Source organism: Mixophyes fleayi, chromosome 4 (genome assembly GCF_038048845.1).
Source record: "Mixophyes fleayi isolate aMixFle1 chromosome 4, aMixFle1.hap1, whole genome shotgun sequence".
NCBI lineage: Eukaryota > Metazoa > Chordata > Amphibia > Anura > Limnodynastidae > Mixophyes > Mixophyes fleayi.
The window spans coordinates 49,877,134-49,949,222 of NC_134405.1; the positions used below are offsets into that span (position 1 = coordinate 49,877,134).

General features: G+C 40.7%; 1 protein-coding gene across 4 annotated transcripts; it reads right to left on the reverse strand.

Annotated features, from left to right (window-relative positions):
- Positions 1-926: 926 nt before the first annotated feature.
- LOC142151368 (uncharacterized) lies at positions 927-32,418 on the reverse strand. 4 transcript variants are annotated; one of them, XM_075206933.1, is made up of 14 exons: positions 32,243-32,327; positions 31,841-31,976; positions 24,638-24,784; positions 23,773-23,823; positions 22,500-22,544; positions 22,156-22,206; positions 19,186-19,239; positions 18,984-19,106; positions 17,325-17,366; positions 16,349-16,426; positions 15,591-15,644; positions 9,683-9,834; positions 5,933-6,045; positions 927-1,272 (listed from the first exon to the last, which is right to left on the reverse strand). In XM_075206933.1, the coding sequence occupies exons 1-14, from the start codon at positions 32,246-32,248 to the stop codon at positions 1,140-1,142; spliced, it is 1,185 nt and encodes a 394-aa protein (XP_075063034.1). In that variant the 5' UTR covers positions 32,249-32,327; the 3' UTR covers positions 927-1,139. The 4 variants fall into 4 exon arrangements, with proteins under 4 accessions (XP_075063034.1, XP_075063037.1, XP_075063036.1 ...); XM_075206936.1 differs by lacking the exon at positions 32,243-32,327 and adding an exon at positions 32,400-32,418 and having other exon boundaries at positions 928-1,272; positions 31,841-31,914; XM_075206935.1 differs by having other exon boundaries at positions 928-1,272; positions 31,841-31,914.
- Between the last annotated feature and the right edge of the window lie 39,671 nt (positions 32,419-72,089).

The window sequence follows — 72,089 nt, forward strand, 5'->3', positions numbered from 1 at the left end:
CATTCCTTCACTATAGACAGTGGTACAACTTGCTATACGCAGACCACTGACTTTCACTTCCTCCTCTCTACTCCTGGACATTCCTCCTCACTATAGCAGTGGTACAACTTGCTGTACGCAGACCACTGACTCTCTTCACGTTTACTTGTCCATCTGGTTCCTTGTGTACATACATCTAATTCATTACCAGTTGCTGCTAGTCATAGACTTTCCTTGAGCATTCTCTCACCATCTGCTGATTCTCCTGTTTCGTTGTCACCCTGCTACCAGAGGACCATAGTACCAGCTATATTACTCTGGTAAGAACATCATCTGGTGATATCCTGGGCAAAGACTCCTAGTGCCCGTGACACCAACTATAAATCTGTACTTTGTGCTTTGCTGTTCCTAATGACTCAGGCCCGGTGTCTCTGGGTTCAGGATATTTCATTGTGTGTGGGACAAATTGCTTCTCAATGCTCATGCTCAACCCCTTAGTTCAGTAATTTGGCATATGTATAATATATTGGACTGTTAGAAAAACCTTTTCTGTACTAATATGTTTTTTTAAATGATTTTATTTATGTAACACGTTACCTTATGTGTTCATAACAATATATTTGTTGTTACAACATATCCATTTGGTGTGATGCTCAGTGGTTAGCACTTCTGACTCACAGCGCTGGGGTCATGAGTTCGATTCCCGACTGTGGCCTTATCTGTGTTCAGTTTGTATGTCCTCCCCGTGTTTGTGTGGTTTTTCTCTAGGTGCTCTGGTTTCCTCCCACACTCCAAAAGATTCTAGTAGTTTAATTGGCTGCTGACAAAATTAACCTGATTTATTTACATGTGTATACATCAAAATATATACTTAAATGAAGAGCAAGATCACTTTAAATGTAATTCACTCAATTTTACTTAGCCATGGAAAATATATAAAATACTTTTGAAACTGTATTTAATGATGTTTCCAAGTACATATTCAAGCAAAACAAAGTAACATACATCATATATACAGCAGTCATTATTTTATTGTTACCTATAAGGGGCTGCATAAAATAAGGTAAACAAAGCAATAATATACATATATCTGTATGTATGTATATACTGTATATGTATATATATATATATATATATATATATATATATATATATATCTATCAACAGTTCCTCATCCTCTTACAGATATAAAACAAGCTGTCCTCACAGCTACGATCATTCCAGGGCCCAGACATGGTTTCTCCACAGTGCTCGTATCGTGTATAATAATTAGGCTCATTCACTCCCCAGTTACTGTAAGAGAAAGATGCAATTACATTGATAAATGCATAGTTACCAAATGTCAGTCATTTACAGGGAGAGGTCACATGTTTTATAAGAAATGCCACAAGATTTCAATACAAACAAATATATAGTAGAAACCTCTTATCTTGTACAATGGATGCAATTCTTACAAGGATGTACCTAGAGCCTGATCAGCCAATAGGCTGACCAGGCTGCAGCCTGGGGCGCTGGAGCCAGGGGGGCGCAGCGGCGCCGAGATGTTTTTTTTTTCTTCCCCTAAATGTGGTAGCCGGAATCATCAGGACCGCCCCTGGTCTAAAGGAGCGGTCCCGACTGTCACTATCACATGAGAGGCAGTCTGGCAGCGGTCGCTGTTGGCTGCCTGTCTGTGTGACCGTGGGCGCTTCTTACTCTGGTCATGTGAGATCAGGACTTCCACATCTCACGTGACCAGAGTAAGAAGCGCCTGCGGCCACTCTGACTGACAGCTTGCAGTGATCGCTGCCAGACTGCCTGTCATACACAGTGTTGAAGAGAGGGCTCCACAGCAGGTAAGTCCCTTCTAATGTCTCGGGGGGAGGGGCGGCAGATGGACAGGTAAGGTGGCTAAAGGGGGCATGTGAGGTGGCTAAAGGGGGCAGGTGAGATTGCTAAAGGGGGCAGGTGAGGTGGCTGAAGGTGGCAGGTGAGCAGGCTGAAGGGGGGGCGCTACTGCTGAAATAGCCTATATTGGGGAAAGGATTGGGGGGGTACGCTACTGCTGAAATAGCCTGTATTGAGGGAAGGATGGGGGGGCGCGCTACTGCTGAAATAGCCTAGGGCAGCCGGAACCCTTAATCGGGCCCTGGATGTACCTTACAGTACCTAAATGGGAAGAATCTGCTTGGGGAGTCCTTAGCATATTTCTGGCAACCACTGTATTATTTGCTAGTCTTAGAAGTTGTGACATTTGTACATTCACCTTCACAATGAGTCTTTGTCCTGCTTGTGTTAGATACACTCTGCTAGAGGGTGATTTCAACAAATGAAAGTTGTTAGGCAGTGAGATGTATTTAAAAAAACCGACCCCTTAATTCTATCATGTCCATTTAAAGGAAAGTTCTTCCCAAAGATAAAAATTAAATTTTTGGTGGATTTCCTCATGAAATGCTAAAACTACCTGTGGGGCAGCGTTATTATGATCTAACAGACCAGCTCTGTGATTATATCTCCTACTAAATTGAGAAATAGAGAAGCAGTAGTAGGAAAGAGGAACTCAATGCTGAGCCGTTGGAACGTTTCTGGTGAAAGGATCAAGCTCAGAGCAGAGCAAAGGTCAATATAATGTTCCAACACTTTCTCAATCTTAATATCTCCAAATCTGACCTTACCCATTTACCCAAATGGTCTTGTGCACCTCCTATACATGTTTTTCTACCATGTACAATGTAAGGATTCCCAGGGGGTGAATGCTTACATTGCACCTAGGGTTGGTTTCCAGTCTCCTGGAAACCCCCATCTAGGCCCAGGTGATGGGATGCTTGAGGACCCAAGCACAGTATACTGCCAGTTGGCTGGTGTCTCACCTCAGGACCGGGTAACATTCAACAGAAGGCTGCTGATTGTCCAGATCCTGTTCTCTGCTGTCTCAAACACTGTATGTGCCCGGCCATCTCTCCCCTGATGACAGCATAAAGAGAGGAAACTACAGCGCTGCATGGCAGAGGTAAGTGTCAGGGGAAGGGGTTTTCAATGTAAGTATAAGTGTGGAGGGGGGACAAAAAAGGGCTTTTAATGTGGCGCTGGTGAGGGCATGAGCTATTAATTTAATGGTAGGATGAGGGTGGAGGCTAATCGTTATGATGGGCAGGAGCTTTTACTATATTGATGCTGGGGATTATTTAATTTAATACTCCGGTTATGCTGGGGTCTATTAATTTAAAGTGAAGTGATAGGACTATTAATCTAATGCTGGGTTGTTTTGGGGGTTATTTGAACATGGGGCTGAGTTTGCGGAGAAGACACATTTATTATATGGGAATGCTAATTATTTAAATGCTGGACTGTTTGGGAGGAAATTGGTTTATTTATTAAATGTAGTATGATAGTATCAATTTAATGTTGGGACAGGTAAGGGAAATAGGTCTATTTATTAAATATGAATACTAATAATGTTGGGGCTGACTGGGAGGTGTATAGAGCTATTTATAAACATGAATGCTATTAATTTAATGTTGGGGCTGGTTGGGGATATAAGTCTATTTATTAAATGTGAATGCTATCAGTTTAATGTTGGATCTGGTTGCAGGGAGAGAGGTTTAGAGTGTTCAGTGATTACTATACTTTATATTTTTCATGTACATATTCTTTTTCCAAACTTTCTCCAACATTGCAGGACCCAGACCAACAGCAACTGAGCTTAAGATACAAACAACAGCAGCAGGTAGTGAAAGCAGCATGAAAAAAGTAGAAGAGAGCTGTGCAGTCTGCCAACTGTCCTAGTTCTGGTGGGACAGTCCTGTTTTTGGGTTACTGTCCCGCTCAGTCAGGACTTTGTCCCAACAACAGGGATAGTCAGAAGCTATGTCTTGCTTCACACTGCTCTGCTCATAAAAAGGGAAGTTCACAGCATTGTCCGTCTATTTAGAGGGGATGGGATTGGTTTGGAGAGAAGCCTAGCACTGTCTAAAATGATAGTGAATTCTGCTCATGCCACTCTAGTGTTTTCATAGAAACTTCCCTCTAGTAATCCTGCATTTGCCCCGGGATGAGGATTATCCCTCCTCTTTACCAGACAAATGTCCCCTCAGTATATTTCTTAGTAGCCACTCAGTCTAGTTAGACCTTCTACATACAGAGTGGGAGAATAGGGTACCTGGGTACTTCAGCATGGGCAAGGAATCACAGCTAAGGCCAAGTAAAATCAGTTTGTCCTGGCACTAACTGCCCACCACAAATATATACAAGTAAAACACTAGATGTAACCAGCCTCAGCAGACAAATAAGGTTCTACACATAGGATAATGGTTTTACTGGTGACTTTAAATAGAGTCAGCTTAGCACTCAATGTATCCTAGGTTTGTATCCATGCTCATGAGTTTCCATGAGCATTCCTTTTTTTCTTAATGTTAGATGCCAATATAATAATCTGGTCTTATCATTTAGGCCTTTTAATTAATATTTATTATAAAGGATAATTATAATTTCAGAAAAGTTCATTATAAATGAAATTGAGTTCACATTTAATGTTGGGAATTGTAGTACCCAAAGGTCATAGCTACCTACTATCCTGGAGTGTCCGGCAGACTACCACATTAGGGGAAGACCTCCTGGACTCCTGAGAGAGCAGGCAATTCTCCTGGGACTGCTTTCCTGTCTCAAGTTGGTTGAGACTATCATAAAATTTGCATCATAAAGCCCTGACCACCTCAGTAAGCACTTAGTGGCAGTGGCATGTTGACGTGGCAATGTCATCATGCCCCTGCCACTCAATGTGTAGGCTTGTTAATATAATGCTCAACCCACTGTTCTAAGCGAATGACTCAAGCCATGCCCATCCTATCTGTTCCTAGTATGCCTCCGGCTCTCCTGGATGCAAGGTAGGAAAAGTAGGGAAGTAAAGGTCCACAGAGACAGTAACGGGAAGGATGTATGTAGATACACAGGTTCCCTGGAATTAATTTTAATATTTGAGAAGATATAGTATATTAACTCAGGCCCTTGTCGAGTGGCAGTCTGCTCACTTTGTAAATCATTGCATTTATTTTGTATGTATGTTGTACGTGAATATTAGTTACACATTAAGCATTGGCTCAGTTAGGGCTGAATCATTTCTATGTATTTATCTTATACAGATATGAAGCAATTAAGTTTGGAATCATGGAGAATTATGGTAGTAAGGGGCACACAGTAAAGCTGGATACACACTACAGGTTTTTCACCCAACTATCGTGTCAATCACATAGAGGACTGTTGGGAGCGTACACACTGTTTTATGGTACCAAAGGTCATCATATTGTTTCATTTGATTTTATTACCAAACAAAAAATCTCTATACACAATGGAATGATGTCAGACAAATTCTGCAGTGTGTATGCACTCATGACCAGCAGTGTAGGCAGATCTCCATAGAGTTTACAGAGTCACCATCTTTTCAGCAAATGGTTATGACAGATGAAGAACACAGATCTAAAGGTAAATCGTGTAGGTGTGTTCGCATGAATCGGCATGCTCATTGAGACTATCAGTCATTGGTAAAAATTGTTAAAGTTATCACATCGGGAGAAATTTTATCTAGTTTAAGAATGGCTCTAATCATAGAGAAGCTCATAGAGCTAAGACTTCCTGGGATCAGCGGGAAGGGTCAACTGTAGAATGCGTGTGGGTAACTGTTTGCCAAAAACGGCAAAAAGGATGAGTCCAGTTCAATGAACCTTCTCTATACATCAATCCTCAGGCTGAGGCTGCATTATAACAAAGCAATGGATAGGGTCAAGTGGGTTGAAGATCTGGTTCAGAATTTGCATTGGCCACCAGTGACCTTTAGATATAAAGCTGCACACTGCATGTTCAAGAACATAAAATAATACACACAATTTTGCACTACACTCAACTATCAATCCATTGACTATTTACTACGTGCCATCACAGATGGTGTGCTGCAATGAAAAACTTCCTGTTTAGTACTTACGTATAGCTCAGATCTGACCCATCTAGCCACTTCCACTTGTGAATTTCTTTAGGGTCTCGTCTCAGACCAATCCAGTATCTCCTATTAACTTTAAAAAAATGTTTCAAAGAATCCTAGGGGAAAAACAAAACAAAACAAAAACATGGATATATGAAGACAAAGCATCATTCAATACATGTCACTCCTGCTGGGCTGTCTGCTCTTTAATGGTACAAAAATCTTGCAGTATTTCTTATTTCATAAATTTGATATATTCATTTATTATAACTGCTAAGCTGAAGGCATAGACTAAGGTTATTTAAATAAACTTCAAATTGTGAAGATGTTGCATCTAGCAGGTCTTTCCTTGCTCAGAGGGAGGCTAAAGACCTTCTGTGACTGGACCACTATTAAATAACTTTTGGTAAAAATGTATTTAAAGCAAATAGCGCAGGGCACTTATTTATGTAATTGCACGTGCACTTATTTTTGATATTGTGTATATTGTGAGAAAGGAAATCGTTATTTCTGAGACCAGGGGAAAAAATTTGTCTCTTGTTTAACCTTGCTATAGGATATGCCTATTTCTGATATATATATATATATATATATATATATATATATATATATATATATATATATATCTGATACAATGAGCCTTTGTTTACAAAGCCTCTTGTGTATTGTGATGTGGGAAACTAGCTTGTTTTTGGTTTTTGTTGTTCTGTGTGAATATGTATTCCGAACGGTCTGATGAAAGGCCACATGTTAATTAGATCTTTTGATGTGTGAAGGTCCAACATTGAACTTTTAATTAAGACTGGCTCCTGGATTCTCTGCATCTGAAAACCAGGTGTAGGACATCACAGCGTTTCTAGAATTTCATAGATAAGTGTAAATTTTGATAGCCTCGAAATGCATGTAAATCTATGTTTTGGGAAGCAGGGTACTTCCTGATTCTAAAAATAGACAATTTCTGAACTGTATAAAAGATGAGCTGTGGGAGCATGTAAGTGTTCTTCTGATTTCAACATCTGACTTGATCACTGATACCTCTAATCAGTGAGAGCAAATAAACATCTTGCATCAAAGACCTGCTTAACATCTTCAATATTGCTGTATTCCTGTAATCTACAGATTAGACCCTAGGTTCCCAAAGTGTGCACCGCGGCACCTCCCAGGGGTGCCGCGGCACTGTCACAGGGGTGCCGTGGCCAGGAGGAGAAAAAAAAACTTACCAATCTGGCACCACCAGAGACCCAGCATCCTCCTCCCTCCTCGCTTCTCACTGAATGTCGGGCGTGACATCATCACACCCGACATTCGGTGACAAGCGGCAGAAGAGATGATGCTGGGACCCGGGCACCGCCGAATTGGTAAGACAGAAGAAAAGACAGAAGAAATAGAAGAAAGAAGTATGGTAACTGGTAAGTAAAGAAACAGAGGGGAATGGTGATAGGAAACAGCAATGGAGGGGCAAACGAATGAAGGAGTGGGAAGAGGGAGGATGCAGAGGGGGCAGAGGGAGGATGCAGAGGGGGCAGAACGAGCATTCAGAGGGGCAGAGTGAGCTCTTGCAGAGGGGCAGAGTGAGTGGATGAAGGGGGCACAGTGTGTGGAGATGAAGGTGGCACAGTGTGAGTTAGCTGTAAATTGTTCTTTGACAGAAATATAATTGAAAAAAATATATAAAAATATTATTTTCCCTTGGATTAATGTGTATTATTTTTGCATACAACTATATAAGTATTTCTGTCCTGACCTAAATACTTATGCTTTTTTGACCCAATTACTTATAAAATGGGACTGCTCAGTAATTATTTTGCAGGGGTGCCTTGAAAAAATTATGGAGCCTCTAAGGGTGCCGTGAACTGCAAAAGTTTGGGAACCACTGGATTAGACCCTAAATCTAATCCGTTCTCCGGCTGTCTCTGAGGTTTGGACCCAAGCGTTTCCAGTACCACCGCTCTGCCTGCTACCCAGCAGCCCTTGTCAATGTGATAGGCCAGGGAGGCATCCATTCACAGCAACCCGAATCCATAGTAAGAGGTCCGGAGTTACCATCCCTGGTACACCAGCAACGAGACACGCTAGCAGAAGAAACCTGGTTCTGGATGCCAGTATAGGAGTCCAGTGGTGGCAGCTCATGTAAGCCCCTCCTACTGCAGCAAGAGGGCACAATTGGGATAACGAAAGGGAACGGTGGCAAAGTAAGCCCAGGTGGTTCCCAGCAACAACAGACAGGGTGGTATAGGCGGTCCATCCTGTCACACCTTCTTAGACCTACAGAATGTCTTAATGTTTATACCTAACAAGGGATGCTGTAAATCTGCTTTCTGACAATGGGATCCTGCTGGCACTATCCAGGTGCACATTGTATGGGAAGGAGCACTTATAGCACACACACAAATACCAATGTAACTATGACACAGGATATAAAGACAGGACTTATACCTCTTACTCTTATGATTTATTCCAGCCAATTTTAGTAATCATGAAGTGTAGGAAAATTAGCTAAATAAAACAATCTAATATCTAAAAAAAAAAAAACTATTTCAGCAGCTTTTTAGCTGCTTTCCACCTTGGTTTGTTGTCTGTAATAGATGATAGACTCTGTGGCTACATAGAGGAACACCAATGAAAAGCCTAGGACATGCTGCAGGTAATAGTTATTTTTATTGGATTTCTATAAAGACTTTCCTGCACAGAAATGACAATGCATCTCAAAGGCCTCAGAGCCTTGGCATCTTGCAAAGATTTTCATTATTAATTCCCTTTTGTTACATTTTTTGGACAGCAAATTCTCTCATCATTCTATGGCTCATACCCTGACCCCTGTCCCAGTCTGCCCCTGCTTGGGGGTTGGCGGGGGTGATCTCCCCGATCGCCCTCCTCTAGTTCCTCCCAGATTTGCAGTCACCACCTAATTAATAGAATTGATATGTACTTGCAAGTTTTAATTTACATCTAGTTTTGTTAATTTATCTGAGGAGAAACGGACCAGTCAGTAAATAGATAACATTTTCAGTCTCAAACAGCAGAGTGTTTAGTTCTATATATTTACCAATTGTGTCTTTATTCTGCTTTAAGTGAAAAGCAACGCATTTCTCACACTTACATATTCTAACTGTTAATTTAATCTTGTCTCAAATACAAAAACATGAGTATGTACCAATTTATCTAACAGATTAGGAGATTATTTAAAGCAGCGCTGGTCATCCTGTGTCTCTCCAGGTGTTGTGAAACTGCAAGTCCCAGCATGCCCTGTCAGCTGTTGGCTGGCTATCTACTGGCAAAGGATGCTGGTGCTTGTAGATTCACAACACTCGGAGAGTCACAGGTTGGCCAGGCCTTGTCTACAGAATATTTTATTGGCACTTTCAAATTGGCAACTGATAAAAGAATTGGTAACTGCACTGTTATATTTTGCTTAGATCATGCCATTGATTATTGGAGGTTTCAATGAATCATACAACTTCCACCATGGGGTTCTTTTTGAACGTGCGCCTTATTCCTGTGCCTCACCTCATACCAGAGAGCTGAATACGGTTCCTATCATTAGTATGGGTGCAACTTAATTCAACCCATGCCACAACCAGCATTGAGGGAAATTAAAATTATTCCATCAAATATATGTGTGTCAGAAAAATAAATAAAAATAAATGCAAGTTTAGAGGCAACAATTCACTTTAAAATCTATTATTGACATTTTGTATTTACAGAATATGTAAAGAAAAATGTAATACAGCTATTTTTGTAGAGGGTTCTTACCATTTCTTTATTGTCCTTTAATATTACAAGAACAGAACTAAATTTGTAACACTCATCCCGAGCTACGTCCCAGGTCAACGTGTCACCAGAGAGATAATAACACGCAGTACCAATCATGTTCCAGCCATCAGGGCAACTTGTGCAGATAGTTTCTAGGTGAAAAATGGACAAATAAATGAAGGGCACAGAGATACTATAGTGTAGCAATAGATGTGAGGATACCGTGGTAATCTTTAGCCCTTTTTCATTTCCAGCCGACCACTTGGCCTGAAAGCAACCGTATGTGCCAAACCGGCATCCCCAGTACCCACTACATGTTAATGTAATCACCAAGGGAAATAATCAGTAATATTTTATAATATATTGGTTTATTGACAAAAAGGGTATTAGCAGTGGAAAGGGCAATATTATGGTAGATGGTTAAAAACACCAACAGCAATTACAGCATTCTTTGTAAAGAGTCATCACAGTCATAGTGTAGTCATATATAACCATAACACAATAGGTATACATGTTCAGCACTTCAAGGATTGGTTAGAGTCACGCTATTACAAAGGGAATATAAATCACGAAAGGGCAAACAAAGGAAGCACTGCACCCTGAGGTATCTGCTCTGAGTTTGAGCCTGGACTGTGGGGACTTCTCTCCGGATGTAACCAGCAAGGCAGGAGTCCTGCTTCACTGTCACCCCATTTTTGGTGGGTACAGTTATGGCCAAAAGTTTTGAGAATGACACAAGTATTGGTTTTCGTAAAGTTTGCTGCTTCAGTGTTTTTAAACCCTTTTGTCAGATGTTGCTATGGTATAATGAAGTACAATTACAAGCATATCATAAGTGTCAAAAGCTTTTATTGACAATTACATTAAGTTTATGCAAAGAGTCAATATTTCCAATGTTGACCCTTCTTTTTGAAGACCTTTGCAATTCACTCTGGCATGCTGTCAATCAACTTATGGGCCACATACTGACTGATGGCCACAAATTCTTGCTTCATCAATGCTTGGAGTTTGTCAGAATTTGTGGGTTTTTGTTTGTCCACCCACCTCTCTAGGATTGACCACAAGTTCTCAATGGGATTAAGGTATGGGGAGTTTCCTGACCATGGACCCAAAATGTTGATGTTTTGATCCCCGAGCCACTTAGTTATCACTTTGGCCTTATGACAAGGTACTCCATCGTGATGGGAAAGGCATTGTTCATCACCCGACTGTTCTTGGATGGTTGGCAGAAGTTGCTCTTGGAGGATGTTTTGGTACCATTCTTTATTCATGACTGTGTTCTTAGGCAAAATTGTGAGTGAGCCCACTCCCTTGGCTGAGAGGCAACCCCACAACACATGAATGGTCTCAGGATTCTTTACTGTTGGTATGACACAGGACTTATGGTAGCGCTCACCTTTCCCTCTCAGGACAAGCGTTTTTCCAGGTGCCCCAAAAACAATCTGAAAGGCGTTTAATCAGAGAAAATGACTTAACTCCAGTCCTCGGTAGTCCAATCCCTGTACCTTTTGCAGAATATCAATCTGTCCCTGATGTTTTTCCTGGAGATAAGTGCTTTCTTTGCTGGCCTTCTTGACACCAGGCCATCCTCCAAAAGTCTTCCCCTCACTGTGTGTGCAAATGCACTTACACCTGCCTGCTGCCATTCCTGAGCAAGTTCTGCACTGGTGGTGCCCTGATCCCACATCTGAATCAACTTTAGGAAAAGTTCCTGGCGCTTCTTGGACGTTCTTTGGTGACCTGAAGCCTTCTTCACAGTTATTGAACCTTTCTCCTTAAAGTTCTTGATGATTTGATAAATGGTTGATTTAGGTGCAATCTTAGTAACAGCAATATCCTTGCCTGTGAAGCCCTTTTTGTGCAAAGTAATGATGACTGCTCATGTTTCCTTGCAGATAACCATGGTTAACAGAGGAAAAACAATGATTTCAAGCACTACCCTACTTTTAAAGCTTCCAGTCTGTTATTCTAACTCAATCAGCATGACAGAGTGATCTCCAACCTTGTCCTCATCAACACTCTCACCTGTGTTAACGGGAAAATCACTGACCTGATGTCAGCTGGTCCTTTTGTTGCAGGGCTGAAATACAGTGGAAATGTTGTCTTTGGGATAAAGTTCATTGTCATGGCAAAGAGGGACTTTGAAATTAATTACAATTCATCTGATCACTCTTTATGACATTCTGAAGTATATGCAAATTGCCATAATAAAAACGGAGGCAGCAGACTTTGTGAAAAGTAGTATTAGTGTCATTCTCAAAATTTTTGGCCATGACTGTACAGAGATCACAAGATCCGCACGGTATGTCCAGATTAAGTAAGATTTGTCGATTCACACAATACGATGTGCTTTGGAACGATATTCATTCACCGTTGCAGTGTACACGCTAATGCAATATCATGCCGAATAGTTGTTTATCGTTTGACACGATAATCGGCTGAAAAGCATGTATTGTGTACCTAGCCTTAGTCTCAGGCCCCCTGCCATCATCGGTTTTAGGCTGTCATCGTCATCATCATCATCATCATCATTTATTTATAGGGTGCCACAGATATCAAAGTAGCTGGAATCTGTCTACAGGTTCCAGGTTTACGCAAAGCATCTCCCGAAAGGAGCCCATTCACTACTGATGAAATAAGCAGAGGAAATGTTTATTTTCTAACCTCTATGTTGCTGGTCTGTGGAAGTTTGTTCTCTGGCTGGTTGGCACATCTACAGATACTGACTGGACTACTGAACCCCCCCAGTCCAGTTTTCAGTAGTGGCTAAAGCCAGCACTTAGAGCCCACCGTTAATAGGCTGCTATGAGCTTCTTCTCGACCAGATTGGGTTTACTCATTGTGGCTACAGCTCTTTAACAGACAGAGTACAACGGCAAGCTTATAATATAGTAAAAATGCACCTTATGCATATTATATACTTGCAAGTGCAAATAACTATGGATATCCTAAGGAGAGTGAGTCCCGGTGGGATTAACCTTTATTGATCATGCCAGTCCCAATCAGGGGGTCTGGGGAACAGAAGGACTATAAAGTAATCCATGGGAAAAAGTCATGTAGTGCCAGTGCCTATGACAGGCAGCGCATGTGAAACAGAACACAAAGAGATTACTTGGAAACTACATCCCCCAGACTGCCTTGGGGTGAGAGAGTACAGAGAGACATGCAGAGGCTGTCAGGGGCAGGAAATCTGTGTGTGTGTGTGTGTGTGTGTGTGTGTGTGTGTGTGTAGCAGTCGAAGCATCAGAAGGAGAAGCTGGAGAGCAGAGAGGAGGTGTTGTGAGAGAAGCTGAGAGCCAGAAGACAGAGCCATTGAGGGAGGGAGAATTGGAAAAAGCCGCACTGTGGAACCATGAGTCTAGTTCATTATTCAGAGTCCCGGAGAAGTAAATGAAAGGACTGGAGAAGGATTTCAGGAATGTGTGGAGTTGGTTTGGAGAAGAGTGGGCCAGAATGACAGACACCATTGCTGAGAGGAGCCATGCTGAATGTGACCGTTAGAGAACTATTGGATAATGTGGAGTGAATCTGCAATACCAGAGGGAGGCAAAAGATCTCTTTGCCTACCTACTTATGACCTCAGATACACAAATGAAATCTCAATATACTAACCTGGTCTTTAGAAGCCACCCTGATAGGTTGATTTGCTGAGGTGTGGACTACTAAAGCTTTTTAGTTTTGTTTTGTTATCAACAATATATTTCATCGATGTTACGAGTCGCCGCTGCAGTGACTCGTCTCTCTCTTCCGTGGGCCAGAAGACTGGCAGCCTCATCCACTCCTCTCCAAACGGCCTTTTCCTCTCTCTCTCTTCACTTCTTCTTCCAATCTCCTTCTTTCACTCCCTGGTGCATCAGTCACCAGCTCTGTTTTTCTGCTCTGACAGACATTTGTTGCCCTCTGTCCATCTCCTGTTTCTCCACCCGGCTCACACTTGCTCATCCATCAGTTTTCCAGCTCCCCCCACCTTCTTATTCCCATCATACCACACCCTCCTTCCTGCTCTGCAACACCTCTGCACTATTCCCTAAGTGTGCTAGGAAATGCTCATCCTCTGCCACCACTGTTGCGCTCAACTGCACATGCGTGGCCGGTCCAGGATGTAAAAATAGTTTTTTTCATTTAAAGTTAAAACATATAGTGGCCACCATAGTTTAGAAGTCAATGTGCTGATTTGGATTCTAAAGACCAGTCTGAAGAGCTGCTATTTGATTTGTGTGGCTGAGATCATAGATAGGAGGTGGGCAGAGGGTTCCCTTAGTGTTAATCTGGTGTTGCAGATTTCATGGACATTACTGAACAAAGACCCTACATGTTCTGACTAAGGTTGAAGCTCTTCATAGGAAAGATAACGGTGAGAGCTACTATTCTACTAAATACAGAATAATGGCGCTGGCGAGGAGCATAGTCAATCAACCAAACACATATTAACCAGATTGGCTCAAACTTCAATATATTTTTTTTTTTTATTCAATACATCACAATAAAAAATCAGGTATTAAATATACACTGATACAATCCAATTGCTGGCAGGGCTCATGTGTACAAGCCACGGAATAAATGACCGGGTTAGATGCAATTGAAAGGAATTACCCTTGTAAAGTTATCCAGATTGAAAATATAAAGTCCCGATAGTCATCATATTGCAATATGGAACAAGAAATATATCCAGGCTGATAGTGGTATGGACTTCACCGCTCAGTCATAGGCTGTCTCTCTTGCATGTCTGTGTGTTCATGTCCAGTACTGCAAGTAACCTGATAGGTGCACCCAAACGCTCCTGGTCGTCAGGAAACCACTCCAAGATGAAATTGGTTCCTACTTTGAGGTTCCTATATTCCTATATTCCTATTATTTTTATACATGTACATTTTATTACATAGTTTCAGTTTTGCTTTATGTGGGGTTTCTCTGCTCCTCGCCAGCGCCATTATTCTGTATATAATTCTCTCTTTTCAGGGTGTCAATAGACCCTTAATGTGCTGCAGGGGAGGGCAGTCTATCTCCTAGAGATTTTTTCTTATTTCCCTTGATATATGCAATATATTTATGTGTTTGTTTATTCATTTACTAATAAGATTTACCTTCCCATTAGTGCGCCAGACTTAACCCCTTCGGGGTTTTTTGTTGTTGTTAGTGACTATTCTACTAAAAACACCTTTCCCATAGGCATACATGGGAAAGGGGTATTACAGACGTGTTAGGGAAAAGTGGTTATCTCATTTCATCACAACAGATGAGAACAGAATAAAGATGATATAGTACATAGTACTGTGATTGCAAATAGTTGCAACAGGCAAAACATGCCAAAGTGTACCTGTCATCTACACATATTGGGTGCAGAAGTTGTTTTTGTGCTAAACCAAAACTCATGAGAACTCAGCCTATCACAGCACTAGAAAACAGCAACACTACAGAGGTACTACGACTCTGAGGTAATACATAGGCTGCATGCACAGGAGTATTGGTTTTTGCCTTTAGTGTGAGTATACACTTTGAAATGATTGGATGAGAGATAATGATGCAGTAAACATAACATCAGTTACAAACTCCCATTTTGTAATCCTTTAAATGTTCCCTTAAGGTTACTCATACAAACGTGTAATATGATTCAATGATATGTAACTACGTTCACCTGAACTATTGACTTTTTCCTATTATAAACGGCACAATTACTATGTGACATCTCGATGTTCATCCACCTTTTCTGCCACCCCTTTTCATTTAGATGATAAGATTTTTGGGAAGGTTTCCCGGTCCTGTTGTGCACCTATGTTGTATACATTCGAAAAGTGTGCACTTGTAATAATGCCAGTTATCCACTGCAACGCTGTACAAAGCAGGCATAAATGATGGAAATTATAAGTACAAAAAAAATTAGACTTGAATGAATTGATTTGGAACATACCCAATGTCTTGTTAATGTGTTTTATCTCGACCTGGATGCTGTCATCAGATTTCACTGCAACATAAAACAGGTTGATAATTTCATCCAGGAGAAGAGGTGACAGTGACATAATTACATAGCCAGTAGTAAATATAATATAATAGTATATAATATGATCAGTATGGTGAAATATCAAGGCAGACACAATTTTTTGACAAATGAAAAGCCAACCACGTTTCTGTTTTTCTTGGACATCTGAATGCTAACAATGCGCACATGGGCACAGTTGTTAGCATCGTTGTATTACAACCCTGGGGTCATTAGTTCGATTCCATATTAGGGTCTTCTGTGTGTGGAGTTTGTATGTTCTCCACATGTTTGCATCGGTTTCCTCTTCATGCTCTGGTTTCTTCGCACACTCAAACATACTGGTTAGTTAGTTGGCTGCGGACTATTGGACTAAATGGACACTATAGTGTGTGTGTATGTTTGTGTGTTAGGGAATTTAGACTGTCACGTTCAACAAGGCAGGCACTGATGTGAAAGACAAATATTTTCTGTATATCAGTGTGTATTACGCTGAAGGTATATTAATTATAATGAAGTAATCTTATGGATTTGTAACTGGATTGATTAGAATGGTCATTAGATTTGGGCTGTTCTCAAATAAATGGCTAACTGTGTGGAGGTGGGTTGCTCATCTATGACCAATTAATCCTTGTATGTGATAATAGAACTACAACTGTAATAGATGGAAAACCATTCAGAGATATGCTCACCCATCACTTTGTTGAGGTCTTTCACTTCCGCCTTCAGATTGTCCTGCTCCTTCTTATCATTCTTCTGAAAGTCCGACACTGTGTGGAATAATATATTACTGAAAGTCATTATACTCCATTCAACTATGGGATGTAACCAATAACAGTTTACTACTGCAGAAATAAGAGCGTAATGGGGGAGTATTCTCTGAACGTAGAGGAAAATGGTGTTAACTGCCCACCAAACTCAATTACAGAAGCCACACTTTTACCAGTATTTTACCGTCACAAATGGTGGTAAACTAAAATAGTAAAATAGTTGGTTTTTTTTAATAGAACATGGAATAGATTTGCCACCATGTTATCACCCACTTAGGTCCATATTCTCCTTCATCCACTGTCATAAAATTGCCCTCATTCTGTCTACCATTTATTTCTTTCAGATCTTTCTTTACTTAATTATTTCAAAATTATTTTAAATCTCCCTGTCCTCTTTCTCTACCTAAAACTGTTCTACAGTAGTATACACACCATACCAGCAGAACTATGCACTTGTTTACGGAAAGTTTATATCAGATATATGATATTTGTCCATTATCTGCAACTAATACTAATACAAATACACTATTAATGGGTAAAACGCAAAATGTAGACAATACCATAGTCCCCTCTAAACTGAGAAATCCCATGAAAAGAATGGGTTAAAATGTGGATTTCATGTGGCCTCTGCCCTAAAACACTTGTCTTGATCTGCAGGATTTTTTCTAGCAGGTTTAATTATTTAATACTATCATTTCCAGATCACTCAGTTTAGGTGGGAACCTGAAGATTTGGCTGTGTATAACATATGTCAAATAAAGACAGGGATTACCCTGAATTGTAAATCGCTATGGAATTTGCTGGCGCTATATAAATAAATGTTGGTGATGATGATGATGATGATGATGAAAGTAACTAACAACATCTAGGGTTAAGTGACTGTGAAGATGATGGTTACCATTGTGCTTTAGACCAGTCAGTTCTCCCGAAATAGTGGAATCTGGAAAAAAAGAAAGAAAATCATGATATGCAGTGTAAGCTGTCACAATACCCATGGTTACATACTAATTACACTGGGCCATCTAGGAACGCTTTTTAAAACCCCACATGTAACTTGCTCACACACGTCTGTCCGTATTCAAGTACAAGTGGATCTCAAGAAATGTTTCCATTTGAATCTGGGTCTAAGTACGCTCTGGCTATACGATACTTGCCATATGCAGACAGACAGAACAGACAGCAGTAGACGCACATGAATATGTGCAATATAAAGTACCATCAGAGCGCATGCAAAAAACATTTTCTAGAAAATCCATTTTAAAATATTAATACTATATTCAATAATATTTTTTTTTACATGAAATACTTAAGTCATGATGTTCTTAATGTGCACTGTGCCCAAATTAACTGTTTACAGTTCTCTTACTTGCAAACACATGTTGTGGGACGCATATGTGTCAGTCATTACTATCAGTCGGTACTTACATCTGCCCTGTAGCTGGTGCAAGGGATACAGCTAAAAAATATTTACCTAAAAGATAATCTTCCCCTTCCCACCCCCCAGTCAGCCCTTCAAATTGCAGCCAGTCAGAAGTTCTATTTGGGTGCGACCTTGAATTTCATACAATTGGATTTGCTGGTGTGAGCCTCGTTCTGGCGCATGCACATAGCGATGTTACGCAAGATGCAGCATGTAAAGGAATCAGGTTCTCTATGTGGTTCAGCTTAGAGGGCCCCTGGGACTACCGCTGGCACCTCTGTATTGGTCAGGGACTTTCTCTACAGTTACTGAACAAAGGAAGCAGCTGGGTGTCTATGAATAAGGTTTGGAAATTGTTAACAGTATTTTCTTGGCCTCTAATAACTGTATACGGCAGAGCTCACTAGTGTGATCATTTCTTTCAATGACTACTCACCACTGCTGTTTTGGCCAGCAATTCCCCTTCCCTTGTACCCATAGCAGAAATGTAACATGCCACATCTTGGTGAATAGTACAACTAAAACATGCTGGGTAAATTGTAAACACACATTCACAATCTAAAGAAGCATAGGAAACCGCAATAATACATTAATACATTCAAACAGGTATAACACGGGAACAAAAATAACCATCATATAACCTAAATATAGCAGTACATTTGACACAAAGTTACAGTTATGACACAAATAAATGGAGAAAAATGGGGTGATCCAGCTTCCTTAGTAAAAAATTTTGTGGGGCATAGTTGTCTTAAATAGTAAGCATGGATTTTAAGAACCCCCCATCTCCACCATGGATCCTCACAACTATAAGTACTGATGAGAGGAGGTTCTAGCCTAACCTTTATTTAGGATGCTTGATATCTATCATAAATTATTAATATATGTTCATTATTTAGCAGTAAACACCACCAGTTTCCTAACAGTTATATTTTATCAAAAAGGTTATACTGTGTTATTCAAATTAAATGCATTACAGAAAAAGATCTCAAAGAATTATCAGGGTCCAATCTGGAACCTATCTAGAACAAGGCCATCCCACTGCTGGCAGAACACAGAACATGACCAGGTACTATTCTCAGGGTTATTCACAAACAGTGTATTACTAGACAGAGCAGTCATCTCCATTGAACTCACATTCTAGAAACATAAACCCATTGAGGGCCGCTAAGATGGAGAACGAGATGATCACCAACACCACCACCAGGACCAGTAGCGGGGAACACCGTGACTTTTTCTGCTCCTCGCCATTGGGTAAGCCTGAAATAGACACGTAGTACAGTATGTGCTGCTTGTGGATTTAAGAGAAGTGATTTAAATATCTTGTATATCTCATCACCTTCTAAGTGTTGGAATGCCTCGTTAACTATATAAGATGATGATGATTTCACATCTATAAAAGAGAAAAAGAAATGACAGATTGATGTTAGTAAAACTCACATTCTTCTCCCCAAGGACAGAGTGCTATTTAAAGTTGAAAGAGTTAACTTGGTTTGTTCAGAACAAATATTGTTCAGGGTTCAGGTCTACAGCTTTGCAAGTCACACTAGGGTTTAGTTTTAGTAATAAGCTTCAAGGACATGCAAGAACTGCAACTATGATTTGTAACAGTTATGTCCAGTTTCCCAGGACATGTTTATCTTTCTTTGTTCTTTGTAATATTTATTGATCCTGCATTTTGTAATTCACACTTGCGCAGTGCTAAAATGTCTACGTGACTTAAACATTATAAATATATCTTATCTGATCACTGACTACTTAAGAAATATCGCTAACAAAAGGTACAGCGACAGTATAGATAGGCAGCCCATCCACAGTTCATCATCACCACCATTTATTTATAGAACGCCACTAATTCCACAGCGCTGTACAGAGAACTCACTCACATCAGTCCCTGCCCCATTGGGCTTACAGTCTAAATTCCCTAACACACAGACATGGACACGGATAGACAGACACACACACACGCACAGGCAGAGACAGATAGACAGATAGACAGATACACAGGCAAGGGTCAATTTGTTAGCAGCCAATTAACCTACCAGTATGTTTTTAGAGTGTGGGAGGAAATCGGAGCACCCGGAGAAAACCCAAGCAAACACAGGGAGAACATACAAACTCCACACAGATAAGGCCATGGTCGGGAATTAAACTCATGACCCCAGTGCTGTAAGGCAGAAGTGCTAACCACTATGTCACTGAGCTGCCCATAGTTGTGAAAATATGGATTAGCAGGAAAGTTATAATGAACTTGAATTGATCTTGGCATAGAAGGCTTCTAATTAGTCTGATGTGAGGATTGTATTGCATAGTCCAATAATTTAAGTGGACATTTCTCTACTTTAGCTATGTTCAGTACTTAGATAGTTCTTAAGTCTAACTATTTTTGTAAATTTGAACTATTTTATTCCTGATAAACTATCACTTATTCTAATGCAGACTTCCTAACTACCATTCAAATTACAGAAACCAACAAGATTTTATAACTGGAAAATCTACTGCCAATATTTTAGGGATTGCTATGGTCAACCAGCAACCACCATACATCAGTAAGTGAAATGAGTGCCGACCCACAACCCAAGTGTATTGTACTCAATGTCTGGTAATGCAAACTTGACATACTGCCAGTTTGAAAATCCCAGACATCTGGTCAATGGTGTGACTGTATTGGAAACAAATATTAATCATTTATGAATATTGGAGTTGGCCTTAAATGTAATTGTCACGGGCACTAGGAGTTTTACCCAGAATTCACCAGGGGTAGCTACACTTACCAAAGGTGCGGACCTCTGGGTAGTGTGGTGAATCAGTGGAACCATACAATAGAATAAAGGAAAGGAATGTCAATAGTATAAATGCTGAGTCTTGGCACCGTGGAACTGTGATGGTACAGCAGATTAGTAAGCAGGATACAATGAGGAAAGAGTCCAAGTGCCTTAGACGCAGATAGCATATAGCAGGCCAGTACTTGATAACTGGATAATGTTAGGCAAAGACCAATCAACAATGCAGTAGAAGAGTCAGGGACTCGCAGCTATAATACAGAGGCACTTGAAGACTTTAGTCCAGCTCATAGGTACCATACTGAGTAGTAGCTATATCACAAGGAGACATGAGTGGTCTACAGCTGGTAGGTTTCACCACAGATGTGTAGAGAAGACTTGTCCAGCGCAGATATGTAACGGAATAGCGTGAGTGGTCCGCAGTTGGCAGTTTACATCACTGATGAGAAGAGAAGACTTGTCCAGGTGCAGGCATATAATGGGATAGCGTGAGTGGTCTGCGATTGGCAAGTTTTACCACAGATGTGTAGAGAAGCCTTGTCCTAGCGCAGGCATGTAACCGGATAACGTGAGTGGTCTGCAATTGGCAAGTTGTACCACTGATGTAAAGAGAGGACTTGTCCAGGTGCATTCATGGAACGGAGTAACGTGAGTGGTCTGCAATTGGCAAGTTTTACCACTGATGTATAGAGGAGACTTGTCCAGGTGCAGGCATGTAACGAAGTAGCGTGAGTGGTCTGCAATTGGCAAGTTTTACCACTGATGTATAGAGAAGACTTGTCCAGGTGCAGGCATGTAACGGAGTAGTGAGAGTAGTCTGCAGCGGGTATGTTCTACTACTGATGTGAAGAGGAGACTTGTCCAGGTGCAGGCATGTAAATGAAGTATCGAGAGTAGTCTGCAGCGGGTAAGTTCTACTACTGATGTAAAGAGGAGACTTGTCCAGGTGCAGGCATGTAATGGAGGTAGCGAGAGTAGTCTGCAGCAGGTAAGTTCTACTACTGATGTGAAGAGGAGACTTGTCCAGGTGCAGGCATGTAAATGGAGTAGCGAGAGTAGTCTGCAGCGGGTAAGTTCTACTACTGATGTAAAGAGGAGACTTGTCCAGGTGCAGGCATGTAATGGAGGTAGCGAGAGTAGTCTGCAGCGGGTAAGTTCTACTACCGATGTGAAGAGGAGACTTGTCCACAGCAAACGGATAACACGAGAAGAAACAGGAAACACCTCAGAGTCTCAAGGGAATGAGAACCAAGAACAGGCAAAGGTAATAGGGCAACAGGTGCCTTAAGTACTGAGAGGTGATTAATTAACCAATGAGACTAGAGGCGAGGTTTTAACAGTTCAGGGTTTCTGCACATGCGCAATTTTAGTAAAGATGGCGGACGGCCTCGGCTCAGGAGAGGCACTGGCAGGAGCGAGAGAGACCCATGTCCCAAACTAGAGGCACTAACAGTCCGGTGAGTGACAGTAATATTGTTTGCCTAATTTGCATATATTTGAATATCAGTCTAGCCACTGCTTCTCACCTGTCACATCTGAAAATGCGGCATTTACTGCTCCTGATGAAAAATCGAGACCTAAAAAAAATAGAAGAAAAAACACAGACATGAAAGTTAAATTTTAGTTTCCATCAACCTTCACATCTTTCAGGACGTAGCATTTTCCTTTCTCAGATATATCCATCCCCTTCGGTCCAACAAAAGTGTAACCCCTTTCATATTTACTTGATTTTATCTATTACTTTCCCATCAATGATTCCTTAATGATTAAATACTCAACCATCAATGACATGGTCTGATCTTCAACTCGTGCACCCCAACACCCATATTCTCTGTTTACTGATATACTCATCTATGGTTAATATCCTCACCGATATGTGGTAGCTGAAGATTTGGGGCCTCTTGTGAAGCAATTCCTAAAGATACAAGAAAAAGGTTGAAATAATTATGACTCGTGCAAGAGGACAGAAAGCAGTATACTAGACTTACATAACTGTATGAAATTGTCAATAATAAAATCTAAGTGAACATGCCTACAGTATGACAATTATTAATGACGATACTTCACATCCTATAATTGAATCAAGAGGAGGTTAAAATTTTGATAATATAAGTTTGAGATAACCAGAGAAGCATTGACTGAAACTCTGACGACCGGTAACCACTTTTGCTGCTATTGCTTATTAATAACCATTTGGGTATAAGCCATGGTTAATGTGTACTACCTGTGAATGTTATGTGATACCTGGCCTATTGACATTGTCACTAAGGACAATGAGAAGAGATGGATTGGTCTTACAGGGGATCAGAAATAAAGGAGATTGTAACTGGTCCTTCCCTACTCATGGGAGTTATCTGTCTATGTTGTCCTCGGCTTGCCATGTATTTTTCTCCAGAGCTTATGACTCTATGGAGCTGACCACACAGTGGCACTGATGGGGGAAGTCAGAAATTCTCATCCCCTTAGCACCCCCCTTACAGATAAGCTGGACAATGACACCCAACTCCTGGGGAATCTTATCCCCTGAACCAGGAATCCCCAGTGTTTGAAAATAAAGGTGAATATGACAACTTGTCTGGAAGAGACAAGAGGTTGTGGTGTCTGGTACTGACTGGGCATTAGGGTTTCCACTGAACTGACCATTGACATTATGATAGCAGATAACAGCTGTGTACTCAGCAGGAAAATGTAAAGTCCCAATCTAAACCTACCGGGATCGAAATCCAAAAACATTCAGTGATTGGTAAAGTCTCTCTTTTTGTAACATTGAGTCTGTTGCAACATTTTCTGCCCTAAATCTTAAACTCACAAGGTTTTTTTCCCCATAATTCACTCCTGATGCATCCACATTAATTAGATAAATAATAAAAGTTTCTTGTAACTGTTGTTCCTTATTTGAGACCTAAAAGATAGTAGTTTTGTAGCCTGAACAAATAATAAAAACACTAGTAACCACATGTAGTTAACACCAGTTGCTGAATAATATTTTGATAATACACTTTATAGCATTATTCATCATTTTCATAGATGGTTACCGAGTAACATACATTTCTGGAAGGTAAATATAAAAGCTATTTCTCTTTAACAGATTGATGTACTGTAGAAAGTTGAAGAAGAATATATAAAACAAATTACATTGCTACCTTTGATGGGATTCCAGACAGAAGGAGGCTCTTTCACAGGCAGATCCATACCTATAGTTTAGTTAATAGGCAGAGAAGGTTACTTTATAGTGTACATATTTACTTATAATAAATGATATATCAATTTTCTGATAGTTCAATTTGAAATTATTTGTTCAATCCCAGTAAATATTTGCTCAAGAGAATTCATAGACTTTTTAAAAATGTGTTCTGTGCAGTCCTACACTGATAGATTATACTTTTTATTATACTTTTTAGTGCACCTGGTTTTGCTTCTGTAACTTTGTGTTTCTCGGGGTTCCTACATGTCAAGGTATGATGATTAGATCACTAAGGGTTATGTAGTAATAACACAGGCCTTTATCACAAATAACATTTTGTGAAACATGTGCTTACTTTTGCATAGTAACCAATGCCTTTATTGTCAAGGTGTTGGCGGCTATAAGCCATGTTCCAAAATCTAGTGGAAAACCTTTCCAGAAGAGTAGATTCTATTATAGCTGCAGAGGCACTGTGCAGAAGATATTAATGTGAAGATTGATATTCGGTGAAAGTGAAATACACACCCTGTTTTCCACACGCTCGCTGGGGAACACACAGTTAAAAAAAAAAACATTTAAATGCAAATGTGTGCTTAAAATGCACACATTTGGGGGATTTAATCCACACACAGAAAGTTGTCAAATGAATAAAATGGGAATTATCACCGCTGTGACAGACTTTACATAATACAGTACAACAATACAGGACAAGGAGCAAACTTTAGACACTAAAGACATACTAACCACAATAATACACATTTGTGTACTAGACTTTGTAATTTGAATATATTATATCATTTCTTAAGTAATGACATCTCATTTACGTTTTAAAGGCAGATCAGTCTTGCCAGCATGCTTCATTCTCCTATTCTCTCTGGAGGGAATAACTGGCGCTGAGCCAACAGGATTTGCATTTTCATAGTCATCATTGTCATCATTGAAATCATTGAAATCATAGCTTTGAGTGTGTCCTGCAGAGAGAAAGTTGATGTAAAGTCAATGACATTCAACTCTTTTATTGCATAATATACACGCAACATATTACATTTTACACCTGCAGTCAGGTGAGGAGTGCCCACTCGTCACATTTTATATTGGCATTAATATCTATACCAACAGTTCTGGAATGTGCAGACAAGAGAAAAAATCTTCAGAGATACGAAAATGTAAACGTCACACAGTTCAACTTCCGATCACTGTAGAGAATCCCCCTTTACAATGAAACCTATTCTAAAATACTATTTGATTTAGCTTTATTTATAGCTTAAATAAATCATGAGTATCATAAACAATTTTCTATTTACTTTAATTGAACAAAACACTCCCTAAAACCTTTGTTTGTCACTTATATATAAGATAAATCTTCTTTTCTTCTTTCTTGAGCCAACGTACTCCAAGTGGATAAAACCTAACAACCTGAAAAATCCCCCCCAAAAAAGACCCCTTCAATAGAGAGATGCCACCACAGCCCTAAGGTTTCTTGGGTTGTTAATATGATGTTTTTGTGTAATGTGTAAAAGTTTTAAGATTTCAGGGCTATTGTCACTTTGGGATTACCTATCCTTTTGTCTTTCAGGCTATTACCCATAAGAGACAGACCCTTGTCACCATAGACACCATGGCCATCTTCCCTAGGAACAGGACACTTTTTTCTAGCTGCCTTTTCACATTCCCCAAAAAATACATTCAAGGTTTAAATGGAGTGGCGGGCTGCCTGATCCTAGCATTGATGGTGATTATATCCCTATGTGAAACAGGTTTTGAAAAGGTTCCATACACTATTAATAAAGGTTAAAGCCGCAGTGGACTCTCTCTCCCCGGGAAGGATGCCAGTGGCACTTCCTAAATGTTATTAAATTGTGGAATGTTTAACTGTGTTCGTAAATTTTGTAGTTAGAATGACAGTAAGAGGGCCATGGTCACCCTGGGTCCAAATATCGCTGGATTTGCTGTGAAAGACTCCTCAATTTACAGACCGCTACCATTATGGACAAAGGGTCTTTGAGCTATAGTGGTTGGATACCTTGAGTCCCCATGAAGCCAGAGCCACCACTTGATAGAAACACATTCTGGGGATAACAATAGGTAAAGACCACCACTTAATCTCATCCACGGGGATGAAGCTCCTTCGTGAGAGTTTGTTTACCACCAATGTTTATGGATCCCAATCAGCAGTGATTCCATGGGTTGCATAATGACGAGGATTGGCACTACACCACTCCCTATTATTAAAATTACTTCCACCAATCCTGATGAAGAGATGGGGCATTGTCCTGGTGGAAGACTGTGGCTTTAAAGGGATGCACATGGTCAGCAACAATACTCAAGTAGACTGTGCCATTTAAACAGTGCTCCATTGGTATTAAGTGACCTAATGTGTGTCAATAAAACATTCCCCACACCTTACACCATCACTAAGGTGGTGTAAGGTGTGGGGGCAAGACGGATACATGGATTCATGCTGTTTACATCAAGATTTGACCCTACCATTTGCATGTCACAGCAGAAATTGAGATTTGTCCGACAAAAAAACTGTTATGATTTACGGCATGTTGTAATTGCACAAAGCTGACCAGGAGTTAAAATAGTGAAATAGTTCACGACACGTGAAAACAAGGTAGGGCAGCCTTTACAGCTGGAGGGTAAACACAGCAATGATTATGTGTAATACACTGCAAATCACAGGTGTATTACTGCATGCACTGATTTAGAAAACTCTATCTCACAGACTGCTTCTGGGAAGTTCAATGCAAACTGCGTTGGTCATTTTGGGGTGGGCAAACTGCAAAATACAGCCCGAGGCTGATCACTACAGCCTCAAACTGCACTAGAAGCATGCAGAGACTGTCAAACACTGCTATAAGATGCTAAAAGCTAGCGCAAAATGAGCAATTTGATGCCAGAATTAACTAGAAGGCTCCAGGAGATTCTTGGGGAAAAGGGGAGGAGACAAAAACAGAGTGCTAGAGGCTAGTGGATGTTTTGCTGTGAAGTGTTAAGGTTGTCTGAGATAATGGAGGATCTTCCCAAAAAGAGCCACTGAATACTATTGCTGAACTTTTGTCCTGAGAGATTTTTGCAGCTAAAGTTCTAGACTAAAAGCCAGCCCACAAGGAAACATCTTTGGAGAAACAGGAAAAAGACCCAGCTTGCCTGTGCCTATCAGCTGTCAGCAGAACTCATAAAACAGATACATTTATGGTTTATTTTGATTTGCAATGTTCAAGTATTTTTGTCAAATAAGGGAGACTTCAAATGTTATTAAAACCCCTGACTGGGACTTTGATATTGCTATTGAGAGGTTATGCTGCTGTCTGAAGGAAGAGTTTATTCAAGTCAAATTTGATCTTTTAAAGTTATGTGCAAGCTGACTCAGTGTATAAGGGGCATAATTTGTCACAAAGTTTGTTTATATTACATCAGAAGATTGTTTTTTTTTGTGGAATCACCTAAAATGGTTGCTGATAGAGAGAATTATAAGTTGTTCAGTTCTACAGTTGCTGGGTGTGATTGATTACTGACTGCATCTTACAAGTAAATAAGCTTCATGTGTCCAGATAAAGCTTCACTTTAACCTGATTCCAATTTACCCCCGAGGGTTCTGCCTATTGTAAAGTGACCCCAATCTACAGTCATTTCTGCTAAAGCATCTAACCTGAACAAGCTGGGTTAGTCATCGTTTCATCTCTAATGATTTTGTGTGATAAATGTTGTATAATTCCTCTAAAAGTCTATCGTGATCGATTTGTCTAGATAATCTGCTGCAGAAGCATTTGGTGTAATGGCCTAATTAACTCATTAGCAACTGGTTGTCTCCCAAAGTATTTATCTAGTAAAATCCATTTCACTGAAGCGTAGTGCCTAACTTCAAAGTGAGGTCTATTTCTTCAGTGACCTATGTGTTGTGGTGATTTATGTTTGCATATTGCTGATATTGTTGAACCAAGATTGCTAAAATGTTATTTATTTTGTGACATGTTGAATTATATCTCATATTGAGTGTAATAATCGTAGGCAGGATATCAACAGCATATAAGGATTTGTTCACACAATCTCACATTCAAGAATGCAGGTGAACACATAATTAGAACAGTAAATGCAAACTAGCAAGGCAACAGGTATGCAGACAGTGGCAGCTGAAAAATAGGCAAATGTCCAGGCAGCAGGTATCAAGAAATACATACAGGGGTAACTGAGGTCTTGCCAAATGTTCAAAGCAGGATTGCAGGACAACAGACTGTGGTAGCCAAAGGCTAGGCAAATGCCCATATAGCAGGATTTGCACACCATAGTAGCTGCAGGCTAGCAAAATGTCCATATAGCAGAATTATAGGAATGGTACGGTAACTGTAACCTAGGCAAATGTCCTCATAGGAGGATTGCAGTATTTACACATTGTGGTCTGTTCCCAGGTAACAAGGCAATGATCTCCACCAAGCAGAGAGAGAGAGAGAGCTAATTATAAAATACATGAAAACAGTGGCTGCAGTCATGGTAGGGAGTGGAGATGAACTCTTTACAGGTAAAGCGCAAAAGGCCCAAAACAGCCCAAAACAGCAGCACCTCTGGTGGAACAAAGGTACTGCAGACCACATAATATTTCAGGACACAAGCCCTAACAGAAATGTTTTTCCACACTTCAACTGCCTACTTTTGATGAGCCTGTGCCCATTGTAGCCTCAGTTTACTGTTCTTAGCTCACAGGAATTGAACAAGATGTGGTTTTCTGCTGCTGTAGCCCTTCTACTTCAAGGTTCATATTTAGAAAAGGTCTTCTGCATACCACTGTTGTAATGTATGGTCATTTCTGTTACTGTCGCCTTCCTGTCAGCTTGGCTATTCTCCTCTGACTATTGTCACTAATAAATGGATTTCGCCACCAGAACTGCCATTCACTGGATTTTTTATTTGTTTTGAGCTCCATTCCCTGTAAACTGTAAAAACTGTTGTGCTTGAAAATCCCAATAGATCAGCAGTTTCTGAGATACTGAAACCACGCTGTCTGGCATTACATAATCAAAGTCACTCATATATCACTTATTCAAAAAGTACATGATGAAATTAAGTAAGCTGATATGCAGTTCCCAAACTGAGGAAGATGTGCCAGTTTACTCTGCGCTAACACCTCCTAATATATTGTTTTACTGTTGAACAGAGATTTTGATTAGATATTGGTGGTGGGAGGACAGTAGGCTAATGTTATCTCTTTTACCTTGCCAGCTGACTCTTTAGCCTGAAGGCAGCCATAGGTGTCAGCCTAGCACACCTAGTATCCTTAGGGACGGTCAGAATCAATTATACAAACAGTTGATTACAAGCACAAGAGAGGCTTTATTATAACAAATTATAAACTCATGGTTATACTCTCTTAGACACAAGTACTAAGAAGTCCACTGTACAACTAGCCTAATAAACAACCATACCCTAAAGTGGCTATATTTACCATATCCCTTTGAGCTGCTGAGCCACAGGTTTATTTCTTTACCACAAGGAAGGATTTAAGTCCGGTGTCTTCCTGCTTTTTGTAGTGCACAAAGTCTATGATTCGATTCACCATTTTGGTCCCAGATCATCTCAGAAGGAAACATAACTCCTAGTTAATACTGTCCCAAAGAGAAGACTCCAATTGGTGGGTTAGTGCCTCTTTTTATTCCTGGCCTGGTACCCATGGTGGTGTGGCTTCATTAGAGCACTAGTTAGATAAGCCACCTCCTCTGGTTTGATGCCTGCTTTTCAGAGCTCTCATTTAGCCTCCCCAAGTCTCTTATAACAGCAAACACTTTACAGTGAGCAATTCCAGACAGTCTAGCTGGACATAAAGTTGAACAATGGGCACCAACATAACCAAAAAAAGGCTCTTTGTATCTTCCCTCCACCCAAGTCCTTCTTTCAGCAGGTAACAATGCAATGATCTCCACCAAACAGAGAGAGCTAAATACATAATACATGTCATTTTCTGCTCTTCGGCAAATGACTGTAAACTTAAGCCCTTTGATGAAACTTTAAGCACACTTGCTTAACGATTTTACCCTGCAATTCTGATGTTCTATGCTTTGTTGATAACCGTCTTTTCCTGACTGCATTTAGTAACCAGGGGGAGGGGGCACACTTTTACCCTCTACTTTACTAATAGCAACTAAGTCCAGGCTGGCCAAACAAGTGTCTGGTCACCACAATCTAGTGGAATTCCATACTTGTTATATGGGAGGCAATTGATAAATGGTAAATTCTGTAGTACAATACTTCAATAAGGTAATGTGGCATTATGCCTATATGTGCTAGGGTATAGGTGGTGAGCATCTTGTTGATTGATACCCAAACTGGAATTATAGAATCTCTTTTTGTGGTTCCATGATTGTCAGATATTCAATACTGCTATTATGAACCACTTCTATTGGAGTCCAAGAACAATGGCGCAGTCACACTGTTTATCCCAGACCAATGGCACATAGACAAGTGGAGTCCCAGGACAGTTTCTCACATACTAAATTAAAGTTAAGCACCACTGTACTAGATAAAGGTTTTATTTTGAGTCACTCTACCCTGTCCTGTTTGCTCAGCCACAGTAAATTTTCTTTCCTGTTCTAAACCTCACAACCTCTGCACCAGTCCAGATATAGACCCACAAGGGATAGTCTAAAAAAAAGACAATGAGCCACCTTTGCTAGCAGTGGATGTTGTATATGCGGTGTAATCCAAGGTCCTGTTGGGACCATTGATGTTTAATTTGTTTAAATAAATATGTAATTATTGCAGTTAATAGTACTTTGTGCTTGCAGATTAAGTGTGAAAGAGTCCATACAAGCAGCACGGTGGCTAAGTGGTTAGCACTTCTGCCTTACAGCACTGGGGTCATGAGTTCAATTCCCGACCATGGCCTTATCTGTGAGGAGTTTGTATGTTCTCCCTGTGTTTGCGTGGGTTTCCTCCGGGTGCTCCGGTTTCCTCCCACACTCCAAAAACATACTGGTAGGTTTATTGGCTGCTAACAAATTGACCCTAGTGTCTGTCTGTGTGTGTGTGTGTGTGTGTGTGTGTGTGTATGTTAGGGAATTTAGACTGTAAGCTCCAATGGGGCAGGGACTGATGTGAGTGAGTTCTTTGTATAGCGCTATATAAATAAATGGTAATAATAATAATACAAGATCTCTTACCCTGACATAGGGATCCAGAACAATTGGGAGGTTAGGCAGCAACATTGCAGATGAAGTTCAATATTTATAAATGTAAGCTTATATACTTGGGGGCTAAAAATATGCTTTCATCTTAAACCTTAGAAGGAACTCTATTGGGTGGATCTATGATGGAGTAGGAATTATGTATAATTGTAGATCATAGATTATCAATAGCATATAACGCCAATCTACTGCTCCCCGTGCATGCATTATATTATTATGTATTAAAAGGCATATAGACGTAATATAGAATAGTATAACTTTGACTGCCTCAGGGAAGTTTGTGACAATTGGCCTCTATGGAGAACAGTAATCAGGTATTACACCATCCAAAGAGTATACATAGAGTGCAGGACAGCTCCCGTAAGACATTATTAGATAGACTTACATATCACATGTTTGACAAAGCATTCCATGGTGCTAATATGTTATCAGAATTATGTGTAGTGTAAGTGATATATAGGGTATGATGGGACTTGTAGTTTCACAACACCTGGAGTGTCACAGGTTAGCCAACACTGTTCTACACTGTCCTTTGCACACAGATGAAGTATTAGATTATAACAGGTTAGAGATACATTGGTTGAATGTAACCAAGTCTAACTTGGTTCATAGATAACGGGACACTTGCTAAATAATATATTTCCTACACCTATGAAGAACGTACAAAATGTACATATGCATTAATATTTAGCAGAGAGGTTTCTTCATAAAAACACGTTTCCTTCCCAGTATTTACTGTACCACTAGTATTAGCACCATGATACTTAATACATTTGTGGATGCAAGTCTCAGACATGGCAGGACATTAGGACAGCAGATAAAAAAACAACAATAAAGACTGTCACGTACCTTGCTTAGTCCTGTCCATTGAATTCCCGTAAATGTTCTGCATATTGGTCTCTTGTCTTGATGTTTGAAGATTACTTTGATATTGAGATACGAATATCAGATCAGACTGAATGTAAATTATCAACCCACAGCCAAACTATTAATACAAATATTCAGTCACTTTCAGTCAGGCAGTTTGCAATATGTAAATGAGGATTTTTGTGGTTTATTAACACTATTTTGTACTAAAATTTTCCCTTCCTCTCCAAGAGCAATAGAGCAAAACTGAACCCACACCCAGCCAGAAACAGCTCCCCAAAGAATGGTGTAACCATTAAGTTTCACACAATCTAAATAAAATCCCTATTTAGTCACAATGTAGCACAACCCCACTAAGATAACTTTTCCTTTACCGTTACCAACCTTCATTTATCAGTTTCTTCTTTATATCTGTGTCTGACCTGTCCTCATTCTGTTATATAAAATGCAAAAGTGAAAGTTGCTTCAATCAATTTATAGGAGCCAAAAGCAGAGGGTTTCTCTAGAAAAAAATTAATACACAGAAACTCCCTTAGCATACCTCTGTGAACCACATGTCTTCCTAATACTACCGCTTTCATCTTGTTCATCTCTCTGTTTTTTTAATCACTTTTGTATCAATTTGTTTGTTCATTTTGAGATGAACGATGCTACTGTTGTTTGATTTCCCCAAATATTTTCACTTTATAAAAAGCATGCTATGATGACCACAAGTTGCTGGACATCATAAACATAACAGCTAAGCCCACTTGGAATCCCCTTTCACCACCATTTAGTAATTGGGAAATGTAGCTTTATCTATCGTAATATGTGTTCCCAGGTTTATTGCAAATGATTGTGGTTCAGCAGCCAGGACTAAGATTTAGTGACTGTAGCTCCTGTGGGGACGGTTGTAGATTAGGCAGTAATACGGTCAGCCAACTGACATTTTTTCTTAGAATGTTATAATCACTGAGAATGCTGTATGCAATGGAGCTGGATTGCACATGTAACCAACTGTTTGCCTAAGTGATTCGGTACCTGATAAGGCTGCTGAGTGAGCCAGGCTGACACATAAGGCTGCCTCCAGGCAAACCAGTCAGCTGACAAGGCAAGAAAGCAAAACATTCACCTGATATTCTCATAGGCAGAATTCAATATCATATTTTCAGCCTGTCTGGGATCTGATCTTGTCAGGAAGCCTCCACTTCCCCAATTTATTAAATGTTCTGTGTAATGTTATAAGATATATATATTGTAAATATGTAATAAATGTCTCTGTAAGAGAGCTAAAATCACCCCTGGTGTACTTTCTTGGCTAAATGCAAACTCTATGTCCCTTTTCCCCTGTCTGCTGATAGCCCAGGTCCCAAGACAGATGATATTAGCAGTGACTAGTGGCCAGCCTCACTGGGAGCCCTGCCAATAGCAAAATACACTAAGGGGTTATCTTCATATCAGCAGGGTGCACAGAGAAAGAAGTGGTTGGTTCTCTATGTGCGGTATGTGTTGTGTTCCCTTTCCCCTGTGACTATATACTGTGGTATATATTGTGGTGATTTATAGCAAGAAAATTCATAGTCATAGACATTTACCTAGGTGTAAAAAACTCGTCCATTTGGGAGTACAGGGGCCAGGGGTATAAGGCTGTGGTATAACCTGATAAGTGTCACATTAATGCATATGTAAGGTAAAAGGGCCACTCTTTAACTGTAGGCACAGGCATTAAGCAAAAAACATACTGGTATTATGATGCCTGTCTACTATTTCCTAGTCAGTTTTTTCTGTCCCATGAATCAACATTACGAATTTCAATGATACATTTCCTGAAGCCCTTTATCAAATGTACAATACAGAAGGTTATAACATTATCCTGACTATCCGCTTGTGTACCGACCCGGCAAACATCTGACTACTCGCTATATATCTGCTCGGCTATTGGACTTTAAGTATTATCACCAGTATCATTACAGGATATTCAAGCCCTGCAATGGCGTTATCCAGAGATCTGCCTATTAAGCGCTGCGTAGGATGTTTAGTCCCCATGCTAGTAGAATGCGAGGCAAAGCTGAAATTCCTGAAGAACAGTTTTATAATTCTCGAGTTACAGGTTAAGCAAGAAATTTGCCTCGCAAAAGGCTTGAGATGTAATGGTTTCCAGGAATTTGTATTTAGGATGTCTCAACGTGAAATTCGTATCATAGAGTTGTAGAATCCATCACCGCCATTGTCTATAACATACCCATCCCCTGCTGCTCTCCCTCTCCCACCAGCTCGGTTTGGAGGGGACCCTCAAAAGTTTCATGGATATTAATCAATGCCAGATGCATTTCCAACTGTGTGAGTCACATTTCCAGTCTGAAAAGTCAAAGGTCTGGTGCATGCTTTTGCTTCTTAATGACACTGTCCTGTCATGGGCTTCTCGATATAGCAAGACTTCCTGGTATTAGAGAATGACTTCCTCAAAGTAATCAAACAAACCTTTGTTGATCCAAACCAGAAGGTTACTACTGAAATGGCATTATTGAAATTACATCATTTGAGACGCTCAGTAGTAGAATATACTACAGATTTTCAAAGACGGGTCCTTGACACTATATGGGATTCTAAGGTGCAGATGTCTGTTTACCATAAGGGACTGTCTGAGACCATTAAAAATGAAGTAGCCTGCGCAGATGACTTGAACTTCTTATCAACCATTGCATTGCTTGATTAATTGATAGACAACAAGAAAAGAGGGTCTTAACCTGGACGTACCCCAGTTATCAGGAAATCACAATATGAAACTATTATGGGAATTCTGAGGTCAAATCCACTAAGGAATTTGAGTTTGAATCCATGAAAGTAGACACACTTCACAAATGTAGTCTCAATGAGAGAAGAGAGCATTGACATCAAGAGAACTTGTGTCTATATTGTGGCTAACCAAGACATTATGTCTCAGAAGACCTCAGAGGACATTTGCTTCCTTAGCAGAAGGAGACCATTCAGTTCAGGAGTCTGTGAATTCCGATATATCTCTGCATTGGAATGCAATTATTCCTCGTCTCTGTTAGGAACTCCCAAGTCAGTACAGTGAAACTCGGGAACTACTCAGAAGGCCAGGTGTTCGCTGGAGCCCCTAGTGGTGAGGACAGACTGGGCTGCGGGCCGACCGAGGGTCGAGTAGCGTATACTGACTTAAAGGAGTTTCCGAGGAGTGATTGGTGGACTGTATATAAGAGAAATCCAAGGTCTAAAGGTCACAGACACAGATGCAATATCCAAGGGCAAGCGAAGGGTCAAACTCACAGGCAGAGAAGCAAAATCCGAATTCCAGGCAAAAGGTCAAGGTCAGAAGAGAAGGGTCACAGGTCCAATAACAAGCAGGGGTCAAACACGGGTGGTCAAATCTAAGGTAGCAGGAACCTAAACGGATAGTACAAGCAGGCAGCAGGACTGAGGACAGAACGCTATAACCGGCAGTGAGGCTAAGTCCTCACTGCCTTAAATAGTACTGATGGCCAATCAGGACACAGTCCAGAATGTGTCCTCAGCTGCAGCATAAAAATGCAGATCCTGCAGCAAATGGAAACAGCAGAGTGCCAGCGGTAACCTAACTCCCTAATCAGCCCTAATTGACTGATCCACAACAGCCTTGCATGGCTGACTCAAATTCCCCCTATGCGCACGCGCCCGGCTGTTTGACAGCTGGCCGAGCGCGGCGCCAGAAGCTCCCCTGCGTCCTGGTTGTTGCCTAGGCAACCGGGACGCTGAAACCGGAAGTGACGCCCCGGTTGCCGTAGCAACAGGCGGGGCGTCCCCAGAGAAGCAGGAAGAGTCGCGGCGGCGCCCGCGGCCGCCGTGATCTCTAACAGTACCCCTCCCTTGAGGAGGGGTCAAGGGACCCCAACTTCCAGGTTTGGAAGGAAATCTCTTAAAAAATTCCCTAAGGAGTTTCTCAGCGTGGAGACGCTTCTGCAGTATCCAAGATCGCTCCTCAGGGCCATAACCCTTCCAATGTACGAGGAATTGCACTCGACCTTGAACTTTCCTTGAGCCAAGGATTTTTTCAATAATATGTTCATGGTCTCCGTTCACCATCAGAGACCTGGGCCTGTTAGAGAGAGACCGATTAAACTTGCTAGGAGCAGCGACTTTCTTCAGAAGCGAACAATGAAAGGTCGCAGGTATTTTTAAGGAAGTGGGTAGTTTTAATCTAAATGCCACTGGATTAATTTTCTTCTCAATTGGAAACGGTCCAATGTATCGGGGCCCCAGCTTCCTACAAGGTTGCCGCAACTTGATGTTCCGTGTAGATAACCAAACCTGATCTCCCACTTTCAATGAACAAGGTCTACGGTGACGGTCAGCGAAGATCTTGGATTTTCGGGAAGCGTGACCTAGTGCAACGTGCACCTTTTTCCAGACGGACCTTAACCTGGCCGTAAAAGCAGGCGTTCCGGAATCCCCACAGGGAACAGTAGTAGAAAATGAGTTGGATTTTGGGTGAAACCCGAAGTTGCAGAAAAACGGGGATGTATGAATAGTGGAATGGCAAGAATTATTGTACGCAAATTCTGCCCAGGGCAAGAGAGAGGACCAGTTGTCGTGGAATTTAGACACATAGATGCGCAGAAACTGTTCCAAAGCTTGGTAAGTCCTCTCTGTCTGTCCATTCGACTGGGGATGATACGCTGAGGACAGACTGATAGAGATCCCGATGGAATTACAAAAGGCTTTCCAAAACCGGGCAATAAACTGGGATCCTCGATCTGATACAATATCTTCAGGAGTCCCATGAAGAAGAAAAATATGCGTCAAAAACAAGGTGGCCAGGGTCCTGGCATCCGGCAACTTGGGCAAAGATATAAAATGTGCCATCTTACTGAACCGGTCGACAACTACCAGGATGGTGTTATGTCCTGTGGATACTGGTAGGTCGACAATGAAATCCATCGACAAATGAGTCCAAGGCCTGCTCGGTGCCGGCAAGGGTAACAATAGCCCAGAAGGACGATTCCTATCCGTCTTGTTTTTAGCACACTCAGGACAAGCCCGAACATAATTCTCCACATCGTCTGACAAAGTGGGCCACCACAACCAACGAGAAAGAACCTCAATAGTCCTATGGATTCCCGGATGGCCAGCAGAGCGGTTGTTGTGGCCTTCAATGAGAACAGATTTTCTTAAATGTACTGGAACAAATAATTTGCTGACCGGTGTCTGAACTGGAGCAATTCTCTGGAAACGCCGGATAGTTGCCCCTAGATCCTGGGTGAGTCCAAGATGAACAGTAGTTGTAGGAACAATAGGCAACGGGTCAGGAGACTGAGGATGATGGGCCAAAAAACTTCGAGACAAGGAATCGGCCTTAGCATTTTTAGAACCTGGACGGAATGTAATAATGAAGTTAAATATGGTGAAAAATAAGGCCCAGCGGGCCTGCCTAGGATTCAGGGTTTTAGCGGTCTGGATGTATTGGAGGTTTTTATGGTCCGGGAAGATGGTGATGGTATGAGTAGCTCCCTCTAACCAATGTCGCCATTCCTCCAGTGCCAACTTAATGGCCAACAATTCACGATTGCCGACATCGTAATTACATTCGGCAGACAAAAATTTCTTAGAAAAAAATGCACAAGGATGACATTTTTTGCTCCTTGGGTCTTTCTGAGAAAGGATGGCGCCAGCACCGATATCTGAAGCGTCCACCTCTACAATGAACGGAAGTTCCGGATCAGGATGTCTCAGCACTGGAGCAGAAATGTAGGCAGCTTTGAGTGCCGAAAAACTTGCCAATGCCTCCGAAGGAAAATTTGCTGGGTTAGCTCCCTTTCGAGTGAGGGCAGTGATAGGAGCCACTAACAAGGAAAAAGAGTCAAAAAAACCTACGGTAATAATTTGCAAATCCAAGGAACCTCTAGATCGCCTTCAGATTAGTAGGGAGGACCCAATCCTGGATTGCTCGAACTTTGGCAGGGTCCATTGCGAATCCTGATGAGGAGATGATATATCCTAGGAATGACACAGTGGCTACCTCAAATTCGCATTTCTCCCTTTTTGCAAATAGGTGATGTTCCCGTAATTTCAGCAGAACCTGGCGAACATGCTGACGGTGCTGAAGTAAAGACTCAGAGTAGATTAAAATATCATCCAGATATACAACTACTGTTTTACCCAGGAACTCTCATAAGACATCGTTGATCAGGTCCTGAAAAACCGCCGGAGCATTGCGTAACCCGAATGGCATCACGAGATATTCATAATGTTCCGACTGGGTATTGAAAGCAGTCTTCCATTCATCCCCCTTCTTGATTCGAATAAGATTGTAAGCCCCTCTGAGGTCAATCTTCGAAAATATAGTGGCAGATTTTAATTGATCAAACAAGACCGAAATCAATGGTAACGGGTACATATTCTTGATAGGGATGTTATTCATTTCACGGAAATCAATGCATGGTCTAAGACTGCCATCTTTTTTTGACATGAAAAAACAACCTGCGCCTACGGGAGATTTAGAAGGACGTATGAATCCTTTTTTCAGGTTTTCCTCCACATATAGCTCCATGGCCTGAGTCTCCGGAATGGACAAGGAGTATAACCGCCCTTTGGGCAACTTGGAACCCGGGACTAAATCAATGGCGCAGTCATATTCTCGATGTGGTGGAAGGGAATCAGCTTTCCTTTTGCAGAACACATCAGTGAAGTCCTGGTAAGATACCGGCAACAAGTCTGGACTAGGCTGTAGGATTCTAAGCGGCAGGGTCAAGCAAGACGTGGAACACTCGGGACTCCAACGAGTAATCTCTCCCCTTTTCCAGTCAATAAGGGGATTATGACTGCGAAGCCAGGGATACCCCAATATCAACGGAGCAGAGGGACAAGTGATAAGATAGAAGGAGAGCTCCTCCGTATGGAGGAGTCCTACAGACAACCGAACCATTGGAGTCCTAGCCGTAGCAACAGACGGGGCATCCCCAGAGAAGCAGGAAGAGTCGCGGCGGCGCCCCCGGCCGCCGTGATCTCTAACAGTCTCTCTTCCTTAGTATCCACTGAGAGGAATAAGGGGAATAATAACTCGCACTTCTCAATTTCAGTTTGACTCCAGATCGATGCACACTGAAATTCCACTACAACAATGGTGGTCTCTGGTGCGAACTGAATTTTTATGGACATTGGGCCTGATTCATTAAGGAAAGTTAAGTAAAAAATTGAGTAAGTAGTCTCCTGGACAAAACTATGTTGAAATGCAAGGAGTGCAAATTAGTTTTCTATTTTGCACATAAGTTAAATATTGTGTGTTTTTCCATGTAACATAGAGAAAAACCAGTATTAATGAAAACCGAGAATGATTCTCCTTTGAACTCTGGTCCAGTTACTCATGCAACTGTACTGCTGGACCTTGTGGGTTGAGTACCAATTTCCAATGCCGAATTTTTCATGTCTACCTTTCGACATGCTTAAAATGTAGACACTGTGATTGTCGACAGTAGCAATGTTGACAGTTACAAAGTCGAAAATAAACGAGCAATGCCAGTTGGTCCACCGGCCATATAAATAATACTATCAACATTTCAATTGTCCACCTAATAATACTGTCCACCATGTGAATTGTTGTCTTAATAATACTCTTGACACCTGCATTTTCGAACAAATGTTGTTGATTTTCTGTATGTTGACCAAATGAATGTCTAGCTGTCGACCACATTTATACAAGATGATAGACCAGGGTCAAAATGTAAAATAGTGCAAGATTGCCCTTGGGCCCACCCTTATCACAAAGAGCTGTTTGCATCTCTGAAGATTTGTGTCAGATGGAAAGAAAGACATTACATGTGACTTAGACTTATGATCAAGCTTGTTTGCCAAATGTAGTGATCCAATTTCAAGATGTTACAAACCCTTGGGTCCCAGCGAAGTGAATAAAGGACTTGATCTACAAGGCCGACATACTTTGCAGAATCGTTAAGTTTCATCTCCTCCTTCAACTTCTTCAGCTATTTTTACAGTAGTTTGATTAGGGGTATGAGTTGACTCAGGCTGTGAGACAACTAGCAGTATCTACCAACTAATTTTTAGCACTCCCTAGTGCTTTTGGGGTGTCCACCCTAATTCTGCATAAATATTTGTGGCTGTCAAAATTACTATCTGTCAGCAGTATCTACCAACTAATTTTTAGCACTCCCCAGTGCTTTTGGGGTGTCCCCCCTAATTGTGCATAAATATTTCTGGCTGTCAAAATTACTATCTGTCAGCAGTATCTTACCAAATAATTTTTAGCACAAGTGCTTTGGGCTGAGAATGGATTCAAAGCAGTCCACATATGAGCAGAATGAGCAACCAGGTTCTGTCACCAGTCCTGATGTTAGTGTTCCCAGTACGTCATGTGGGCAAGGCGATGTCAAACTACAGAGTGTTTCGAAATCAGTCCAAAAAACAAAAACAAATTATTTTTTTACTGTGTTGAAGCGAAAAAGAAGTGTTACTGAACAAAAGTTAAGTGCCGATAAAAAAAAATTTGCCAACATGCCATTCTACACACGCAGTGGCAAAGAGAGAATGAGGCCTTGGCCTTTCTCTATTAGTGGCAGATCCAAAAATGTTACTGAGCCTACAAGTGGTGCACAACTACTGTTACGCGTCAAAGCCGAGCTGCAAGATAACAGTAAGGCATTGGAGGATAATGTTTGCTCTGAATCAGAAATGAGACCAATCCCTGTGGAGAGTCCATCCAACAGTGCTATGTCTAATCGTGAGCATTCTGTTAGTGTACCCATAAAGAAGGGCCCTTTCAGCAGTTCTGCTGATGTGTACCTGAACAGCCCGAGTGTAGCCGGTGATACAAAAATTGAGGATGCCACTTTGGAAATAGAAGAGGATGAGGGGAGAGATTTATGGAGGTGACGAGGGAGCTAATGAGGATGTTGATGATTATGATGCAGACAGATATCAAATTGCCTTTCTCAATTTCTATTTATATTCTAGATTATATAACTGCTGAATAGTTTTTTATTTTACTCCTAGTGAAGAGGGGATCTGATGCAGACAGATACCAAACTGCCTTTGTCCATTTCTTTGTATATTCGAATTTCTAGTTCTACAGTCTATGCAGGCTACTTTTTTTATATTCAACTACAAGTGGAGGGCGGGGGGGGGGGGCATAGATAGCCACCAAAGTACCGTGGTCCATTTAATTTTACTTTCTAGCTCCACAGTCTGTGCAGGCTGCTTTTTTATATTCAAGTACAAGTGGAGGGCAGGGGGGGGCATAGATAGCCCCCAAAGTACCGTGGTCCATTTAATTTTACTTTCTAGCTCCACAGTCTGTGCAGGCTGCTTTTTTTATATTCAACTACAAGTGGAGGGCGGGGGGGGGGGGGGGGGTGGGGGATATAGATAGCTCCGCAGTCTGTGCAGGCTGCTTTTTTAATATTCGACTACAAGTGTAATATACACCCAAAGACGATGGCTACATTGCCAATAATCAAAGATGGAGGAGGTAGACAACCAGGTTTAACTGTATATTTTGCAGACAAGTGTTCGCATTAAGAACGGCCTACCAGGGATTAAACTGTTTTTTTTCATAATTTATTAGCTTTAGAATTACCTCACTTATCCAAGAAACTGGTGGAGCACTAAATTAGGTTATTTTAGACCAAAAAAATTGTATCTTTTTCAAAAATAGCAAAACAAAACCAAAACCAAAACCAAAACACGCAAGGACGGTTTTGCAAAACCAAAACCAGAACACGAAGGTAATCCACATCCAAAACCAAAAACAAAACCAAAACACGGGGGTCAGTGACCATCTCTAGTTCAGAATGATGTCTATAGTACTATACATATAAGCATTATTAACAACCAATTGCCACTACTGTAAACTCTCTGACAGACTGACACCCAATTGACTGATCTCTACAGAAATAAAGTGCATTAAAATAATCAAAGCTAATCTATTGTTTTTATTTTAATGTAAATTCCCTCTTTCACCCTTGTTTAACAATATAGGGCCTGATTCATTAGTGCATGTATTTTCAGTGCAACTTGCATAACGTATTCTACTTACATCTACACAACATAAAAGCACACAAATCCATCAGGCAACGTATCTCGTGATACCTAGTAAGATGATTTCGCCCGTAAACTGTTTACACAAAGTAAAAATGATGTGTAATACACTTGCGTTTGATCACGGAAGTGAGCCGCCTTGCGCTGCAAGGACTGCAAGCACGAGAGTACTATACGCAATGATGTATATATGCAGTGATGTGTATATATATATATATATATATATATATATATATATATATATCAGTTCCATTGAGTTGCATTGTGTTCAGTTGAGTTTAGGTAATTTTGTAATAATTAGTATAATGAGGGTACCGTGCAGAACAGTACTTAGGTACATACCACATTATTTTGTTTTTAATTTATGTTATGTATATATATATATATATATATATATATATATATATGATTTTTAAAATCTAACAATAAAAATTAACTGGTGAATCAATAAGTAGGCACCTTCACTCAAATCATCTGAACACAACGCAACTCAAGTCAACTGAACAGAACTATTCATTATATTTTGCAATGTATAATAATATACACTTCCAATCTATTTGTAATGTATTTACTGAGATCTTACTTTACAGGGGATCTCTTTTTGCTTGATCTCCCAGAGTATTTGCTTTATTTGAATCACACATGACAGACCCTTCATGGAGGTGACTAATAATGTGTGTGTCATTAAAAATGATGTTGACACTTGTGTCTGTGTTGTATTTAAATGTTGCTTTGGGGACATTACAGGTCTCAGTGTGGCTTTGCAGCAATGGAGTAATGTGCTTGTAACTAGAGTGCTACTAGAAATGTGTGGAGGTTCATATCTGGTAGAAAGGGACAAATGTATATAAGATATTAGTTTATGTTCAAAATGTCCCTTCATTATGGGCCAAATTCACATGAATACACATTTCCAGTTATTTGTTTTTCAAAAAAGCACTCACACCAATGTATGGAATGTTTTTTTTGTTTTAAATAACTAAAACAGAAAGTAAACATAAAGTAACAAAAAACAAATTATTACGAATAATGTTTTTCTAATAGCTCAACATGTTTTGTCAATGGCGGTACAGCTGTTGGGATGTTGCGTATTGGCTCCAGGTCACTCTGCACAATGTGCAGGTTGTCCATGATGACAAGAGGTGGAAGCCGATAACGATGAGCCACCTCAGCATCTGACATTCCAAAAATGCTGTCACAAGGCCTGAACATAAGCTCCCTGGGCAGGCGACGTTGGACCAGTTGCTGATTTTGGAAAGGTGGATGCCTGTCGCCCTCCTCTTGAGTGGTCGCTTCCCACTGGAAAATAATTTCCTCCACCTTGAGAATTGGCTATATGTGAGAAAGATGGATGAAGGATTCAAATAAATAAATTAACTCATGCCTTGCAACCTCTGTAGTTGGCGTGTAGACTAAAGAGTTAAAACATACTTACATCGACTTCTGCCATCATAAGGCTCATGATAGATCTTTTTGAAAGGGGGGAGGGGAATTACACTAAATTTAACTTGGGAAAGTTAAAGGAAACACATACAAGCATCTTACAAAAAATGTGTTACATTTTTTTCTCTAAAAATATAGACATATAAAGAGATACACAGGCAAACCACCAAAAAAATACAAAAAACCCCACAATGCAATGAAGCATGTGAGAAACTATTCAACAGGCACATTCCATTACAAAAAAGAGAAGCATTGTTAATGTGGAAAATTAATTATTAATACAGTTTAGAAAAAATACTAGTCAAAAAACATGCAGTGCATAAGACAAAGAAAAAAAACATACCTCTCGAGACAAATAAAGGACATTATTATAAACAATTTACTCCCCTACTCTCCTTGCACTTTAAACTCCCAACAATTTTGAGTGTGCATCATTAAGTCTTTTATAATGGTTTGTAACGAGAGAAGTGTATCAGGTGTATGGTCTGCCATGTCATCGGATGACAGGAACAACAGCTGTGTCAACATTGGCTTAGAAAAATTCCAGCAGAAACACTCCAACATCATGAGAAAAGCCTTCCACGAAGAGTGGAAGCTGTTATCGCTGCAATAGGGGACAAAATTCTTATATATATATATAATGATAGATATATATTATATCTATAGGATACTATTAGCTACATTTACACTTATATCATGTCCTTCACATTTCTCTATCCTACTATTGGGGGATACTGCAAGACATTGGGGTATAGTAGGTGGGCTAGGAGTTTAGTCCTTATAAACTTGTTTGTTTCTCACACTCCTCCCCTATTATGCCCCTCCTCTCCATCTCAGACCTCAGGTTTTTGTAAGTGCCTAGGAGATAGGTCACTTCGGTATAGGCTCTTGCCTATACTTGTATTAGTCTTTAGGTTTTTCATGTTTTTATTTTAATTCCCTTTCCGGTGCAGCGCCAGACTCGATCCAAAGACCCAGAGGAGTGAATAAGACGGCAGCTCTGTTCAGAGTGCAGGTAAGCAACAGCCTTGGCTCGCTTCTCTTGCACCTCTGCTGGCAGTCTACACTAGAAACAAGCAAAGGGGCCATACTTTTTTTTTATTTTTAAATCCAGTATTTTTATTGAAATTTTTTAAGATATAAACATACCAAACAACAAAAAGAAAAGAAAAACAATTGCATACATATCAGAATTAAATGACAGAATTTACAAGATTACAATCAAGCATAATAATAATAAATGTGCTATATTCATTCAGGATCATACATCCTAAATGCTTATACATAAGTATGTTACACATGCAGGGTTTATTACATGGACTCAGATACTTATTATAAGAACTGCGGGAGCCATACATTTAAGTAAATAGAGCATCTGTACTAGATGACACAGGATAGAATGGAGACTCTAACCATCTGTATCATATATTCTCAAATTTCTTCAGAGCCTGTCTGCTAGTATAAACAAATCTCTCGTGCCTTATGGTAGTATTAACCAGTGCCTTTGTCACGGGCACTAGGAGTTTTACCCAGAATTCACCAGGTGTAGCTACACTTACCAGAAGTGCAGACCTCTGGGTAGTGTGGTGAATCAGTGGAACCATACAGTAGAATAGAAGAAAGGAATGTCAATAGTATAAATGCTGAGTCTTGGCACCGTGGAACTGTGATGGTACAGCAGTTTAGTAAACAGGATAAAATGAGGAAAGAGTCCAAGTGCCTTAGCATGCAGGTAGCATATAGCAGGCCAGTACTTGATAACTGGATAACGTTAGGCAAAGACCAATCAACAATATAGTAGAAAAGTCAGCGACTTGCAGCTACAATACAGAGGCACTTGTAGACTTTAGTCCAGCTAATAGGTACCATACAGAGTAGTAGCTATATCACAAGGAAACATGAATGGTCTACAGCTGGTAAGTTTCACCACGGATATGTAGAGAAGACTTGTCCAGCGCAGATGTGTAACAGAATAGCGTGAGTGGTCTACAATTGGCAAGTTGTACCACTGATGTGAAGGGAAGACTTGTCCAGGTGCAGGCGTGGAACGGAGTAACGTGAGTGGTCTGCAATAGGCAAGTTGTACCACTGATGTGAAGGGAAGACTTGTCCAGGTCCAGGCATGGAACGGAGTATCGTGAGTGGTCTGCAATAGGCAAGTTGTACCACTGATGTGAAGGGAAGACTTGTCCAGGAGCAGGCAGATAACGGAGGTAGCGAGAGTAGTCTGCAGCGGGTAAGTTCAACTACCGATGTGGAGAGAAGACTTGTTCAGGAGCAGGCAGGTAACGGAGGTAGCGAGAGTAGTCTGCAGCGGGTAAGTTCTACTACCGATGTGGAGAGGAGACTTGTCCAGAGCAAATGGATAACACGAGCAGAAACAGGAAACACCTCAGAGTCTCAAGGAATGAGAACCAAGAACAGGCAAAGGTAATAGGGCAACAGGTGCCTTAAGTACTGAGAGGTGATTAATTAACCAATGAGACTAGAGGCGAGGTATTAACAGTTCAGGGTTTCTGCACATGCTTAATCTTAGTCAAGATGGCGGACGGCCGCGGCTCAGGAGAGGCGCCGGCAGAAGCGAGAGAGACCCATGTCCCAACCTAGAGGCACTAACAGTCCGGTGAGTGACAGCCTTCCAATTTTTAACCGTGGGACTCGTCGGGGCCAACCACAGCCTCGCTATACAGACCTTAGCCAACATCAATAACTGTGAAATGTACATTTTTGTCAGTTTATTAACTTTCCCCTTCAATTGGAGCCCAAAGAGACAAGTGGCCGGTGAACTAAGAGACACTTCAATTCCAGTAACCTGAATACATCTCCAGATCCCTCGCCAGAAGATTTGTATACATGAACACTCCCATAGAAGGTGCCAAAAGTTAGCATTGATCAAATTGCATTTCGGACAGTTAGGGGTAACATCCGCACAAAATTTTGCCAATCTAATAGGGGTAAAGTAGGCCCTGTGTAAGATAAACACCTGTATTTGTTGAAATTTTAATGATGAAGTATAACCTTTAGTACTGTCTGTAACCATTCCCCACTCCTTGTCTGATAAAGGGCCAATATCTATTTCCCACTGATTCCTCAAACCATCCAAATCATCTGCAGTGGATTCATACAGAAGACATGAATACATTCGAGAGATCAGACCTCTATAACCCAAGGCCTGTAATTGTTTGCTTAGTGGATCCACCCCAAACACCAATGTCTCCCCTTTAAATTGTGTGCTTAGGGCGTGTCGAAATTGAAGGTAAGAATAAAACATTGTTCTGGGTACAGAGAATTCCCCAACCAACTGTTCGAAGGATTTAAGTACATTTGTGTCATAAAGTTGACCTACCGACACCACACCCAACCGAGACCACTCCCTGGCCCTCTTCACTGTATTCAACTTCTCAAATTTCTTTGCCCCCCAGATAGGAGTACATGGATCAATGTCAGTTTGTTTCATTATTTTATTACAGATTGTCCAAATCTTAACTGCCTGAATCAGGAGCGGAGGAGCCCGCATACCAAGCCGCCCCACCAGCAGTGACTGTAAAGGAGTGTGATTAGAATTAAATTGGTGTACCAACACCCAATGTATCTCATGGTAATCGGGGTCCGAAACCCATGCCCTAAGGTGGACCAACTGAGAGGCAAAATAATATAGTTTCAAGTTAGGAAGTGCAAATCCACCAGAAGATCTGGATCTATACAGCGAGCTGAGCTTGACCTTAGCCCTTCCGCCTCCCCAAACCAATGAAATCAAATAGCTATCAATGCATCGGAAAATGGAGGGTGGAATATATACAGGTGACTGCTGGAGTATATACAAAAACTTTGGCTGCACCATCATCTTAATTAAATTTATCCTACCGGAGACAGAAAGTGGAAACTTCTTCCATACATGAGTTTTTTCTTTAATATATTTGATCTGGGGCCGCAAATTAAGTTCTACATATTCAGCGGGGGTATTAGAGATCCATATTCCCAAGTATTTGAATTTCGATGCCCATTTTAACTGCAAGCCTTCTAGCATTGTCACGGGACACTCCCATCCCAGAGGGAACACGCTAGATTTATCCCAATTAATTTTTAGGCCGGAAAAAAACCCAAATCCATTAACCACCCGCAGCAAATGTTTTAGGGAAGTGTCGTGATCTGAAAGGAACAGCAGCATATCATCTGCATATAATGCCACCTTATCCTCTCTGTGCTCTGATCTAACTCCCACAATTTCTCTATCATGCCGGATCTTACAGGCCAGCGGCTCTATTGCTAATGCAAACAGGGCCGGAGACAATGGGCATCCCTGTCTAGTACCCTGCTCTAATTGAAATTGTTGAGAAAGATGCCCATTGACACAGACCCGCGCCACTGGATGTGAATACAAAAGTTTAACCCATTTTATAAATTCCGGGCCCACTCCAAATCGGGACAGTACCTCCCACAGGTATGGCCACTCCACCGAGTCAAACGCCTTGGCTGCGTCCAAGGACACCACAACTTCGCTCTCAGAAGAGGGTGACCGCACCTGCAGGAGAGTATACAGCCTTCTAAGATTGATAGACGTGGACTTGCCCGGCATAAATCCCGTCTGATCCGGATGAATTAATTCCAGCACCACTCTACTTAACCTCAAAGCCAGTAATTTTGCCAGAATCTTAACATCATTTGACAAAAGTGAAATCGGGCGGTAGGACTCAGGGTACAACAAATCTTTCCCTGACTTAGGCAGCACCACCACTATTGCCTCTGCCATTGAAGGTGAAAGAGCGCCAGTCTCACCCAGCTCGCTGAATGTATCCAACAACCTAGACACAAAAAAGGGCCGGTGTTCTTTTATATAATTCAATTGGGATTCCATCTACTCCAGGGGCTTTACCATTAGGGAATGACATAATAGCTATATCAATCTCTTCAAGAGTAAAGGGTGAGTCCAAAAACTCCCTACTATTATCGGAGAGGACAGGAAGGGAGATACCATTCAAATACTGCTGTAACGTATCCAAAGGTGCCATACTTTTAAGTCTGCCTTTAGGCAGCAGATATTATGGGCACCAGAATAATTATATTAGATAGATAAATGGCCGTGGCCAAATTAATTTATGGGCGGTCGGGAGTGAAGCTATATCAGCCTCCCCTCCCAGCCCGCCCGACATGCCTGTAAGTTCACCCCGCCCCTAGACACGAGCAGCGGGGCACTGAAGGCAACAATTTCTCTCATTAGGAGGCGATTTAGTGTTGTCAAGAGCGCACGCAGCCTGGGCAGCTGACATGCGTGGGGACTCTGAGAGCTGACAGCCATATGTTAGTATGAGCAGATCGGCGAGGCATGGAGGCATCCATAATAGGGGAGGATCTAGCAAGCTCACTACCTTCCCCTACCGATCAGCTCCCTGATGCAGACGGTGGCCATCTTGGGAACTGGAACACTGGTGACACATTCAGTGCATGCTGTTTCCTGCTCTGCCTCTCCTCAGCTTCTATCCGGGTATTGTATTTTCAATACTTCTCTATTTGCAATGAAGGGTAGCCTGTTTATTCTATTGTAAGAGACTCAGGACTACAACAATTTTACCTCAGAGTCTGGACATTGGTGGCTAATGTTAGGGTTACCTAGTATATAGACTGGTTAGACTCCTACTATACTGACATTATTTATATACATACATGGATATTTATATTATATTCAGACTTGAAAGAAAAACAATAATAATTAGGAAAGTGTATTTTTGCTATTGTGATGCTTGTTTCATGTACAATCCACAATATGTTCAAAAGAGGAAACTTCCTGAAATCAGGGGATCCTCAGCAACATCTGTGCTGTTGTGCACATGTGCCAAGTGCAATTCTAATTTATCTTTTAAACACCTTTCTGACTACGCATTATGTCTAAAGAGGGGACTTCCATGGGTAAGGGACCCGCGTGCATGTCTGCACTGCGTTGTATATGTTCCGCATTGATAATATACAGACCTATTTCAGAGTAAGAAACCAGCTACTATGTCCGTATATATACATATGTAGACAAACGATAATGTACAGATTTATTCTGTGACAGCTTTCCTAGCATTGTATTATGTCTAAGAAGGATACCTCCAGGGGTAAGATACATGCTAGCTCATCTGTACTGCATTATTTATGTACCAAGATTAGGTACACATTTATTCTGTGAAGCTGGCCTAACATTGCCTTAGACTTAATACGGACTCGCTGGTATGTCTGAGCTGCAATATATGCAGAATATAATATTACATATTTTTGCTTATATACTATCATTAAACAGCTTAGCCCGGATGCTGCTGTGCAGATTGCGATGCTGAAGTCTGCGAACCAGGTGCTCCCACTTCGGTGTCAGCAGCCCTGGAGAAGGCGGTCTAAGTTAGAGTACGGGCAGCATAAATGGCCGAACTCACTAAGGTGATGTTAGGGTCTGAAAAGGTACGGAAATTCCTCTTTGTTCTCGCGCTTCCACACACACTCAGCCCACACAGATCAGATCTGTCGCAGGCACATCTTCCCACACAGAAGCGGCCATGTCTCTGCCCGGTCTAAGACCACACAGACACAGACACATTCTCTTACCATCTCACAGGGGTAAGCATAATTTTGCTTTTCAGAGTTGTCCACTGTCAGGATCAGAATATACTCCATTCCTTGGTAGAGGATGGCTAGTTGGATCTTGAATTACAAAAAAAAACAAAAAACACAAAAAAAACCCACACGTTATCTCTGAAAGTTCCACATTCCTCTCAGGAGGGATAGTCTCAGCTTAAGCACTAGACACACTTTAACCTTTGTGGAACTTCAGTCTGCGGCCCCATCCACACCTCTCCAGCGGCTGGGCAGGGTGTCTGACCTTGGATATTAAGCGAAATAAGCAATTATTAGATGGGGCAAATTCTCATCTCTTTTCCCTCTCTGGGCAGAGAAAATAGTTATATGGAAAAGGTACCCCTTGAGTTCACAAGCCTGTAACCCCACAATTCACTTATTCTGCTATCCCTACGCAGGCCAGATGCCCAGTGAAGGTTTTTTCGCTAACAGATAGGGTAATCTAGCATCATTCAGCTTAAGTGACGACTGTCACTATGTTTACACCTAACAGGGTCATAGCTGGGTTTTGAAAGGGCTCATTCAGCCATGGTGAGAGCAGTTAGCCAGAGGTATTCTGGAGTACGTTCCAAGGTCGGAGCTTCTCATCTTTGCACAGTTACAGTGCTGTATCCAGGAAACTCTGGAGGTAAGAGTACATCTCTTCCCATCAGCTCCACTAGGTCTAGTCAAGAGCGGACTTTATCCTGACGTCTCCTTTTATTTTTTTTTCCAAGTGCGACATACCCCATCGGGTACTCACTTCTTGGCTCCAATAACAACATATAGTACCTGCTCAGGTGCAGTTAAGTGAGAAACCTACATACTAGGGCGTATTCCCAAGAGTCAATATTTTATACCAACCTCTTCCTGGCCCTCAGACGGATACTTTCGTTCCATTTAAGCTGACAGTCCCCCAACAGGCAGGCCTGCATTTTCTTGTTTCGGATGTAGTCACTGCGCACAGTCAATTGCAAGCATTGAACAGAGACAGTAGATTTCGGGCCCAACTTAGATTCCTGCTGGTTTTTATTCGGCACATTGCACCTCGTGGGTTTCCGAGGTTATGGCAGTCATGGCAGGGCTACAGCGCAATTGATTCCTCTGAAGAATGTTTGAGCGTTAGTCCCACTGGTGCTGCTGTTGCTGCTGCTGGGGGTGAATATTCCTCCCATAAGTAGCCCAAGAAGAAGAGCACTAGTACTTTACAACAATTAACTGTGAAGCAATCTTTTGCTAGAGGAAGTAAATATGACAGCAGTCACCCAGTCGCAAAGCGGATCACAGACGCCATGGTGACTATGCTAGTGTTAGATCTGTGTCCAATATCCACAATAAACACAGCTGGTCTTTCACAGTTAATTGATGTTTTGTGTCCCTGTTACAAAATACCATCGCGACACCATTTTTCATGACAAGGTATTCCAGCCGGCGATCTGCAGACTGGACGGAGCACCGGAGTGGGTGTCAGGTATCAGCGCGGTCGGGGTCACAGGTAATGGTTCGGAATCCAGGAACAGGCAATGGATCAGGATCACAGGCAATGGATCAGAGTCCGGGTACTGGCAATATGTCAAGGTCACAGGCAAAGTTTCAGAATCAGGAAACAGGCAATAGGTCAAGGTCACAAGCAAAGGCTCAGAATCCAGGGGCAGGCAAAGGGTCATACACAGGTAGTCAAATCCAAGGGTTTTTCAACAACAAAGGCACAGGAGCAGGCTAAGGCAAAGGAACGCTGAACTGTAACCGGCAGGGAGGCTAAGCCCTCCCTGCCTTATATATGGGTATAGGACCAATGAGAAGAGGCAGTGGAAATCAGCCACAGGAGGCTCTAATTAATGACCCCTAACCTGATTTGCACATGCGCCCGGCTAACCCTAATGCCGTTGCCTAGGTTATCCGGAAGTGACGTCCCAGTCGTCATAGCGATGGCCTGGACGCAGGTGAGAAAGTCGCGTGGCTCGGCACCGCCGCGGCTCGTAACAACAGCTAATAATTTGTTACGAAAACTAAGGGATGTCATTGATACATGGCTTAAACCACTTGGACTCTCCCCAGGATATGTTACTTCTGATAACGCCAACAATATTGTGCGAGCATTACAGCTGGGTGAATTCCATCACATTCCCTGTTTTGCTCACACAATAAACTTGGTGGTGAAATAACCGTGAGGTGCAGGAGATGCTTTCGTGACCCGTAAAATTTCAGGACATTTCCGGCATTCTGCCACAGCATGTAGGAGATTGCAGCATCTCCAAGAACAATTTAACTTGCCCTGCCAACAACTTAAGCAAGAGGTGTTAACAAGGTGGAATTCCACCCTGTACATGCTTCAGAGGATGGAGGAACAGCGCAAAGCGATACAAGCGTATTGCACAAGCCATAACATTGGGAAAGGAGGGGGAATGTATATCAGTCTTGCACAGTGGAGAATCCTTTCTGTGCTGTGCAAGGTGCTGAAACCATTTAAAGTTGTGACATGTGAAGTGAGTTCAGACTCTACGTGCTTGAGCCAAGTAATTCCCTTAATTCGTCTTTTGGAAAAGCAGCTTGACAAACTGAAGGAGGAGATGAAAGAAAGCAATTCCGCAAAGTATGTTGGCCTTGTAGATGAAGTACTTAATTTGCTTCGCAATGATACAAGAGTTATTGAAATCTTGAAGTCAGATCACTACTTTTTGGCAACTGTGATTGATCCGATGTTTAGGACCTACAACGATTCTATGCTTCCAAAGGACCGAGATAAAAACAGTTGCAAGGAGCAATTGGTCAGCAAGTTGTCCGCTGAACTGGGCCTTGGCTTGACGAAGTCTCCTTCTTCAGTTTCTCAGGCAGCTGATGCTTGGAAAAAATTGCACTTTACAAAGACAAGCAGGGATGACGCAGGTGGCAGACAACAACAGTTTGACATCTGGAGGTAAATGTATTATGGTCCGTTTTTTTCAACTCGCCGGAAATCGGTGAGTTTACAGCTAAAATTTAAAGCATCGCTGGCCTGTAAAGGCAAACTTGCCTTTACAAGAAAGCGTCGCTTTAAATTTTAGTTGAAAAAACCGGACCATAATACATTTATTGCTGGTTTGAAAGATTTTACCAAAAAAAGTGTGACCTCGGCCTTAACTCCATCCAATCCTACTATTAACATGCAAAGGATGGTGGAGAATTATTTTCAAGAGTTAATTGATATGGAAATGTCAGCCAGTCCCTTTCCATACTGGGAGGAAAAACAAGCCATTTAAAAACCCATGTACAAACTTGCTTTGCAATACCTAAGCTGCCCACCCTCCAGTGTGTACTCAGAAAGAGTATTCAGCACAGCTGGGAACCTGGGCAGTGATCGACGTAGGAGGTTACTTCCTAAAAATGTGGTAAAGATGATGTTCATAAAAATGACCTACATCTTCCACGAGGAAGGCTTTCACCGGCAAATACATCCAAGTACTGACAGTTCTCTAATGGCGGATTCGAGCGGAGATGAATTAATAGTCTGTGATGATGATGTACACACTGGTGAGGATGAGGATGATGCTGAAGATGATGACGACAACATCTTTTTGAAACTTTCACTATAAGTGTAGGGTGTAATCTAGCCTCAAACAGAAAAGCTGCTTTGGGCATTTCTATTTATCGTACAGTCTTTGCAGGCTGAATTCTTTTCTGTTTAACTTTTAGTGTATGGGAATAATATACACCCAAACAGAAAAGCTGCTTTGGGCATTTCTATTTTTCGCATAGTCTTTGCAGGCTGATTTTTTGCTATTTCATTATAAGTGTAGGGTGTAAAATACAGTTAGACACCCAACTGCCTTTTTTGCTATGAATTTCAATAGCTCTTTTAACTGCGTTGTCTGGCACCCTGGATTGGTGTGTGTCTGATAAAAGCACACATTCCGGGGGGGTCAGCGCTCGTTGACATTTATTAGCTGTAGAATTAAGGAGGGCCTAGCCGGGATTAAACTGTATTTTTCATAGAGATAAGCGCACTCGGATTTCTGAAATCCGAGCCCACCCGAACGTTGCCGATCCGAGCCGGATCCGAGACAGATCCGGGTATTCCCGCCAATTGCAAAACTGAAACCGAGGCTCTGAGTCATAATCCCGCTGTCGGATCTCGCGATACTCGTATTCTATAAATTCCCCGCTAGTCGCCGCCATCTTCACTCGGGCATTGATCAGGGTAGAGGGAGGGTGTGTTAGGTGGTCCTCTGTCCTGCTATATCTCGTGCTGTTCAGTTCTGTGCTGTGCTGTGCTGTGCTCTGTGTTCTGCTCAGTCCAGTGGTGCTGTGTCCTGTGCTCTGTCCTTCTGAGTTCAGTGGTGCTGCTGGGTCCTGTGCTGTGTCCTGTTCAGTCCAGTGGTGCTGTGTCCTGTGCTCTGTCCTTCTGAGTTCAGTGGTGCTGCTGGGTCCTGTGCTGTGTCCTGTTCAGTCCAGTGGTGCTGTGTCCTGTGCTCTGTCCTTCTGAGTTCAGTGGTGCTGCTGGGTCCTGTGCTGTGTCCTGTTCAGTCCAGTGGTGCTGTGTCCTGTGCTCTGTCCTTCTAAGGGCATTGTTATTTCCCCATTATTCCCAAATTATAAAAAATTTCAAAAACAGTTATAAAAAAAATTACAAAAAAAGTAATTATAAAAAAAAATAAAAAAATATCCTAAAACAATCCTGCAGTATAAGTCCATTGGTACTAGGGATGTGCACCGGCCACTTTTGGTGTCTCGTGTTTTGTGTTTTGGATTCGGATTTGCTTGAGGTTTTGGGTTCGGATTTGTTTCGCAAAACACCTGACGAAAGGTTTTGGTTCGGATTTAAGGTTTTGGATTCGGATTTATTTTGAAAAAAAACATAAAAAGTGCTAAAAACCAGTTTTGTGTTTTTTTTTCACTCCTACGCTATTATTAACCTCAATAACATTCAATAACAATCATTTCCACTAATTTCCAGTCTATTCTGAACACCTCACAATATTGTTTTTAGGCCAAAAGGTTGCACCGAGGTAGCTTGAGCATATAATGCCAAAAAAAGAGGTACAAGATGGAATTGTTCTGGGCCCTCCCTCCCACCCCTCGTGAAATTCGACGCGAGACTTGGACAACAGAGCCTCATTTTCAATTTTTTGCCCGCCGGAAATATTCGAACAGTGCTCGGATCCCGTTCGGATCCGCACTGTTCGGGTGGGCTCGGATTAGCGGAATCCGAGCCTGCTCATCTCTAATTGGTACTGCTATATTACAAAGTTCACTGATTTTGCAGTATAAGTCCATTGGTACTGCTATATTACAAAGTTCACTCATTCTGCAGTATAAGTCCATTGGTACTGCAATATTACAAAGTTCACTCATTATGCAGTATAAGTCCATTGGTACTGCAATATTACAAAGTTCACTCATTCTGCAGTATAAGTCCATTGGTACTGCAATATTACAAAGTTCACTCATTCTGCAGTATAAGTCCAGTGGTACTGCAATATTACAAAGTTCACTAATTCTGCAGTATAAGTCCATTGTTGTTACTGCCATATTACAAATTTCACTGATTCTGCAGTATAAGTCCAGTGGTACTGCTGTATAACTCCAGTCCAGTGGTACTCTCCTGTGCCGCATATAATTTTTAAAGGCTTTGCCGAGTGTGTGTGGCTTCAGGGTACGCTCTTTTGTGCTACATATAATGCAGAACAAAAATTTGGAGGATAAAGTAGGGAAAGATCAAGACCCACTTCCTCCTAATGCTGAAGCTGCTGCCACTAGTCATGACATAGACGATGAAATGCCATCAACGTCGTCTGGCAAGCCCGATGCCTAATCTCCTAGTACAGGGCATGTAAAATCCAAAAAGCCCAAGTTCAGTAAAAGTAGCAAAAAGAGAAACTTAAAATCATCTGAGGAGAAACGTAAAGTTGCTAATATGCCATTTACGACACGCAGTGGCAAGGAACGGATTAGGCCCTGGCCCGTGTTCATGACTAGTGGTTCAGCTTCACCGAAAGAACTAAGCCCTCCTCCCCCCCCTACAAAAAATTTAAGAGAGTTATGCTGTCAGCAACAACACAGCAAACAACTCTGCCTTCTAAAGAGAAATTATCACAAATCCCCAAGGCGAGTCCAAGGGTGTTGGTGGTTGCGAAGCCTGACCTTCCCATCACTGTACGGGAAGAGGTGGCTCCTTCCACCATTTGCAGCATGCCCTCTGCATATGCTGGAAGGATCACCCACAGTCCAGTTACAGATTTGGCTAATGAAGGTGTGAATGTTGTACACCGGGAGGAGGGTATTGATGTAGCTGGCGCTGAGGAGGATGTTGATGATTATGATGCAGACAGATACCAAATTGTCTTTCTCAATTTCTATTTATATTCTAGATTATATAACGGCTGAATAGTTTTCTATTTTACTCCTAGTGGAGAGGGGATCTGATGCAGACAGATACCAAACTGCCTTTGTCTATTTCTTTGTATATTTGAATTTCTAGCTCTACAGTCTTTTGCAGGCTGCTTTTTTTATATTCAACTACAAGTGTTGGGGGGGGGGGGGGGGGGCATAGATAGCCACCAAAGTAACGTGGTCCACTTAATTTCACTTTCTAGCTCCACAGTCTGTGCAGCCTGCTTTTTTATCTTCAAAGTATTTACAAGCCTTGCAATCTAAATTAACAAGAGGTAGTGACGTGCTAGAACTCCACCCTCTATATGCTGCAGAGGATGGAGGAGCAGCAAAAGGCCATTCAAGCCTACACAGCCACCTACGACATAGGAAAAGGAGTGGGGATGCGCCTGAGTCAAGCGCACTGGAGAATGATTTCCGTGTTGTGCAAGGTTCTGCAGCCATTTGAACTTGCCACACAAGAAGTCAGTTCCGACACTGCCAGCTTGAGTCAGGTGATTCCCCTGATCAGGCTTTTGCAGAAGCAGCTGGAGAAAGTGAGGAAGGAGCTGGTACACCATTGCGATTCCACCAAGCATGTAGCTCTTGTGGATGAAGCCCTTCGTACGCTTTGCCAGGATCCGAGGGTGGTCAGTCTTTTAAAGTCAGAGGAATACATTCTGGCCACCGTTCTCGATCCTCGGTTTAAAGCGTATGTTGTGTCTCTGTTTCCGGCGGACACAAGTCTACAGTGGTGCAAAGACCTGCTGGTCAGGAGATTGTCCTCTGAAGAGGACCGTGACATGCCACCAGCTCCACCTTCATTTTCATCACTGTTTGTGCAGTTCCAAAAAAGATGAACTGCCATTTCTATTGCTACCTTCTTTCTTTCTGTATTTCCTGTGTCCTGTGGTCTGTTCTGCTAAGGGCATTGTTATTTCCAAGTTATCGAAAAGTTCTAAAAAAACTAATTTAAATTTAAATCTAGCTTGTACTGCTATTTAAAAGTCTAACTACGATCATTCACTGTTGCTGTACCCAAAAATAATAGGTACTGCTATTAAAGTACAGTGCAGTGGTACTCTCCTGTGCCGCAGATAATTTGTAAAAGCTTTGCCGAGTGTGTGTAGTTATGTATCACAGGTTTTAAGAAGAGGCACAACACTGACAACCTGTTCGAGAAACTGAGGGAAATAATCTCTCTGTGGCTCACCCCACTTAGACTCTCCTGGGGATTCGAATAACTGCCATTTCTATTACTACCTTCTTTCTTTCTCTATTTAAAAGAAACTAAATAACTGCCATTTCTAGTACTACCTTCTTTCTTTCTATATTTAAAACAAAAAAAACCCTGTCATTTCTATTACTACGTTAATTGTTTGTGCAGTCACAAAAAAGAGGAACTGCGCCCTTTTGGGTACCGGGGCCACTCCACTACGTAGTCCAGATACTTGTTTGGTGGAATTCAGACCAGTTGAGGGATTTTTTATTATATTGTGGGGACCACTCCACTACGCAGTCCAGATACTTTTTTGGTGGAATTCAGACCAGTTGAGGGATTTTTTATTATATTGTGGGGACCACTCCACTACGCAGTCCAGATACTTGTTTGGTGGAATTCAGAACAATTGAGTTTTTTTTTATTATATTGTGGCCCCGGTATCAAATTAGGTACTGGGGCCACTCCACTACGCAGTCCAGATACTTGTTTGGTGGAATTCAGAACAATTGCGGTTTTTTTTATTATATTGTGGCCCCGGTACCAAATTGGGTACCGGGACCACTCCACTATGCAGTCCAGAAAGCTACCTCGGTGAAACGTTTTGGACTAAAAACAATATTGTAAGGTGTGAGGGTGTTCAGAATAGACTGGAAATTAGTGGAAATGATTGTTATTGAATGTTATTGAGGTTAATAATAGCGTAGGAGTGAAAATAAGCCCAAAAACTTGATTTTGGAACTTTTTATGCTTTTTTCAAAATAAATCCGAATCCAAAACCTTAAATCCGCACCAAAACCTTTCGACAGGTGTTTTGCGAAAAAAATCCGAACCCAAAACATCAAGCAAATCCGAACCCAAAACACAAAACACGAGACACCAAAAGTGGCCGGTGCACATCCCTAATTTTTCATAATTTGCACTAATAAGGTTTGGGTGTAATATAAACCCAAACACTAAAGCCGCTTTGGGCATTTATATTTATCGTACAGTCTTTGCAGGCTGATTTTTTTTCTATTTAACTTTTAGTTTATGGGAATAATATACACCCAAACAGAAAAGCTGCTCTGAGCATGAAAATAAATGTAAAAGCTAATAAAATAGAATAAAAAAGAAACTATTCCCAGTCACAATAGAAGAAATCATGCTGTTAGGGAAGTTTCCCTTTACAAGGCAGCGCTGCTTTAAATGTAAGCTGTATTCACGCCGATTTCCGGTGACTTGTACAACCCGCACTATGATACATTTACCCCTAGAGCTCTAAAACACCATTTACTACAAATAAATAATTAAACATAGCTACAGTAGTGTGAGTCCTCCAATTTAAGCTTACATTTTCAAGCGCAGCTACTAATCCAAAATCCACATATGGATACTGAACCCATAAACGTTATAACAATACAAAACTTACAGTTTAATTTATATAACGAAAACCAGAAGAGGAATATAGCTAGAGTTAAAATAGCTTATATTATCTGTAGCAGTCAACGCATCAATAGTAGGCACTAACATTAAAAGGATCAATAACAGTGCAAAAAGTGATAAGTATACCCCTATATAATCAGTCCTCAGCATTAATCCTATAATCTAACAACAGTAGTACTTACTACTAAACTTATTAATTACTCACTCAACGTAGATGTTTAAAAGCAGTTGAGGCTTCCATTATCCTATTTAGGTGAAAAGACTAACCTAAAATGTATATACAAACTACAAAAACAAGCCTTCTCAAATAAAAATTTATGAATAAATATTAAAAGCTGTTTTAATCAATGTATATTAGTTTATATCAATTGTCCAAATAGTAAAATATTGTTTAGTAACCTGCGTCTTTTCAGCTGCCTTAAAACTACAATTGAGTGAAAAAGGGGGATGGACCAATCCGCTCCAAGGTCCGGACAATCCTCTTGGATATGTTTATTTATAATATATAATCCGTGGGGGTGCTCTCATAACTAGAATTATCCAGGAAATAACAAATACAGATGACAATAGATATCAGCTGAACAAAGTAGTGTGTGAGGCACTCCTGTCCGAGAGAGTATATCAATATAAAATCAACTTTATTGATGGTTACTTAAAAATGCGAGATAGACAGATAGCTAAATCCCACCTGGATCGGTGAATTTAAAATATACAAGTGAATAGAATTGAAATATAGTGTAAGGAGAATTAAAAATGACCCAAAAATGGGAACCGGTCAAATGTTATCAAAATAGAAAACTCGTATAGTATCGTAGTTATTAGTGATAACTAGGGTCTGGTCCTCTAATTATGTAATTATAATATGATAATTCATAGGACCATTAAGACCTGTTGTGTAGTGTCTCTCTAGAAAGAGCCTTTAGGCATAGGCAATACACTCTGTAGCTAACATAGAATAATATAAATCTCACACAGATTGAGACATGGGCGTATATTTATATATGAAACGCTTCCATATAGTATTTATGTGTCTCTTGTCATGTGTAGAAAAAGGGGGAAATACCAGATATATTGTGAAAAATATATGATATTAATAGCAAGCAGTTCCGTATATACTTAGTACACCATCAAAAAGGGGCATTGCATATAATGGAATGCCTATAAGTGTGATGGTTACTTCATATGTATACCCAGTTTAGATATAAATAACCGGACAATTAGATTTATGTCCCTGTTAATACATGTGCCACAGTATAATACACCTTTATTGTGAAAATGAATCCAATCTAATCTATTACACCATTATTGTTGGATTGCATTATGGGGTCATAATCTGCCAGAATATTAGCGATATATTGGCTCTCAAATATATCCCTTCATGCATTGGTATTGCAAAGTGTGTATCCAAAATTGGAAAATTCCAAATAGATCTTGCTACATTGCATTACAGGGTGATTCTTAACCTGAGTGCTATCGATGTATCCTCAGATATGTCCCTTCATATAATAGTATTACCAAATATATGGCTGGGTTGTAATAACTTCCCTACAAACCAACAGCAACAAGGTTTATGGTATAGAAGAAATAAAATACAGTGCACTTTCTGGGCATGTGTAAGTATAGAGGGATGTGTGTGGGGGCTGCTTGTTGAAGGTCCCACTCGTAATGTGTACCTCCTAATGAGACAGCCTGCGCTGCCAGTTGTGAATTATCGGCGATGCTCGATAAAACTGGTATTGCCCCTAATATAAAAAAACTAAAGTTAGTCTTCTATAGAGGAGTTGCCTATTATTTAGCAATGAAAAATAACTCTAGATTAGCGAGACACAGTCGCGGGAGATCCCGCTGATCGGCTCCCTATTTCCGGGTCTGTGACGTCATGCGTCACGTGCCCGACGTACGTTTCACCAATTAGGCTTAGTCATGGGAAATTACTCGTTTGGGATAGGACTGAGTCTTTTATGTCCCCATCAGCCAATCATCTCGCGTTTACCGTGATTGATGTTTGTCTAAGCCAATCATATATCGGCCCATGTAAAAAGAGGATAACATGGTTCTTAAAGGATGTCATTCCTTACCACAAGGTTTTAAGTTGTTCCATAGGAGGATTGGCAGGCAAAATAATATATCTATATGACCTTAAAGCTATATATCAATTCCCAATGATTTAGTGATACTCAGATTGGTTCTAAAAAAGTTTTTATGCTTGTTTATTTACATTATGTGTATATTAGTACAGTGGCCAGTAGTCATGAGAGTATGTATGTAAAGGTTAATATGGATTGAAAATAAATGAAATAAAGAGTGCTACAAAAAGAAAACGAATTGGTTGAACGTGAGGAGGGGGAAATACCCGAGGTCTCTAAACATAGAGAGTGTGAAAAAATAAATAGTGCATGATGATTATTAATGAGCTAAGTATACCTATTCTTGATTCCTTAAGATTATTATGAGAATTACCTATTATTAAATATCAATTAATAATTGGCAAAATTGTTTAGAAATTGCAATAAGGGAATTGGTGTATCTTCCATTTTAATATATATGGTGCATTAATTGGTGAATATTACTATAAAGCTGAATAATTCCCTGTTATATTAATCACAGTAAATATTATATGTGAAGGATTAATTGATAATAAAAATAAGGAACTGTGAACGTGTCTTAATTCGTGCTCCTTGACCATATTGAATGTATATACAATTACTTATGGTTATGATTTTGATAATAACATCATTATCTAATAAACTCGTGTCTACCAATTATTTATGACCAACAAATGTACAAAGTTACACATCTTCTTGATGTATTATCCCAAAATGGATCCCTAAATCAGGAATACTCAATTTGGTTTCTATCTATCCTTATTATGGAAAACACAATCCCAACTAATGATACAAGATAGAATATATCCATATGCCAACACTTATGTCCGGATGTGACTTTAATTGCATTGGGATTCTATAGAAAGCTAGAATAATTGATATTTTCATTTAGGCAATATGGTATAAGGGAGTGAAGTAAGAATATCCATCTGCTTTCTTTTTGAAGCAGTACCTTCATGATATCACCACCCCTTATTCCCATGGAAATTTTTTCTATCCCAAATGCACATAATCCATCGGATTTTCCTCCATGTATGTGTAGGAAGTGGCGTGCTACAGAGGTAAGTGGTTTGAAGCGTTGTTTATCATTGGAAGCATTTCTAATGCTTCCTATATGTTCCAAAATCCGTTGTTTTAGGGGACGACTTGTCATTCCAACATAGATTTTTCCGCATGTGCATTTCAGTACATAAATAACTGCCCTAGTATTGCAATTAATAAAGTTGTTGATAATATGTTTTTGCCCATACTTATCATATATTTCCGTGGTTTTAATCATTACCGAACATGCCTTGCAGGATCCACATTTATATAAAACTTTTGTAATCACCTTTTGTTTTCTTGGATTAAAATGGCTCTGTACAAGTTTGTCCCCTAAGTTGGGTGCTCGTCTCCAACTGAAGTTTGCTTCTTTACCCACCAATGTGGCCAATATTTCATCCGACATAAGTATAGGCCAGTGTCGTCGTACAATAGATTTAATTTGTTTTCATTGTGAACAAAAATCACCTACAAATCGAATCTTGTTCTCCGATTCAGGTTTCTTTTTAGGATAGATCAAATCCACTCGATCTACTGATCTTGTTGAATTAATAGCTTTTTTGATTGATCTCTTACTATATCCTCGTGATATCAACCTAGTACTTAATTCCTCTGAACGTTTTTCATAATTCTCTGAATTTGAACAATTCCGTTTTAATCGGAGAAATTCACCTTTTGGTATATTTTTTATGACTGATGGGAAATGTGAACTATCATTATGAAGAACACTATTAGTTGCAGTTTTCTTTCTAAATAGATCTGTTTCTATTTGACCATCATCTGTTTTTTTGATGGTAATGTCTAAAAAATTTATTTGATGTTTGTCCATCTCGTATGTTAATTTGAGATTATTTTCATTGGTGTTAAGGATCTGGATAAATTTCTTAAATGATTCTTTGTCTCCCTGCCACATGATGAAGATGTCATCGATGTAGCGCATCCATGTCATTATCTTATCTGTATATTGGGTCAAATCATCATGGAAGACAACATCTCTTTCCCATTGACCCAGATACAGGTTCGCAAAGGTCAGAGCACAAGCAGCCCCCATTGCTGTGCCCCGCACCTGCAAATAGAATTGATTTTCAAAAACAAAGAAATTCTTCTTCAGAATAAATTTCAATAAATTTGAAATAAATGTTCTAAATTCTGGATTGATATTGTTTTTCAGAAAGAATTCCACTGCCTTGATACCAATGTCATGTTTTATGCTTGTGTACAAAGACTCCACGTCACAAGTGATTAGCCAAATATCTTGATCCAAAATTACTCCGTCCAATGTTTTAAGGATATCCATGGTATCCCTAACATATGACGGTAATGACGTTACATATTCTCTCAGGTGCGTATCAACGAAGATACTGGCCTGCTCAGTTAGGCTGCCTATACCTGAGACTATAGGTCTTCCTGGTGGTATTCGTACATTTTTATGAATTTTGGGTAACAGGTAAATGGTTGCCACTTTGGGGTGGTCTACTTGTAGAAATTTAAGTTCTGTGTTAGTGATGACCCCTTCATCAAAAGCTTGGTGAATGAGTCTATTATATGATGTCTTGAATTCATCCATCGGATTTCCCAAAAGGGGTTTATAGCATTTTCTGTCCTTTAGTTGTTTATGCATTTCTGTTCTATACATTTGAGTAGGCCAGATAACCACATTACCTCCTTTATCAGAACTTTTGATAACTACCTCCTCCCATGAACGTATGTCTTTGAGCGCTTTTCTCTCATCCCTTGTGAGGTTATCAAATTTGTTATAGTTAGATTCAGTTTTTAATCGATCTAAATCCTGTGACACCATATTCTCAAAGATTTTAATTTGTGGACATATCAGATCCTTAGGGAAGAAAGAAGATTTCTTCTGACAGATAGGTCTCTTCTGTATTTTCTCAAGATCAACAGTCCCCTGTTCCAAATTTAATTCTTCCAGCAACCACTTCAACAAATGATACAAATCCTGATAATCAGGAGGATTTTAACATAGAATTGGATGCTGGAGATCTTGAGAGTCTGAATATTTTGGAAGAATTAAATTTGAAACAGGGGACTGTTGATCTTGAGAAAATACAGAAGAGACCTATCTGTCGGAAGAAATGGTGTAATAGATTAGATTGTATTAATTTTCACAATAAAGGTGTATTATACTGTGGCACGTGTATTAACAGGGACATAAATCTAATTGTCCGGTTATTTATATCTAAACTGGGTATACATATGAAGTAACCATCACACTTATAGGCATTCCATTATATGTAATGCCCCTTTTTGATGGTGTACTAAGTATATACGGAACTGCTTGCTATTAATATCATATATTTTTCACAATATATCTGGTATTTCCCCCTTTTTCTACACATGACAAGAGACACATAAATACTATATGGAAGCGTTTCATATATAAATATACGCCCATGTCTCAATCTGTGTGAGATTTATATTATTCTATGTTAGCTACAGAGTGTATTGCCTATGCCTAAAGGCTCTTTCTAGAGAGACACTACACAACAGGTCTTAATGGTCCTATGAATTATCATATTATAATTACATAATTAGAGGACCAGACCCTAGTTATCACTAATAACTACGATACTATACGAGTTTTCTATTTTGATAACATTTGACCGGTTCCCATTTTTGGGTCATTTTTAATTCTCCTTACACTATATTTCAATTCTATTCACTTGTATATTTTAAATTCACCGATCCAGGTGGGATTTAGCTATCTGTCTATCTCGCATTTTTAAGTAACCATCAATAAAGTTGATTTTATATTGATATACTCTCTCGGACAGGAGTGCCTCACACACTACTTTGTTCAGCTGATATCTATTGTCATCTGTATTTGTTATTTCTTAAAACTACAATTCCCAGCATGTCTTGTCCCATTTTATAACACTCTGGCAAAAATAGCCAGAGCTTATCATATTTCCTGTCTGGTAGCTACTCTCCTTTCCATATGCTGCTCTCTAGTCTCCTTTCATTTATCTAATGATAGCCATCATGTCTCTCAATTTCTGTGCACGTCACTCTTCTCTCTCTTCCCAAGTGGACACCACCGAAGGCTCCTGCAACACTTACGCCCCTGGATGGAAAATGATTTCTTCCAATTGTTATCATTTTCAATCAAATGCTGCATCATGGCAGAGGAGTGTAGATGAATGTGCAACGCGTAATGCTGTCCTCCTCGTACTAAAAGACAAATTTGAAATGGTGAGTCTCATACCTTGGTTACAGAACCGACCCCCTTCTCCTTGTACCATGATTTCCTCTATGACACATGCTGAGACAATTGTAAGGATGTGCATAATTGAGCTGAAAAATATATATATATATATACAATACACAAAGTGGTTTACTCACCTAAATATGTCCATAATGCTCTCTCCCACCACTTTCCAGCAGGTTTCCATGTTAGCAGAGAGGATATTCTGTTACTGAGAAGACGGGGTGTAAACAATAGACTTGTAGATTTGCTCTGCATAGATATCTTTTCGATTTGTGGATTCATACAGGCTGGTTATGTCACAGCAGCTTAACTCACTGCAGTTAATTTTTTTTCTATATCTAAATGTGTTTCCATTATGACATGCAGATAGATGCTCTTGTAGATGCGAGAAAGATGCAGCGGCCTATAATTCAGTTGCCATAATACTATTAAACATTACCTTTTAATAGAGATAGGTAGAATGGCTGCAAAGCCAGTGATGGCTGCATAGTAAGTGTGTATAGCTCTAAGTGTATAGATACATGCAGCATGAGGACTGTTTTGAACTCAGATCTTATTTTCTTCTCATCTCATGAAACTTTGTTTGATCTATCAGTTTGTTTTCACTGCAAAATCCACTATGTTTAATCAACCTTTTGTACTACTTGCTCAACCACTCCCTACCCATGCTACAGCTATTTCAGTCCCCTATCTCATCACTGTGCTCTCAGTTCTACTAAATGCTTTGTCTGCCATCACAAGTAGGAAGAATTGATACTGATTTTGAACCACTCTCCTCTCTCATGACTCTGCAAAAACTCAGCTATTCAATCACCTGCTCTTTATTACTCTCCATTCAACACTTCCACCCATTCCCCCACATGGCTCCCACATCATTACTCTATACTATCCAGACATCCATGGATAAACTACATTTGCTGCAGCTTAGCCCTGCACTACTTATCTGATTATACTGGACATTGCAATTAGGTAATTCCTTAATTCCCTCATTTTGCTATTTGACTCATAAATCCCAATGCTTGCCAAAATATTTTTCTTTCTCTCTTTTCATGGCATTATCTTTAGGACTATATCATCCCTCACCCATCCTGCAACACACACCTCTGTCCACATTGCCCCTTCATTACTTCACTCACCTCTAGTGAACACTCATGAACTCTTTTCCTATTTAAATTCAATAACTTCAACAGCTGCACCCTGCCACCAGAAACTAAAAAAACACACATCTTACAATCATCTTTCCTACCTTTCTTCCTCCCTGCTTCTATTAGCTGGTGATATATCACCTAATCCAGGTCCCCCTCAATTCTCCCACACGCACATATCTGAACACTACAGAAATACAGCAAACATTAAACACATCACCTGTCTCCCCTCTCTTCCAAAGTCCTTTAAATGTGCCCTTTGGAATGCACGTTCTGTGTGTAACAAACTTACCTCCATTCATGATCTCTTCCTCTCAAACAACCTCAACGTTCTAGCAATAACAGAAACATGGCTCACGCAATCAGACACTGCCTCACCTGCAGCCCTTTCACATGGTGGTCTCCATTTCACCCACACCCCCAGACCGGGAGGCACACAAGGAGGGGGGTTGGACTACCTCTCTTCCCACAGTGCACATTCACAGTTCTACCAAGTGTCCCATCACTCACGTTCACATCTTTTGAAGTTCCTGCTGTTAGGATTTTTAACCCATTCTCTATGCGTGTTGCTGTCATCTATCGACCCCCTGGTCCACACCAACAATTTCCTGAACACTTCTCTGCATGGCTCCCTCACTTCTTATCTACTGATATCCCCACCATCATCATGGGTGATTTCAACATCCCTATTTCTAATCCACGTTCCAATGCTGCTTCCAAACTACTCTCTCTAACCTCCTCACTTGACCTCTCCCAGTGGATTGAATCCGCTACTCATCAGGATGGCCACTGTCTTGATCTTGTTTTCTCTAGACTATGCTTAGTTTCTCATTTCCTTAACACTCCTTTCCCCCTCTCGGATCATCACCTTATTAGCTACTCGCTCACCCCCAGTTCTTTACTCTCCCTAGTGTCAAACTCTTCCAAGCCTCCTCGTACCCGCAGGAATATCAACTCTATTGATTTTCAACAGTTATGACTATAGCTCCTCTGGGAAGGGTTGTAAATTAGGTAGTAATATGGTAAACCACCTGACACTTGTTCTGTAGAATGTTATAAATATAATCACTGAGAATGCTTTATGCAATAGAGCTGGATTGCGCATGTAACCAACTGCTTGCCCAAGTGGTTCTGTACCTGTTAGGGTTACTGAGGGAGCCAGGTTGACAAATAAAGCATTCATCTGGTATTCTCATAGGAAGCCTATCTTGTCAGGAAGCCTCCACTGTCCCAATTTCTGAAATGTTCTGTGTAATGTTCTTTGATGCAATTATTGTAAAGTTGTGAGAAATGTCTCCCTAAGAGAGCTGCTATAATCCCTGGTGTACTTTCCTACCTAAACCCAAACTCTTTGTCCCTTTTCCCTGTATGCTGATAGCTCAGGTACCAAGCCAAATGATCTTAGCAGCGGCCAGTGGCCAGCCTCACTGGAAGTCCTGCCCATAACAAAATACACTAAGGGGTAATCTTGAGATCAGCAGGGAGCACAGAGAAGGAAGTGGTTGGCTATTTTTGTGCGATATGTGTTGTGTCCCCTTTCCCCTGTGATTATATACTTTCGTCATGATTTATAGTAATAAAATTCATTCATTCAGTCTTTAATAGGGACATTTGCCTAGGTTTGAAAAACTTGTCCATTTGGCAGTACTGGGGCCAAAGGTATAAGGCTGTGGTTTAGCCTGATAAGAGTTGCATTGATGCATATGTAAGTTCAAAGGGGCACATCTTTAACTGTAGACACAGGCAATTAACCAAGGTAACCCTGGTATTGTGATGCATGCCTACTATTTCCTGGTCAGTCTTTTCTGTCCCAACAAATCAATATTACATATTGGAATGTTCAATTTCCTGTAATCTGTCACTGACACCCAGCCTGTCCCAGATACAGCCATCTGAACAGCTGGCCGTGACTAGCATCACCTTAGTCACTTAGCAATGAATACACCTTTTCTGCCACTACAAAGAATTTATTATAGTGTCCTTACGTTCACCAGAATCACTTGAATCTTATACACATATAGCATGTGCCTCCCTGGGCTTCGTAAGTGCACAAATAATCACGGAGAACACACTAAATTTATTCAATCTGAAGAATGGTTACAAGGCTTAATTGCAAAAACTAATAACAAGACATACAAAATGTTGCACAAATAAGTTTCATAAACTAAAATAGGAAATAAAATCAGAGTCACTACTTACTAGTTAAGACCAGGGGGTAAATGTATTAAGCTGAGAGTTTTCCGGAGGGTTTGAAAAGTGGAGATGTTGCCTATAGCAATCAATCAGATTCTAGCTTTCATTTTGTAGAATGTACTAAATAAATGATGCTAGAATCTGATTGGTTTTTCAGACCTGCTGAAAAACTCTCAGCTTGATACATTTACCCCCTGATGTGTGAAGGAACACAATTGAAAATACACCCCCTCATGAAAATACACACATTATTGTCTAAGTCAGAAGATTTTAAACCTTGCTCCACATGGCTCTCATCCCCCACCTTTGGAGTTTGGCTGTCAATAAAGACAGATTGATCTCCCAAATATCACAGGGCTTTCAAAGTGAGCTAGGGATGTTCTGAGTTCGGGAATGTTCACAAGACCTTGACTTCTCATCTCTGCTCGTTTTGCTTGGCTAGATGGTTTACAACTTTGGGGCTTTAAACTCCTCAGAGATGCCTATGCAGATGTCTTAACCTTTCACATTGGTGTGCTGTGTTGACTCATCATCAGTGTGACTTTTAGAAAAAGAAAGTTTTTTTCTGGCATTATCATCTTTATACCTATTAATTGGCGTGTGGCAAGTTTAGCCACCATGCTAATCAAATGTCAGGCAGAGCCGAAATTCCTGAAGAACAGTTTTATACCTCTTGAGTTACAGTTTAATCAAGAAATTCAAGCTGCCTCACAAAAGACTCGAGACGCACATAATGGTTTTCAGGAATTTCTAATTAGGATGTTTCAACATGAGACCTTGTATCACAGGGTTGGGGAATAGTTCACCGCAATTGCCTGTAACATTGCCATCCTCTGCTGCTCTCCCTCTCCCACCAGCTCGGCTTGGAAAGGACCCTCAAAAGTTTTGTGGATTTATTAATGAATGCCAGATGCATTTCCAACTATATGCGTTCCATTTCCATTCTGAAGAGTCAAAGGTCCAGTGTATGCGCTACTAAAAGATGCTGCCCTGGCATGGGCTTCTCATTTTATATGAGAGAAATTTGATGACTTCCTCAAAGTGATGAAACAAAACTTTTAAATCCAAATCGGAAAGATATTGCTGAAAAGGCATTACTGAAATTACATCAAGGGTAAAGCTCAGTAGTAGAATATACTGCAGATATTTGAAGAAGGGTCCTTGACTCTACATGATATTCTGAGGCGCAGTTTTCTGTTTACTATAAGGGACTATCTAAGACTGTTAAGATGAAGTAGCCTGAGCAAATGGCTTGAACATTTAATCAACCATTACATTCGCATTGATGCTCGATTGATTGAGAGATGACAAAAAAGGAGGTTCTTGACCTGGACATACCCGGTTATCGGGAACCCACAACTTGATACTATTATGGGAATTCTGAGGTCAAATCCACTAAGTAATTTGAGTCTGAATCTATGCAAGTAGACACAGTTCACAAACGTAGTCTCAATGAGAGAATGCAATTATTCCTCGTTTGTCCCCCTTAGTTTCCACTGAGAAGAATAAGGGAAATAATAACTCACACTTCTAAATTCCAATTCGACTCCAGATGCACACTGAATTTCCATTACAGCAATGGTAGACTCTGTGGTGAATGGCAATTTTAAGGACATTTTGTTTACTAATAGAAACAAGATTGAGTTTAGAGAATAACAGATACCAGTGTTAATGAAAAGTAAGAATGATTCCCCTTTGAACTCTGGTCCAGTTACTTATGAAACTGAACCCCTGGACATGAGAAGTTAAGGAAGGTGCAACACTGACGTGGGCACTCTTTTTTTGCAATCCGCATTCCAGTACATGTACCAGCATTGCCGGGACCTCTACTAGCAAAAAGTGGGCATCGTCTGAGCCTAGTCTTGCCACTGTGGGTGGTGTATAGAATATTACCTATTTTCCTCTTTTTGGACAAATCGCTACATTCAACAGACAATTCTCTCGTAGTCCTCCTCCTTCCATCAAGAGCTTATGTTTTCTTTGAGATTAACAAACCCTGTTTGCAGTTCAATTTGGAGGACGCTTTCTTACACTTTGTTCCCACATGACATTTTTTACTAGCAGAGGTCGAAAATGTAATACTACCGCCAGTACTGGTACTGGGATGCTCCTGATCTTTAGACTAATCCATTGACAAGAGAAGTAAAACTACTTGAACTTGGAGCTACTTGTAGCTGCCACCACAGAATGTGATCGACCAATGAAATAGGGAAAAGAGTGAATCACCTTTCAATTCTTATGACACTACTCCACAATTATATAACTGCAATTTAGACAATTGCTTCTTAAATAAAATGTTATATGTGTTTCTCAGGGGGTGCTGCTGCTCCCACTACACCAACACCCTGGTTTTTGCCCTTTAATAAATAAGATGTCACTGACTGTCCCTTAGAAAAATAGCTTTCAGTGGTAGAAAAAAACTTTAGATTTTAGATGAAAGCAATATTTTTCTTTTTTTTTTGTGGGCGGGGGGGAGGGGGGGGTGTTGCTGCACTGCTACTCTGGCGCAAACAAACACCCTATTTTTTGACCACTTAATGAAGACAATGTCAATGAGACTACTCCTCACAAAAATTGCTTTGACTAGTAGAAAAATGCTTTCTATTTTAAAAGAAAGAAACATATTGGTTTTTTGGGGAAGTGCTGGTCACACTCAAACAACACCATATTTTTTGCCTGCTTAATAAAAGTGTCAATGACACTGATCCACACAAGATAATTTTCACTAGAAACACTTTAGATTTTAAAATAAATAAATCTAAGTTGTTTTTTGGGTCTGCTGCTAAGAGTCACACAGCAACAGCACCCTGTTTTTCTCCACTAAATACTAGTTAAGAATGATGTCTATAGTACTATAAATATATGCATTACTTACAAACAGTTGCCACTACTGTAAGCTTTCTGACAGACTGACACCAAAATGACTGATCTCTACAGAAATAAACTGCATTAAAATAATGAAAGCTATTTTATTGTTTTCTATGTAAATTCCCTCTTTCACCCTAACGATGTAGTCTGTAGTCTAAATCAGCGGTTCCCAAAGTGTGCGCCACGGCTCCCAGGGGTGCCGCGGCGCTGTCACAGGGGTGCCGCGGCCAGCCAGAGGAAAAAAACAAAAAAAAGAAAAAAACTTACCAATCCGCGTGGTGCCGGGAACCAGCATCCTCCTCTCTCCTGCAGCGCACCCGACAATCAGTGACAAGCTGCAGGAGAGAGGAGGATACTGGGTCCCGGCACCGCGCGGATTGGTAAGTCTTTTTTTTATTTTTTTTTGTTTTTTTCCTCTGGCTGGCCGTGGCGGAGGGGGGCTGAGTGGCGGCAGAGTGAGAGAGGGGCAAAGAGAAAGGGGCAGAGAGAGTGGCAGAGAGAGAGTGGCAGAGTGAGGGTCAGAGAGAGTGGCAAAGTGAGAGGGGGGCAGCAGGGACAGCGTGAGGGGGGCAGAGGGGACAGTGTGAGAGAGGGCAGAGTGGCAGCG

Excerpts from the sequence above, each read along its gene's own strand:
- LOC142151368 (XM_075206933.1), bottom strand. Across the intron at positions 19,240-22,155 it reads CGCATTTTCAGATGTGACAG|ATGTGAAATCATCATCATCT; the intron begins GTGAGAAGCAGT and ends TCTCTTTTATAG. Across the intron at positions 6,046-9,682 it reads TAAAGGACAATAAAGAAATG|GATTCTTTGAAACATTTTTT; the intron begins GTAAGAACCCTC and ends TTTTTCCCCTAG.